Here is a 70,328-nt window from a genome sequence, read left to right as displayed (position 1 = left end):
GGATACAGCAGTTATGATGAAGGTAAAATCTGCTGAAAAATTGGCTGGTTCCCCTTTTTCCTTTCAGTTAGGAGTGACAAATGGTTTAATTTATATTACTTCCTACATTAAACAACAGCATGGCTGACTGCCTGAAGATCCATCTATGAATGGATTTTAATGTGTTTTCTTTTGAGAGGTTCCCAGTGAATTTTGCATTTGGTTCTAGTCTGTTAGGTCCCTGCAATGTGGCGTTTGCAAGAAGGAAGGATTACAGTGCAATTAAAATTCCTTGTTCTTTTTCTTTCTCCTTACTGGAACTCCTGTGTGAGGAGTGGATTGTTTCTGTTTGGAAGATCCAATTAAGATTCAACACTGAAAGCCTTAGAGGTGGCCTTTACAACTCAATATAGGTGAAGCAGGAGTGCTGCAGTATATCTTATTTATTTCACATTCATAAATAATTTTCACTTGATTAGAAATATCATAAGCAGTTTATGATATTTCAGTGCTGAAAATGTTGGCTGTCCTTTCCAAAAATGGGATTAACCAAATATAACTTGCTCTCTACACGGAAGAATGCAGAGATCTTTCTCAGTAAATATTAACATGTTAGTGAGCTCTGATTCAATTCTCCCAGACAGTGTTGAAAATTTTAATCAGGCGTTATTTTTAACTGTGGCTACAGAAAATAGCTAATTTCTAGGAACAGGAGGATAGTGAGCAGAAACTGTGAGCTCTACTTTTATTTGATTTGGCTTTGTCTTCTTCTTTGGATTTACCCACCGACATATCCAAGTTTTTCTCAATGTGTCTGTTTATCCAAAGCAGCCCGTGATGAATCTCTGTGAGTAATTTTGGTCTGTGCTGTGTTGATAAGTGTTCAGCACCCTGAACCCACCGTGGTGTGAGTCCCTGTGCCAAACACCCCCCACCCCTTTCCGGAGACCTGCTCGTAACCCTAAAATCTGACAATCCTGAAAATCCTGCTGTTCTCCCTCTGTAAAATTGGCACAAAGGGATTTCTTTCCTCCCTTGCCTTCTTTGGACTGTGGAGGTTTGGGCTTTGGAGCAGGGGCAGCCAAGGGCTGTGGGCACAGGCAGCACCAGTGCTGCCCTGGTTTTAGTTCTGTCTCACCACTAATGGACAGCAGAGTTGTGTCAGCTCCAGCTCCTCGGGAGGAGGACACAGGCTGAGCCTAGAGTGCTCTGAAACCGATTTTGTGGCCAAACGGATACAGCAGCATCCTGTGATGCTGGTTTTGTTGTTTCTGATGGGGATTTGTACAAGACTTCACAAATGATGCACATCCAAGGGCATTTCCCTGAGGTTTTTTATTTGTTTAATTGATTCATGTAAGTCCAGCTGTCTGAGAGCAGAAATTCCTCAGTAACACAGAAAGCAGAAGCAATCCAAGGCGAAGGCCGATTTCAGGAGAAGCTTGACAATGGGTAACCAAGGCAACGTGGCCTGTTTGGAAATCAGTGCTTGCAGCATCCCCCCATTTTGTGTGCAGAATGGTCAGCATTAAAAATTAGGGAAGACAAGGTGAGACATCTGAGGCGGACAAAATCATCAGGCAGGGTGTCAGTGGTGCTGTGTGGAAGCTGGACAAGGTGGGGATAGATGGTCATTGCTGGTGGGGTCATTGCTTCACAAGAAGAACAATGAAAGAGTCTGGTTCTGCTAATCCGGAAATGAAAATAGAGATTGCAAGATTTTTGGCTAAAGTGGTCCCAGTCTGCTCCGTTTTTACACTGTGAATCTTTGTCAGAACTCAGAGAGCAACCGTTTATTAATAGAGGGGGGAAATGTAGCCCAAAGCCTTCCCTGAATGGGAAAATTCCTCTGGGTCTGATTTGAATCGCTCAATTGGATATGGGGATAAACAGGAGGGAGGCACAAGGAGTGTTTTAAGCCATTTTTGTGTTCCCATAATCTGTTAAAAGCCTCGGGGGTAAACAGGTATTGTGGGTGCTTTAATTTAAATTCACACTGTGATATTCTTTGGCTGATCATGTCTTTCTTTTCACTGAATATCCCTTCAGCATCTCTCCTGGTCAATACAGAAGTTGTGATTTTAGGCTTTTAGGGAATGATCTGTGGAGTAGGGAGATTATCTTGTATGGATGTATCTGAATCAGACCTTAGCTTTGGTGTTTCTTACAATTGCAGGGGGCTGCTCTGTGTCCCAGCCAGTCCTTCTGGATCAGCACTCCCCAGGGCTTTCCCATGTTTATGTGGGGACAATCAGATCTGCTGGGAGATGGGCTCAGTTTTGTGCCAGCACATATGGAAAGTGTGACCCCTGGAGCTGACCCAACAACGCAGAATTCATTTCACATGAGCCCCATCCAGGTGCTGCTGAAGTTGTGTCAAACCCAGACCCAGGGGCTGAGTCAGAGACCGAGTACAGCTCTGCAGGAAACTCATGGCAAGGTTTGGAGCTGGTCTGAGACGCCTGAGAATCCCTTGTTGCGCCTTTGTCACACTGCTGGCCAGTGGGATAACACGCCACCAGCAGCACAGCTTTAACCTGCTGGAAATGGATAAATCCACAATGGATGAACTGCCTGGAAAAAGGCATTGGGGGTGGGGTCTGTACCCATGGATGGTTTTATTGCCCAATGCTTTTTGTCATATAAAGTGAACCCAATCTTTTTATTGTGCAGGAATGGGTGACTTTTTGGCTGCTTTAGCACCTGGAGAGTGAGGGGGTGGATGGTTGTGCTTTGTCTTTACTGGGCCTCGTTTCTGCGAGGTTTACGCTAAAATTCAGTGATCTACAGTGAGAATTGCATGGAAGGAGGGTTTGTAGGTGCAGTGGAGCTGGTGGGAGTTCGCAGCCCTGCAGGACAGGGACACAGAGCCCCGATGTCTGCAGGAGCTCTCTAGCCTCTGGAGAGCTGCATTCTGCTGCCATTGCTATAGTAACTTTCTGCCTCCTGATTTTGTTATGAATGGCAGTGGGAAAGCCTCCGTGCCGGCTCCAGCTGATGCCCTACTGTTCCAAACGTCCTCACAGCTCGCTTTCCTTTTTAACCCCTGAGTGCACAGCACTTTTTAGCCGAGGGTTCCTTTATGAGCTTGTGCTTTCTTCCTTTGTCTCTGCACGCTCCACAATGAACTGTACGACCATAACACACAAAGAGGGGAAATGTGGGAGCTTTGTACAGTTGGATCTTTGCAAGAGGGAATGCTGGTGGGCATTCTGGGGAGGTAGCAGCTTACAGTGGTGTTTTTGCAGGATGAACTAGAGCCGGTAGGTTCAGCAGCTGCCAGTGCTCTGAAGACTGACTTTGTGCTCCTTTATCACTGTGCAGACGTCCCCTCTCCAGACACAATGCAGTTCTTTTCCTTCTGCCAGCACTGCTCTCCCTCTGGGAGCTGCTGCTGCCATGGAAAACATCAGAGATCAGGGATGGTCTGCCCTGTAAGCGGTGGGAGCAGAGGGTCGATGTTATCCGTGCCGTTCAATAGACGTGTCCCACCAAAGGGACGAGGCTTGTTCAAGTTAAAGGAGGAGAGACTCCTCCAGAACTGGGGAAGGAGCTCAGAAATTGGCTCTTGCTGTCACATTAATGGTCTTTGTTTAGGACAGAACTCAAATAACCTTGAAAATAACCGAATCCAGCGCTAAAGGCTGCACACACACAGGGACTCCCAAAAGAATGTGAGGGGAGAGAAAGTCACAGGTGAGAGAGACTGAATCATCTCCAAGGAGGGGACAGGTTTCCAGTGACCACATTCCTTGTGTTCTCATAAGGAATCAAACCCAGCTTCCCAACTTAATTATTCCTAGAGATAGTGGTGACTACTTCCTCCCAGCACCCTGCAATTTATCCTCTGTCAGAGCATCTTTTCTATCAGACCTGATCATTTGTTCCCCCCAGGTACTGATGAAACATTCTTCAGTATTAGCCTTAACTTAGCTTCCACTGCTATTTGTTGAAGTTAGAGAGTGGGAATATATTTTGGGCTCAGGGAATGTGTCCTGTCTTGAGTTGAACGAGAGAGATATACTGAAAAATTGTTTGCTTTAAAATCCTGCTCCAGCAAATTGACTGGACTTTCATGGATTTTCTGATGTTGATGATATTTCAGGTAATTCTGTTGGTACTGAATTGTGTACATGTTCTTATTAGTAAATAACTGCTTGCCTTAGCACTAATATTTCTTAAATCTGATTTTTGAGATGCTGATTAATTAGTGCCTAATGCAGTAGACATCATAAGTAATTAATTTTGTTATTATGTCTTTTTGTCTTTAATCCCCACATCTAATTTTCTAACCACTAGATAATTAATGAATTAAAAGATCGATGTATCAATTTACTCAAGTTATCAAAATATTTATAAAATATTTATTCAAATTATTTTTGCAGGTAATTAAGTGATTCTTAAACTGCAGCTCTTAATTTTGAAGTAAGAACTTTCTCTGCAAACATTTCCTTTGATCCTACAAAAGTACAATTCAACCTGTTTGGCCTCCAGAGGAGATGCTCCCTATCAGATGGAAACCTGAAACTTTACATTTTGATTCACTCAATTTTATTTAACAAATTGTTTAGAGTTGACATCAGATCTTTAAAACAAAATCCCAGCAAACCAGGTCAGGAAAGGCTGTTTTCCCCAAAATGTAGCAGAAATTCTGCACCTCCTGGTACTGGTCCCCTCCAAGGGTTAGTGATATCCTGTGTTTTCATTTCAACAGGAGTTTTGGGTGATTTTAAACAAATATTTCCATGGATAAAGCACATATTGAAGGGAATACAACTTGTACTCTTTTTGAAACACTGGTACCAAGTTTATGGGATGCTAAAGCAGCATCCTGGATGCTCCCACCCTCTCTGTGGCCCGTTCCAAGTACTCCAACTTGGCAGCAATGGAATCACAGGGATGTCTGGTTTGTCAGGAGTGCCCTCTGCAAGGTTATGGAGAGGAAAAAGCAGAGCCCAGGCAGGAGTTAACTCTCTGGGTGATCTGGGAGGCAAACAGATTTATGAAATAAAAGCTTGTAATGCAGTTTAATAAGATTAAATTTATTTAATAAGTGCAACATGAGGACATTGGTTCATTGCAGCAGCAACAGCAACGCCCCAGACTTTGCGCAGAGCAGCACAAAGAGATCTGAGGCTTCAGGGCTGTTAGTCTGTTTAGTTCCTTTTCTTACCACTGATGCTGTTTCTGCCTGGAAATAGGGTCTGGAAACTGTGAGGGCAGAGCAGTGGTGGAGGAGGATCCCCAAACAGGGCTGGCTGCACACAACAGGAGCCTGGCCCAGTGTCTTGCTCTGCCCCAAGCTGTTGCTGTGGTTGGAGGTGAATTTGAATTTCTATGCCTCATTTCCCATGTGTACAGTGAGGCCAATAATGCTGCCTTTGTCTGTGGGACTGTTTAAAATGTAATGAGATGAGATTTTCAAAAATGACAAATGGTTTTCGGGGCTGTGTGCGAGTGCTGGGATGAAGGCTTTTCAGAGGGGCCTGGGCTCTCCTGCTGGGCAGCGTGGCCTGATTGGGTTTTCAAGCTGTGTCAGCAAAATGAAGAACCTGAGCAGTGCAGAGACAGCCCAGGGCACGTCACTGCTTGAAACTGAACCTTGAAGCTTCTCCTTAGCTTTATATTAAAATTCAGCAACACTAAGGTGTCTTTCCAGTTAGCACTGGCTCTCCCAGACAACATATGTGGAGAGGAGAGAAATCTTTGTGAAAACAAGAGAGAAAAGGGAAGTTTTCATTTTATGGGGTTTCATAACTCGGTTTGATTTTTGCTTTGATATTTACAGCACGAAATTTTCAGCATGAAATTTTCAGCATGAAGTTTTTGTTTAAGTGTTCCTGATATTGAGCCAAATCCCAGCTCCCTGGGAACACTGATCATCAAGAAAATCTTTGATTGAGACCTTTGGAAAAGGCCGCTGCTTCTGTGTGTGTTTATAATATTATACAGCTCAAGACCTGCTGCAGTAATAATGTGAATCATATATGAAGGTTTAGTTCTTTCTGTTTCACTTGAAAGTGTTGCACTGCTTGAAAATATGTTTTGTGTAGTTATTTCCCATTTTTTCCAGTTGGGATTGGTAGCAATCTGGCACTATGGCCCAGTTTAGCCATAGCCATTGGATTTCCAGTGCAGCAGTTCTTTCTTCTCTATTACTGCCTCTGGTTGGCATTTTTATTGCAGAATAAAGCAGAACAGTCTATTTACTTGTATTGATGGACTCAAGACATTTTTTCTCTCCTTCCCCTGGGTTCACCAGGTCAGTGATTGTGTGCATGTAAACCAGCAGGGCATTCAGAGCTGTTTTTCAGAGCCTACCTGTATAGACAGGTGCCCTGTGTTTAAAATAGGCTCTAAAGCCATCTCCAAACACGAGGTGAAGCTGCTTAATGCAGCTTAATGGTAAGATGCTTTTGTACTATGAGCTGGTAGAGATTCAGCCAGTGAAGCTGATAAACAGAACCATCAGCACAAGCAACACCTTCTCAACTCACCTGGGCATTTTCATGCAGCATCCCTTCCTCCCCTGGGGCCTGATGGGCCCTCCCCCTCTTTTCTTTCAACGTGTGGAGCTTAGATATCCACAGTGAATTTCTTACAAGGGAGAGGGGAAGGATTTCTGTGCTGGTGGGATGTGCCTGTGTGAATGTGTGATGAACATTCTTAGCTCTGAACCAAGTGTGGATTCTATTGCTGCCTCTGGGTGCTCAAAACTGGCTCCAGTGCTCAAGGAAGCCTTCCCTGAGCTATGCATCCTGTGATGTTAGTATCACATGGCAGGTGATGTCCCAGGATATCATCATGTTGTATTTAAGTATTTTCATTCCAATAAAAGGCAAGGCATTTTCACTGAATGGGAAGTGCTGCTCTAGAATTGCTAGGGAAGAGCAGGGAGAGGAGAGAGCAATTCTAGAGCAGCTGAAAGGAAAGGTGAAGCTGAGCTTCACACCTTACTGCAGTTGCAGTATGTTAATCAAATAAGAAATTGTTTCTCATGAGCCTGGGCTCCTTCTCCTCTTGAATTTACATCTGATTTTTATCTTTAGTGCTGTTGTGCCCTGTCTCAGAGAACCCAGGGTGCTGCCAGCACTCAAAGTCAAGCAGGTGAATCGCTCACAGGCCAAGCTGTGCCTTATGACCCTTGCTATTATTTTTGACATCATTATTTATTAATGCAGCACTTGGAAGGTGTGTGAAGTCTCATGGATCACAGCTCTGGCATGTCTGCAATGGGAAGACCTTATCTGGGAGGTGGGGAGCAGTCAGGAGATCCCAGTTACAGGACATAAACTGATATTCACTCACTCCTCTTTGCTTTTTTGCCAGAGCTCCCTGCCTTGGAAGATCAGATTTTAAGCCATGTTCCAATAGTAAATGTTGCCATTATCTATTCAGGGTCCTTTTGAGACAATGCTGGAAAAACTTCAGGTCATTTCCAGTCCCCAAATCAATGGCTATTTCCTGCCCAGTACCAGCTCCACACGAATGTCAGTGATGGTGAGCCAGAAGCTGTAATATTCTGAGAGAGGAGTTCAGAGGAAATGTTAATATTTAATGCTGCCTTTTTGTGGTTAGATGGGTGAGTTCTCTTAATGACACTGTCTGGAAGGAGCATATCTCAGTCATCTGCTGTAATTCAGCTGTGGTGGGGCTTCCAAATGTCACGGGATACTTACGGATCTCAAGGAAATCAACAATTTTGGAAATTCTGTCTTAAATACTGAACATTTCTGAGAGATTCCTGTTGCTTCTGTCCATGATCATCCTGGGAACAGCTGAGAAAAATCTGGTTTTAGGGTGGGCTGGTGCCTTTCACATGAGGGATTAGTGAGGAGAGATTTTGATAGCAATGAGGCTCTCTACTTCCTCTGGAAGTCATTGAGAATTGTGGGCCTCATTTCCATTTGGGCCTTTGGAAAATCCTCTGGTAATTGACTCGATGTTTGTACTATAGCATGGACCAAAACTGTTTGCATGGACTAAAACCCGCTGGCAACAAAATCTGAGCGGCAGAAATTTGCTAGGGCTACTTTATGTTAGCTGAGGTCGCTGAGGAAAAAAACATAAAGGAAAAGTGAGTCATAGGGTAAACAAAAATAAAAAGGACCATGGAAAAAATAAGATCTTTGTCTCCGCATTTGAATGGACTGTATTCATTTATCAAAAGACTTTCTGCTGGTCTTTAATGTTCCTGAAATAATGTGTCTCGTCTTTGAGTGCTCACCGCCAAGAAAAGCTGTCAGCCACTCCAGCAATTATCATATCCCAAAGGGAAGTTGGTTAATGATTTCTCTGTGGACAACTTGGTCTTTCATATTTTGTGCTCTGCCAGAAAAATTTCCAATCCAATGCAGCATTTTAGGATTTGGTTGGATTTTTAGTACTTAAGGAATATTCTGGAAATGGCAGTTACTCAGTGCCACCTCTTGACCATGAGCCTGTGCCTTATAAAATTCAAATGCCAGGGTGGGATGCAGGGAGCAGCAATGGGTGAGGCAACACCCAGAAAGAGGAAAGGTGGCTTTCCCAGCTTCTGGCCAGGCAGAGGAATTATTATTGCAATGGCACATGCCACAGGTTGATGCTTTTAAGCTCTGCGTAATTTTGTAAGCTCTGCTGGCTGCAGAGTTCAGCACAGACTAAAACAGATCCTTGCTCTGAGCATCCCTAAAATGTTGTTGATTTATATTTAAGTTTTGTTGAGCTTCTCTTTGAGAATCAAAATGGTTTGGGTTGGAAGAGACCTTACAGATCATCCCCTACAGAGATCCAGGCTGCAGCTCTCTAAGCCATCCCTTAAATTGCCACAGTGCCTCGTGCCAGGCTTTCTGGAGCATCTACTCCGTGGAGTTCTGCTTCTGCAAATACCCAAATTTCACTGGGATCCTGCCGTGCATGATAAATCTTGCACCCACTGGAAATATTAATAATTAATTATTTGCAATAGGAAGAGCCCCAGATTTGGAAGTAGTTGCTGTCATGTAGTTTAATAATGGCAATTTAATGGTGGAATATAGTGCTGTAATTTCTGCCTGGGTTCTTAATTGTTAAAGAATGAAGAAAATTCTGGATTTGCAGCAATTATCTCACCTAAGGATGGAAGAGAAATAAAGCAACTTAGAGTTTATATTGCCTTGTTTCTAATTCAAATCAAGTTTGATTGTTCAGCCTTGGAAGTAACTGGGAGAATGAAATGGAATAAAGCACCATTAGACATTTCATTCATGAGAAGTGGAATCAGAGAATCCCAGAACAGTTTGAGTGGGAAGGGACATTAAATCCCACCCCCTGCCTTGGACAGGGACACATTCCTCTATCTCAGGTTGCTCCAGGCCCTGTCCTTGGACACTTCCAGGGATCCAGGAGCAGCCACAGCTCTTCTGGAATTCTGTCCAGTCCCTCACCACTCTCACAGAAAAGAATTTTTTCCTAATATCCAATCTAAAACTGCTCTCTGTCAGTTTAAAGCAATTCCCCCTTGTCCTGTCACTCCAGGCTCTTGTGAAAGCTACACAAAAATTTCTTGGCCAGATGGAACAGGAGATCAGAAATCACTGATCACCATTGGTGTGACACAGGGATCAGTCCTGTGCTCCTGAGTTTTTCCAGTCAGATTCCAGGGCTCTGTGCACGAAGGAAGTCTCAGTATGAGAGTAAAGAGACAATTTTCCTCTTGTTTGACAAGGAGCCAGCCCACTGCCTATCTTTGTGCTCACATTTCCTTTCTCTCAGTGTAAAGTTATTTTTGCAAAAGAAAATTGTGCAATCCAGGCTCTTCAAACCGTCCTTCTCCTTGTCTCTGCCAAGGCAAATCCCAGACAAGGATTGTCTCCTCTCGTGGGGTGCTGAGTGCTGAAGGCAGGGAGTACTTCTGGCACTCAGGACTTTTGTGCAGGAACATAAAAGGATCTTAAATTAGGCCAATTCTGCCACTCTCCTCTGCAGTTTCAGGTAAGCACACTATATCACTTTTCTGGGGTGCTATTCCTGATGGAAGTCACTTGCTCCAAGGTGTCCAGTTTTAGGATGTTAAGAAAATCTGAAGATGTGTTTCTATTTAGTTTCCCTCTTTTGTTCCTTTTATCAATTAATATATCCACGTACCATATTATAAATTTAACCCATTTTCATGTGTTGCTAAATGGTTTATCTGCAAATAAGCATTCAGCTTTTTCTGCTCTGTACACCCCTATAACTGATATAGCAAGAACTAATTAATGCTCATTACGGGAGCAGAATAAAAAGCTGCTGCATTGAGACTGAAGCTGTCAGTGTGATTCCAACTGCCCTAATTAATTTCTAAGGTTGTGTTTAGGTTTCTCCAGTGTTTCCCCACCTTGGTAGGGCAAGTATGAGCAGTTTTCTGAGGAATTTTCATATTGACACTGGGTTTATGAAGTTCAAATGAGGGTCAGTGTCATTCTCAAAGTAATTTATGTGGTTCTCAGTGAAAATACAAACCCTATGAGATTATTAAACACATGGATTATCAGCTACCAGTAATTTTTCAGTAAAATGTTGTTATTTCCATGCTTAGCATGGGCATATCCAGTTGCTGGTTTAATATGTTACTACTCAGGAATTGTTCTGTGTTATGTAGCTGTGAACTCAAATTGAAATAAAAAATCCATCATCCCATATTCTCTTTATGATAACAAAGTTGATGGAAATCTGATAATATCTGACTAGAAATTCTGGAATCTTAAACAAAGCTTGTGTGTCAGGCATTATAGAGGTTTAAAGGGTTTCATGTAGGCAATAATTTCTATGTCTGGTCTCAAACCCAGAGCGATTTTGGGGGTCTGAGTTCTCACTGCAGTGGCTAGTGCATCTTTACTCATGCTAAAATTTTTCCTGGAGGAAGAAATATTTGAGGAATAAAGCTGTGGAATGATGTTGACACATTTAAGTGTTTCAGTTCAAATGTAACAGAATAAATAGAATTTGCTACAGTTGGGAGTTTTGCAAGATCTGATACTTGGGTTTCATAGGTGGAAATAAAAACTTTTTTATGGAATTATGTCCAGCTGGGACTTTTGCCTCAGCAGCATTTACAGAAGGCATCAACCTGAGGCCATGGGAAACAGGGTACTGAGGGGGACACCTAGCCAGGTCACAGTGAGAAGAGTGGGGTCATGGGAGCCAGTGTGCTGATAGAGCTATCCTGTGTTTGGTCAGGCTTCTGGTTCTTGTTCTCACTTGGTTCTGCTACATATAAGGCAGGGTTCTGAGCTTGTGATCGGACCCTTGCCCTCAAAGATCCCTATACCTGGTTGTGTTTGCCACGCCCCCAGGTCTTTGGATCTTGGCACTCAGACGATGCAGTTTCTGCATTTTTTGTTTTGCCATTAAAGATCTTTATTTTTGGGCAAGTTCACACACCTATTCCTCTATTTCATGCCATGCTCTCCCTGACCAAGCCAGATTATGGATCACAGCCAGACTGTGATACTTTTTAAAATTGCCTCCTTTTTTTTTTCAGTGTCCATGAAAGGACCATAAAACCAGAATTAGTAGACAGACACTGTGAAATATCCAAAAAGGAGAATAAAGCCAAAGGAGGATGTCTTAGCAGTTCAGTCATTTTTTTGAATGGCTGAATTTCCTCTGGGTGATTGAAATCATCTTTGGTTTGATACGAGAGACCAGCCAGAATCTCTGCAGATCAGCAGACACAGGTGAGGTCTTTGGCAGAGTTGCCATAAGCCCAACTGGAAATACAAACCCCAGATAACTGAAATACTTCTGAGTGTGTCCTCAAGTGCCTTTGGAAAGGGAAGATGGATATTCAGTGTGAGGTTATCTGTGTGTTGTGGGGTTATTGTAAAAGAGTCAGATCTGCACAGCAGGAAAACTCAGCCTTTGGGAGTGACCTTTACCAGCTCATTTGGAGGTTTAGTCCTGTCTGCAGGATTTCACTCCTGTCTGGATCCTGCACAGCCTCTGGCTTTCCAGACAGATCCTTCCCACCCCTCCACAGAGCCTGTGCCTGTGGCCATCTGAGCATCTCCCAGGGCTGTGCCAAGGGATGCATGAGCTGGATTCCAGGCTGTCCCTGAAAGCCACTGCCTTCATCTCAGCAAACTGCAGAACGTGTCAACACAATCACTCCAAGGCTTTCGTCTTGCTGGAGCCTCCACCAACACTCGGTAGCTCCAGTGCTGCCTGATCAGCAGTGCTGTGGCAATTAATATTTATAAACCTTAAATAAAACAGCACTTGTGTGTACCTGAGAGACCATCTGTTGGGCTCCAGTCCCCAACCAAGCACCTGAGATCAGCATGGCTGTAACCCTCCTGGGTCCTCGGGGATGATCCCAGGAAGGGAAGAAGGTGGGGCTGTTTCCCTGGAGAGCCCCTGTCTTTGGATTCCTCCCTCCTTCATTAGTTAGCAGAGCACATCATCATCATCCTTCAGGGCCAAGCTGCAGGCTTATTTTTTTTCCCATTTAGTCTGGAGTCTTTTATCACTGCACTGTGCATTTATTACTGGGCTTTGCTCAGCTGTGACCTTGGCTTTGGTAGTTTTCCACCTTTTGGATACAAATGCCTTGATTTGGGTGTGGTTTGCAGGGGGAGATGACTCTGGGATTATTATTTTTTAAATACACTTTGATCACTTTGATTTATTTATTTTAGTGGTTTTTGGGTTGGGGTTTTTTTTTTTTTTTTTTTTTTTTAATCTTGCAAAGGTGCTTGGTAGCCATTTGGACACAGATGCCTCTCAATTAACAGTTAATGCATGCATGTGCAAAGATGCCTATCAATGAATAATGCATGGGAATAAGTAGCCTGACCATTGGCTTTGGCCTGCACAAATATTGCATATGGATTACCCTGAGGGTCCCAAATCACACATGAAAAACGTATTATCAGGTGGAGACGGCCACCTTCGACCTATTGTGCGCTGCACTTCTTACCTTTGTGACCAGACTGGCTCTGCTCCCACGTCCCCAGGGTCTCCCAGGCTCCCAGGTTCTGGTGGACTCTGCTCGAACCAGCCCCTCGGGAATGACCCCAGCCCTCCCTCCACCTCGCCGGCCCTGGAGCGGCTCTTTTGGGTACAAACCCGGGGGATTAAGTCCCAGATGATGCCAGACATGCGTAGCAGGCGCTGGGTCGGAGCCCAGCAGCGAGGGGCTGCGCCGGGCAGCGAGAGTCCGGCGGGCTGTGACCCGCACGGCGCCGGGCGCGGGTGGTGCTGAAGGGACAGCGCCGGTGGCCGAGCCGGAACCAGCCGGGCCCCTGTCTCCCCCTTGACCTCATCCCCTCCCCCTTGCCCCCATCGTCCCTATTCCCCATCTCCTCTGCGCTGCATCTCTCCTCGCCCTCTATCTCCGCTCTGCTCCCTACCCTCGCTCTGCTCTCACCTGTTCTCCATCCCCCATTTCCCCTTTGTCCCCCATCTCCTCTCTGCCCCCACCTTTCCTCGCCCCCATCTCCCCTTTGCCCATCTCCACCCTGCCCCCATCTTCTCTCTACCCCATCTCTCCTTTCCTCCCCATCGTTCCTCTGCTCCCATCTCCTTCTGCCCCCATCTCCCCTTTGCCTTCCTGCCCTTTGCCCCCATGTCCCCTTTGTCCCCATCTCCCCCACCTCCCCGGGCCCCCGTCGCAGGGTCACTGTCACCACGGGCAGGAGCGCGCGGGGCTGCTCTGTCTCCTCCTCTCGAAACCTGCCCTCAGCCGTAGCCGCCTTTGGCTGCCTCCCCTGATCTCCCGCAGGGAGGAACCGGGGTCTCCTGGCACTGCAGAGGCTTAACTGACTAGCAAGGTCAGTAATTTTGGCTCCTGGAGGTAAGTCCCCGTTGCCAGCTGGTTTTCCTCTCTCCCCTGGTTCCCATATCCCTCTCCCATATGTGCCTCTTTTTCACCCTCTCTTCAGTGCCATCCATCAGCCCTTTTCCCCCTGAAGAGGCTCTGCACCAGCGACGCTCGAAACCCCAAGAAGCTGAGTCAGCGTTCTGCTCCTGAGCCCCACTGACCCAGCTGCGATCCCATCTGCTCCCGCCCTCCGGCTCCGCGGCGCTGGGAAAAGTGAGGAACAATGGGATTCCCGGAGCACTCCACCATTGCTGGGCTGGGGAGGCAGGGAACGGGCTGGTGGGAGGAAGGGAGGGACAGAGGCAGAGCCCCTTTTTGCCCTGCCCTTGCGAGGGGAGCAGGAGGGGAGGAGGTACCCGGTCCCCATCAGCCTCCTGGAACAGCGAGATCTGCACGCCGGGGAAGGGGAGGGGGAGAGGGTGGGTGCGAAGGGGGCTCTTGCTCCAACCTGATCGAGTCCATTTGCCAGTTCACCATTCGCATCACTTCCGGAGCAGTCCTCAGTTTCTGCTGCAGAGTGAGCTTTTTTTTTTTTTTTTTTTTTTCCTCTCTCTCTCTCTCTCTCTCTCCTTTTCCCTCCCTCCTCATCTGGATGCTGGGAACTTGAAGCCTCCTCCCTTTATTGCAGCAGGATCTGCCCCATCCTTGCCTCAACTTTGCGCTGCATCAAAGAGAGAGAGGGAGCCACAGGCTGGCTGGTGCCGATGGGGGCAGGGGACCTGCCGGGCACAGCCCTTTGCAGTTGATGTTGCCGTATCTCTAGGACCCAGATCTGTGTCTTTCCTATCGCTTTCCTTTTTCCCCCTCCCCACCTCTTCTCTCCGTGTGAGTGTGTGTGTGTGTGTGTGTGTGCAGGATCCTCCTGGTTACTGCTGTTGTATTCCCCCTCAGCAGGGAGACCACCCCAGCCATGGCTGAGAGGAAGCAGAACGGGCGGCAGTGCGAGGAAGAAGAAGTGCCAGCCTTCTTCAAAAACCTGGGCTCGGGCAGTCCCAAGCCCCGGCAGAAATTCTGTGGCATGTTCTGCCCGGTGGAAGGCTCCCTGGAGAACAAGACCATCGACTTCGACTCGCTCTCAGTGGGCCGGGGATGTAACAAAGTCGTGGCAAAGCAGAAGGATGTTGCCCACCTGGGTCCGGATGCTCAGTCCGTCTATTCCAAGCAGAGCGGGAAGGGAGGGGAACCATCTGTTGAATTCGGGAGAAAGGTGGAGATCAGGAGTGCCACGGGGAAGGAGGCGCTGCAGAACCTGAATGACAAGGTGGGTGCATATATATGGAGCATATATTTATATATATATATTGTGTGAGGTGAAGTCGGGCACGCGGTAGGCTGCAGAGAGGACGGATCCTCTCCACCTGCAGCCGCTGGCTTTTATGTCCCCTGCATCCGTGTGCCTTCCCCTGGGCAGCAGCATCTCTCGCAGAGCCTTCCCCCCAGAGCTCGAGCGCTGTCCGCGTGCTCTCTGCAGGTGTACGAGAGGGGGGCACAAGAAGAAAGAAGACCTCCCCCATCCCCCCCCCCCCCCCCCCCCCCCCCCCCCCCCACCCCGCCCTGCCCTCCTGTGTGGGGAGAAACAGCGACTTTTTTGTTCCTCAGGCGATTCCCCCAGCACGAAGGTAGGGAAATGCCCCACCCAGGCAGGGAATGCAGCTTACGGAACAGAAACGCGATTGTGAGCGAAAGAACATCAATGAGCCTCCACCTACCGGGATCAAATCCCTGCAGGCTTCTTCCAGGGGGAACTCCTACTCCTGCTCCCAGGGGAGGACAGGCGCCGGAGCGACCCCTGCGAGATGCATTTCAATGCCAATTTTCAGCAGGGCTGCTGGCTACAGTGGGATTTTTTGACTCGGGAAGATCTGGGACTTTCACAGGAATGTGGCATCCTCGTAGCAACCCAGAACTCCTCCCAGGATTTTAAGACTGCTGCAGATACTTCTCATTCTCTGGATTTGTCAGGGTGTAATAAAGCCCATCTTCTTCCAGAGGCAAAACCCACTGAACCCATAGATCTGCCTGACCATGCCCATCTGCTTCCTCAATAGATCAATTTAAACCAGCTTTACTCAGCTGTGAGTCAGGAAATACTCAGTGCACACCTCTGGCAGTGCTGGCAGAGGCTGGAAGAGCAGAAATGAATGAATGAAGTACCCACCAGCAGCCTGCTAAACTCCTGGCATAGGGCAGGAGTTTCTCTGAGTAGTCTCCCAGTGGGGATAGAGCAGCCCTTTCCTCTGGAAGCTGCTCCTAGGATGTGCCTTTTGGTTTTTAATTCCAATATGGATTGTGTATGCTGGGCAGAAGTCTGCCTGGAATTCAGAATATGGGCTTGTTCATCACTTTCTCCTGCTTTCAGAAACATGAAGTATTACTGGAGGTAATATAAAAATATAAATTAATCAAATGTACTAGTTATAAAATATAAACTAGAGGCTTATCCTTCCCAAATCAGCCCCAGCTGCAGTGACCTAAGGGCTCCATCCAGCCATATTTCCACATGTGAACCACTGCTGTCACAGAGTCCACAAAGGCAGGCACAGATTTTCAGAATTCCCACACACCAGCCCCAGTGAGGAGGAGGATGTGCTCCACACTGCCCCAAACCTGGTTTCCCAAACCCAAACAAAACTATACCACTACAGATGCCTGAAGTTTGCTCTGATCATGCTGCAGTGTCTACTAATGGAGTAACTTTCCATGATTAATTAGTCTTGTTGGACCAATCAAGGTGCATTTCATGAATAAAGGGCTTTTTCATCTTGGGGAGTCAAAGATTCTGCAATTCATGACATTTTAAGAGCTAATTTTGGACAATCTAATGTCCTGTGGGACATGAGTATAAGCAGGATATACATCAACTCTGAAAAGATAAATTATTTTCTGATTAAATGGTACCAGTATAATAAAAATTTAAGCACAACATTGTTCAAAATCAGAATCCACTGAGAATATTAATAGTATTTTCAAGTGTGTTTTTGGTTCTATTTTAAAGATTATTGTCTAAATATTAACTGAGGGGATGAAACAATGGAATGGTACAAAACATTTGAGTTGTTTCTCATTAGCTTTACTTAACACTGATGCCATTGGATCGTGATGTGAGGGGTGGTGAGCACTGGGGTAAGTGAAGTCTCTTGGGATAAATGTCATGCTATGGATTGGGAATTTATTGCAGGAATGTTTTAGCTTTGGTTTTCCAGCTGACTGCACCCATAGCTTGAATCAATGGTTAAATCCTCAGCAAGTAAAATTGGCTTTATAGGTTTAAAACTCAGTCATCCTTTCTGTCACATATAGAAAGATCTTGTCTTAATCCCATTTGAAATAGTTAACAAAGCAATATGGACAAGCTATTTTTAATATTTTTCTCTGAGGTCTCAACTGTCAAGAGGATAAAAAAGGGGGTGTAATTATTCCACATTAAATTGCACTATATTGTTTTGTGGGGCAAGATAAGGGCAATCAAATCTCTCTATGTCTGCCTTGCCTGGGACATTCTGCAGCCATCTATCACGTGTTGCCCCTGGGCTGTGCTGCCTCATAATTCAGGGTTAAGATCATCTCTGAAGGCACCAGGAAGACTCAGCCTCATTTCCAGCAGCGCTTGCAGCTCCGTCTCTGGTGGCCAATTCAACAGGTCTGCAGCTCAGCTCAGAGCCAAGCTCTGCTGCTTCCAGCTGCCAGGCCTTGGAGAACTGACTGTGCTTCTGTTTCCCATCTGAACTTTCTCATCTTCCCTGTTTGAGCTGTTTCTGTTCCTGGAGCTGCTGGTTCAGTGTCTGGGCCCTGCTCAGTGCTCAGTGTTCCCTGACCCCAACACTGGGAGGTGCCAAGAACATAATCTTCAGATGTGGGATTCCTTAAATGAGGCAAGAGGTTCCTGGCCTGGCTCTCAGAAGCTGCTGTGCACCTGCAAGATCAATTTCTGCAGTGGGATTTACCCACAGGATAATCCAGGTTGGAAAAGCCGTCCAAGATCATCAGGTCTGACCTTGCCCAATGCCCACTCTGTCCCCAGCCCAGAGCTCTGAGTGCCCCATCCGGCCCTTCCTGGGACCCTTCCAGGACAAGGTCCCCCCTGAGCTCCTTGTCAGCCTTTTCCAGCCCCTTCCAGCTCTGTTGTCCATCAGCTCTGCATTGTAGTCAGCGCAGAAGCTGGAAGGTTCCTGGTCCCAGAGCAGGGTCTGCTGGAATGGCATCCCAGGGCAATATTCCCCTTTTCCTTACATGACAAGTCTTGAGAGAGGGGCATTTATCTGGGGTTTGAAAATCTTTGGCCATTGATTGCTCGAGCCAGGTAATTTCTCCCAGTGTATTTATTGGATTTCACATACCTGCAATTGCTATTCCTTCTGTCTTTTTCACCTATTGACATTTTTGGAAGAAAGACAGTGTTTTAGGGAACATCTATAGAGAAAAGCAAGGTTTAATTGCAAGAGAGATCACAAGGGCTTTAATCTGGTTTGCAGAGAGCCTGAGTAGCTGCTCAGACCCTACAACACCAGTACAAGACCTGGGATCCTGCATCTGTCCTTCATTTGCCATCTCGTTGTTACTCCAGTGGTTTAGGTGTTTTCCCTGTGCACCTTTACATTCCTTTTTTTGCCTCCCTTAAAACAGTTCCTGGCCATTTGGGAAGCACAGAGCACTGTGTGTAAACTGCTAGACTAAACCAACAAAGCCTATTGTAACAAATGACAACAATGAATAAACAGACAGTAGGAAAATGTTTTTAGTTTAGAATTGATAGGAGAGGACTCACTTGCAAAACACTGTCATGAAGCTTGCAACATGACTGGACTTCTTCCTAAAACCTCAAAGCTCTCAGGATCATGGTTGTTCATTCCTGGAGAGAAATAATGAATAACAGGATGTTATTGAGAGCTCAAATAATCACAGACTCTGGAACATTAATGGAACTGTTGTCTAAAACAAAGGAGCTGTTCCAGACAGCTGGAAATGCAGTCCTGAGTTTAATTTGTTACAATGCCTGCAATTTTTCTAGCCTTGTTTCGACAATTATTGCTTGCAAAATAATCATAAGGGAGGATGACTTGCATGTTCTTCCAATAGGTCAGGATGGTTTGTGGGGAAAAAAAAAAACCCAAAACCAACAGTGAGGAGCAAAACTGCCAAAATCCTCTTAACTTCTTCTGAAAGCCATCATTCTGCACAGCTGCTGTTCTATACATCCAATGGGTGTCATGTGGAGTGGTTTTATATGCAGAATTTACTAACACCACACTTCCATGCAGGAATGAACAAGGGGTTTTGACACACAGCCAATGGATTATTTTGGTTAAAGATTTGATGGGAAAATTTAAACACTTGGAGCCAGATCTCCCTGCTCAGCTTGGAGCTGATACAGGCTGCATCCCAAGGGATAAATGCAATTACCGGCACATGGGAGCGGCAGTTTGGTGTGCCACCCTTATGCCACCTCCCTGGACACCATTTAACAGGCCCCATCTGGTTTTAGTAGGGCTGAGCAGTCATTTAGGGTCTGCCAGAGGTTTTTTACCTGCAGGACTGTCTGACTCCCTGTATCACATGTCTGTCTTGTGGCACATCAAATCTGGGTGTATCTCCTGGGATGTTGTTGTAAAATTGGAAAATGATGTTGTCAGCAAAATTCAATTGGGGCTGGGGGCATGTGATCTCATGAACTCAAAACAACAGCATTTGGGAGCAGAAAACCACCAAAATCCAAACTTCTTGGCACTCCTGTGTGATTATCAGTGTCCTGTCCTGTGATCCCCTCCCAAAGAGCAGGAATGACTCTCAGTGTGGGAAAATACAGGTCAAAATTCCATTTTTTCCCTGAGTCATGATCATCCTGCACCTCAGAGGAAGGCAAAGCTGGCTGGCACAGTAGTGGCTGAGTGCCTGATGCTTTGCCCTGTACTTTTTTGGGGAAGGAGAAGGGATGATATTGTTAAAAAACTGTACAATCACTGAAAGCAGCAATTTCTTAGCACCTACCCATGCTTCCCATGGGCCCGGGGGTGTGAGAGGATGAAAGGGAGAGGCACTGACAGTGAGGCCTGAATGTCCCATGCCTTTATTCCAGAAATTCTGCATTTAGCTGTGGTGCAGGTCAGGGCAGGATGTGGCTGTGAGCGGTTTGGAGAGAATAGCACATTTTTTCTGTGGATTGTATAACCCCTGACAGAGCAATCCCTGTCCTGAAGAGAGCCTGGCTCGTTCCCGGGTACATGATGGGGAATTGTTTAATTGCTGGGATTGTTTAAGGATAATTCACATCATGGTACTCAGGACATTTCCTCTAAGAAACACACTCCAACACTAACAGCCTTCTTAAAATGCTATTTTTGAGCATCCTGAAGGGTTCTCTGGATATTAAAAGAAAGAAAATCAATTGGAAGGTTCATTTTAATTTGCAGATCAAATGTACATTTTGATTGACCTGTTTGTGTGGCTAGAAATCTTACCCTCAAAAAAAAAAAAAAAAAGGATAGTCTGTATGCAAAAAAAAATCAGGCTGTTTCTCTGAGAAGATGTATGATTTTTACCTCCTCATAGTAACATGTTTGACCCCATGGTCATTTCTACACTATGACTCTTAATTTTAATTTTCTCCTTTAAGATAATAAAGCAAGAGATGCTCATTGTCAAGTACAACTCCCCTCAGTAATTTAATTTACAGTGATTAATAAAGGACAGTTCTTTCATAATCCTTTGAGAAGGACAGATGTAACTTCTCCTACCATGTATCAGCCTGGATTTAATTCTCCCTACACTTCCTAGGATGCAGGACATTCCTGGATCCATGGAAAACTCCTTTAAAATCATTCAGAGTTGGAGCTGATGCAACAACTGGCATTGGCAGGATCATGACAGAAAATTAGGGCCTAATGGGTGAACTCCTTAAAACTCTTTTGTCCCAGTTTATTTAAATCCATCTCTGATCCCTCTTTTCATTAAGTTTTAAAATGGATATTTCCATTTGCAGGTTTTTTAATTTCATGGCAAAATGCCATTGCGGACACACCTTTAAGTATTCAGTAGGAGTAGAAGCAATTTGGGTGTTGCAGAAATTCTGTGGGCTTTGTTGCCATTACACTAAAATTCCACAGAGGAAGAAACTCTTTTTAATATTTCTTTTCCCAACCATCCAGTAACTCCACAGTGGGAATAAAATTCTTTTCCAAGTACTTTATGGCAGTTCACAGAATCTATGAGTTAAGATTCAGAGCTGATGTAAATTGATTTCCTCTGATGCCTGTGGTGATTTCAGCACAGATTTATTTTGATGATTTTAGCATAGATTATCACTGCACAGAGATTCTCATATTCCTGCGCCGTTTTCCCTCTAGACCTTTGCAGGATATAAATTTAGACATATATATGCTCCTTTAACATGAAATAAGTTTTTGCTGCCAAGAGCCTCACAAGAAGTGCTGCAGCAGCTGGGCAGGAAGGGCTGCTGATGATCCTGGCCAATATTCCCCCAAATACCTGCAGCCTGAGGATGGGTCAGGGACACTTGTCCTTCCCTTTATTAGCATTGATTAGACAGTGCTCATGAATGTGACACCTTTAATTTTATCCTGTTCAACCCCCTGTGTGCATCAAGAGACCTGTGGAAGACAAAGGGCATCAGCATTATCCAGATATTCCATCACTTCTCAAAATATCCTAGCACTGCTGCAGAGCAGCAGGGCTGGATCCAGCCCTGCCAGGATTTAACGAGGAAGTTAAATTCTCTTCTTTTAACAAAGGACCCAACTCCTGCCTCTGACATTTCATAAATAGTTGCTTTTCTTCGTTTAACTTCTAGGGGAATTTATGCAGAAACTAGAGATTTACCAGAGGAATTTATCAGAGAATCATGGAATGGTTTGGGTTGGAAAGAACCTTAAATCTCATCCAGTTCCAACCCCCTGCCATGGCCAGGGACATCTTCCACTGGACCAGATTGCTCCAAGCTCTATCAGAACGAACCAAAAAGATGCACTAAGTAATTCCAGTCTGTCATCCCAACACTGTCCAGTAGGTCTTCTCCTCCCCTCCCCTCCCCTCATGTGAGATTATACAATATAGGCAATTTCCATTCCTCACCTTTTAGCAAGGCTAAATAAGCCAGTTTGCAACTACAAAAATTTAAAAATTACATATTTTGACAGTGTTTTAGCGCATTGGTAAAAGCAAAGAAAATTGGGGCACATTGGTGTGCTGTAATGGAGCTAAGATCTACACTTGGGAGCTCAGTTCTAGTCCTAAATCATGGAAGTTTAAAAAATGTGGTGCTGTGTAGATGTTGCATCTCCAACAACTGTGGTTTTCCAGCCCTTTAATATCTGAATTTATTTCATTCTGTATTAGTTAGGTTCTTGCAACCAAGTGATGAGAAAGACAAGCTAAGTGCCACTGAAAATTGGTTATTGCTTTCTGACCCTAGTCACTGCTGGGTCCAAGTTATGGAATATATGATTATGGAATACTCAACGTTCAAGAACTGCTGCTCTGAATGAAGCCCATGTGCAGTAGAAAGCCTTTTTTAAATAAAAAAAAAAAAAAAAAGAAAAATTGAAATAGGTGTGTTTGGGCAGCTGAGGTGGGCTCTAGGTGTGCTGGTGATCCACTGCCCAAGGCCTGGGTGCCAGCTCCCAACCTTGGGCAGTGTGTGATTCCTCTCTGGTACTCTCCTACCTGCAAATACAAGGCATGGAACCATTCAGATATTAAACTGAGGAGGAAAACAAGCATCAAAGAGAAAAAAAAAAGGAACAGTTGCACTGTCTAAATTTAGAGACCTGATGTAGATTTCTGGAGCCATGTTCTGAGCAAAAATATGCTAAGGTTTCAAAACTTCTTCAAGCACACATCAGAGGCTCAGGATAACTCATTCACGGTTGTTTATTCTAATCATTAAATACAAATAAACCCTACAGGCTGACAAATTAATAATTTTGTCACTGTCATAATGAGCCACTTTTTCATTTGTTGCTAATTGGATATTAACAGATTGACATATCAGGTCCTTAAGTGTTGTGTGATATCCTACCTATACCTAGGGAAAACTACTTCCATGTATTCCTTAGAGCTTCCTGTGAAGAAATGGACACAAAAGGTCCTGACAGGAGTCTGTTTGAACAGATGTTGTCTTTATAATGAATTATTGCTCTCCTAGACCAAAGGTTTCATTTCTTACTGGCTGTGCATGGTGTGTTTGAGTATGTAGAGATCACAATTTTGTGGCAGGCAAAGATGCAGTTTGTGTGATGTGAAATTCATCGTGGGTGAGGGAAGAAGGTAAGTTTTTGATCATTAATTATTAGTTATAATCTTCAAACAGAAGTGAATTTGTGGCATTGAGTTCTCCAAAAATTGTGTTGTACCTTACCCCAGCACAGCTGATGTCAGAGGAACCTGCTTGGCCACGGATCCCACCTCCCTTCCCTGCACTGGGACAAGTGCATCGTAAACAATGAGGAGATATTTATGCCATTTAATGCATTTCTTTCCTTGAAGTACCAGCTTATGGAGTTCAGGGACTGAGAAATTTGACTCCAAGTGTGACTGAAACATGGAACATGGAGTTGGCAGCACTGGAGTAGTAAGGAATGGCCCGAGGGATCATGGAGAGGACCCCCACGCCCGGGTGCGTAGCTCTGAGCCCACATTTCCCTGGCACTAAGGTTTCAGGTTAGTGACCACAGGTGTCTGGGGAGGGGGTTGGATCCGGGCTGGATTTTCTGGACGAGGTGTGGGAGAAGGTAGACTGGGAAAACAAAGCGTCGGGAGTGGCTTCAAATCTTCATTCCCCCCCCCCCACCCCCATTTGCTAATTGGGAGAGCCAGGAAGGGTGGGGTAGGACAAAGAAGATCGAAAGCAGCGAGTTCCCCACCGGCATCCTCTGCTCCTTCCGTGCGGGGCTCGGATGCGGGGGCTGTCCGCAGCCCCGGGAATGGGGGACGGCTCCTGCTCCTCCCGGGATGGGGTACAGCCTCAGCGGGGGATGCATGGCGGTGTCGGCACACCCGGGAATAGTGGGGTCGTTCCGCTCCTCCCGGGGATCTTGCGGCGGGGAATAAAACGGGTGTCGGCATCCCCCGAAGGGGTCATTTCGCACAGCCCCGCCGCTGCCCCGCCCAGCACTGCAGCTTCCTAACCCGGGGCCCCCAGGAAGCGTTTCGGTGGGAGCGGGGGGCCGGGCGGGCAGTGCCTGGCGTGTCCGGATGGATTCCGGTCCGTGTACCCCGAGATATCCCCACATATCCCGAGATATCCTGACGCCTCCCCGCTCCGCTCCCGCGCTCCAGCGCCGGGGCCGCGCAGCCCCTCCCACCGCTCATTTACATTCCGGCGCGTCCCCCGCTCTCCCATTGGGCAGAGGCCGCCGTTGATTTGCATCCCCGCGGGCGCTCAGCCAATGGCGCGGCGCGCCGGGCGGACGGGCTCTGGAGCGGCGGGGCCGCATGCGCAGTTCCCGCCCCGCCGCTGCTCGCGGCTGGGCCGGGCTTGGCTGGGCTGGGTTGGGCCGGGCTGGGCCGGGCTCCGGGCGCAGGGAAGAAAGGGAGACGCGCAGGGTTGGCTGCCTCTCCCGTTCCTGCCATTGCGGAGAGCACCGATCACCTCTCGCGCCGCGTCCCCCCCCCGCTCCCCTTCCCTGGGATCGCAGTTATTTGGTCTCGGGGGATTTATTTTTGTTCTGGGTTTTTTTTTTTGGTGTGGTTTTTTGTTTGGTTGGTTTTTTTTTTTTTGGTTTTTTCTTTTTTTTTCCCCCTTGATCTACACACTGTTGGAGGGGAGGTTGCGGAGCAGTTGCTGCGCGGGAGACAATAGCGGTGTAGCAGCCGCCGCGCTTCTCTTTAACAAACATATAACATTATTGAATAAATACATCGGGGGCTGATTTCCCAAGATGTCTTATCAGGGGAAGAAAAATATTCCGCGGATCACGGTGAGTGGAGCGCAGGGGAATAGCGGCGGGGAAGGGGGAGGGGTGCGCGGGGATGGAGCCCTTTGTGTGCCGGAGCGATGCGGGGCTGGGGCAGGATAATGGGATCAGGGATAATGCGGCGCTTCCTGTGCTGCAGCGCGGCGGGGCTGGGGTCGGCGGGGCTGAACCCCGGCCGGGGGCGGATTCAGCGGCATCGCCCCGCGGCAGCGCAGCGCCGAACCCGGGAGAACATCGGGGACCCCCGGTTTGTGCCCGGGGAGGGGTCCCTGCCCTCGGGCTGTGCCCGGAGGGGCTCTCCCGGCCCTCGGGCTGTGCCTAGGAGGGGCTCGGTGCTTTCCCGGGGGCTCCATCCCCGCCCGCCCCAGCCCGGGAAGGGCGGCTCCGGGCGAGGGCATCAGCTCGAGACCCCAATCCCCGGCGGGCTGGCGCTGGGCATTCTCCAGGATTGCCTTTTCTTCGCCAGGAAGCTTCTGGCAAGGCGCAGGTTTCGGTGCGGTCCTGGGGGAGCAGGGAAGGAGCCGTTATATAAACCCCTCCCTCGGTCTCCTTGTTGTGGGAGCCGATTTAGGGCAGGTATTGCAGATCCAAGGGTACCAACTTTTGGTTACGTAAGATATCCTCGACTAACGGGCTGCTGGAGCCGCTTATTTTTTTGGACACAGGAGTTTTTCATCCTTGGCAGCGGTTCCTCACCTTCCCCACGGACACACCCTTCCCCGTCCTCCTTCCTCATCCTCGGGGGCAGGAAAAGGAGCTCTGAAACGGGGCTTTGACGTGTCGGGTTTGGGCAGGAATCGCTGGATTGTACAATTGCAGTTCTTAAGGGAGGCAAGGGATGTGCAAAATGGTTATTGATAAATGGTGCATCCTTCTTTTTTAAAATTATTTTTTCTCTGGAAAGGGGAGTCAGTTTCCCTCCAAGAGTCCAATGGTAAAGAGTTAAAAAAGCTGCCTCTGTTTAAAGGGTGATGGAGGTTCCTGCCGAATCCCTGTCACGGGCCAGGAGTAGCATGACGCATTTTTCTTCGGGCTGAATGCTCTGATTTACGTTCTGTGCACCCAATCCTCCTGCAAAGGAGTAGGAAAAATCAGATTCTGTTTGCTGTTGTGTGAACCTGGGATTATCAACCGAGGCTAACACTGGAAAAAGGAGGATAATGATGTGTGGCTGCCCTGATTTTGCTGCTGAATAGACACAGATTTGGTGGCAGGCCCTCGCAGGGATGTGAGCTGCGTGTGCTTTTGTCTCCAAGGTGGTTGAGATGAGCAGGAGGCTTCATCCTGATCTCAGAGCCCTCTCAGGAGCCCAGCAGCAGCCCTGGTTACTGCCAGAAGCATCATTAAAATGCTCCAGGCTGCGTTTTTGTGGCCACTTTACATATATTTTTTCCCTTCTTCTTCCCTAATTGATGCCCAGTGTGTGAAGACTTGGGATGTTGGTGACATCCATGGCCAGGCTTTCCCATTTTAATGGCACGAGGAGCCTGCAGTGGAGGTGGGCATCAACACTGCAGTATTTCTGGAAGTGGTAAACATGTAGACAGTTTGCTGGAGAGGCTGGTATTGAAAGACAAGTGGGTTTTTCACACCCCACATTATTTCACTCAGGCTTATTGGCATTTGCAGCAGCTCCTAAATTTAAATTTTGGGGGTTTCTTTGTATTTGAAATCAGTGGCATTGTCCAGGGGATCTCTCCATTGCAGCAGGAGGAGGAAGGAGAAGCAGAAAAGGAGGGAGATGGGCTTAACATCTCCTAGATGTTAAGCAGTGATACAAAAGATGGATCTAATGGTATAAATCAGTATCTGATACAATTCTTGCAGCCCTTTTGGTGCTAAAAGAGCCGTGTCAGTTGAGAATTGGGTGCTCCAACTCTTCAGCTTTATTATGAGGAATTTGGGAAAATGCCTGATTGTTCCTTCTGTTCAATGAGTGGAGCTGGCACTTCAAAATCAGGGCCCTGAGCACCCCGTCACTGTTTTATATGTATTTTTCTGTAAATTATTCATATATTTTCTATAAGTCCATGGCACCTCTGAGTTAAAAGTCCAGTTTTTGATTTCCCCAGCCTTTGGCTGTGCTGGTATTGCTTTGTTCTCTTCCAAAGGTGTTTCTGTGAGAAAGGAAGAAAGAATCAGAGTAAGTACAAGCACAGATCTGAGGGCCGAAGTTGTGGTTTAAACCAAAGATTCACACATGTATGTGCTTTGCTTTAAATATTCATCTGCTGTAAAAATGCATCTGTGATGTGGGGAATGAAGGAACCAGGGGATGTAGCAGCCACTTTTAACTCTCCTCCCCATCAGGAGCTCTGCAGTGGGTTTCACTCTTGCTTATGACTACTGCAAAAAAACCAAACAAACAAACAACCAAAACAAAAAATGAAAAAAAAAAACCAAAACAAAACAAAAGCCAACATTTGTTTTTGACCTGAAATCTTGCAGAAGCAAGCTGTAACCCTGGCTGGGATAAAATCGCGCTGCCTGATAGCTGCCTTTTTATAATTACCTTCCTGTTCCTGCCAAACTGTCTTTAATTTGAGGAAATTTTAATAACCGTTTTGTATATCCTTCCCTTAACCCTAATTTGCTAAATATCTGCATATTTCCATCTGGTTCTGCAGTGGTGCTCTGGATCCACTGCATCAAAACATCACTGAAGTGGACCAAAGGAGTTTGTTTGTGTTGTGTAACCCCTGGCAACAGACTTTTGGGCCATTTCCCTGACAGCAGTTGACTCACACTGAGCCAAGCAGTGACTCCACTGTGTGGGTGCATATAGGAAATTTTGCGTACGACCAAGGCTGAGAGAAATAAGAGATGTGGTTCAACACAACCTTCCAAATGTTATTTAGTGCTGCTGCTGCAGGTGATGGTGGCAGGCTTCAGGTAGGAGCTGCCAGAGTAGATAAGATCACTGGAACCCACCTCTTTCCTCATTCTGATTTTTTTTTTTTTTTGGCTCATCAGTGATGAAAGGCCTTGCAGATGAAATAAAGCATTTTATCTTTCCAGTTGAAAGTGCAGCAGTTGACTCGTGTTTTGATGTGTGCTGGTGAATAATGCAGAGGTTGTTGCCTTCCCTCCTCTTTCATCTCTGGAGTGACACTGCAGACTGTCAGCTCTCCCATTGAATAATTGTGTCTTGTGCTGTGCTTCTTTTGTTGTAGAGCGATCGTCTTTTGATCAAAGGTGGCAAAATAGTTAATGACGACCAGTCCTTCTATGCAGACATTTACATGGAGGATGGGTTGATAAAGTAAGTGAAGCCTCATGGTGGGATTGGGTATGTACAGAAATGCACTGCAGATTGGCTGGAATAGCTTAATCTCAGAGAGATCTATTAAATTGCAGTGAAAAATGAATATTTCCACATCTATCCTGTTGTTTAATGGAGAAGCTTTAAAAGCAGGGTATTGAATAAATAAACAACCGGGCCCAAACCCTGCTGGCTCCAAGGAGGTACTTACATGTGCTTAATTTTAGCCATGAGAGCAGCCCCATGCTGAGATGACACATGTGTTTGAAGTTATCTGTGCTGTAAAGTTTCACTGAGTTATGACTTCAGATATTTTGAATTCAGAGTTCAGCATCCTAACACAATTCTCTTTTAGACTTGGAGGCTGGACTTAGGTGACCTCTGGAAGTCTCTTGCAGTGCTGACTTCTCTGGGTCTGTGATGCAGAGATCACACCAACCCCCCCTTCAAGTAAAAAAAGGACCCTGTAGTGGAAGAGGTTCAGACCTCTTTCTGTGTTTTCAGGCCTGGAACATGTGTTCCTGGCACATTAAATGTGTTACAGATTTCTTTGGAAAATTACTCCTAGGAAAAAACAGACAAGCCAGAGGCTACAAACAAGGAATTTTCCTGTTCTGGCTAAACAGCCAGCACATGTGCTTTTTAAATCAAGGTTAAAAGTTAAAGGAGCCAGCCAGAGACAGCTAATTAATTGCATCCACTACTGCACTGCTAAAAATAGGTCTGTGAAGAGCTGGACTGGAGAGACCTCTGAGGGTCTCACCAGGAATTTGGTAACCAATATCTGCTTGAATTTATGTTTATGTGGGGACTCTGTAATACTTACATGTGAGAGGAAGGTAGAAAATAAAGAAGCAAAAATTCTTTCAGTGTTCCCAAACCAATTGCTGTTAAGAGAGCTGGAATCAAGTGTTGAGCTGCTGCTTTAAGAAGTCCAGCCCCAGGAAAGCTGTGTTGGGTGCAGTGATCATCCATGACCTGCACAGCCCCTTCCAGAGGGGCTCCTTCTTTTCCTTCCTTTGATGTTGCCCCAAAGTCCTGAAGGAATTGCACACTAAACTCACCATTATGCAACTGCTGCCACGGGAAGAATGAAGCACCCTCAGCCCTGTGTGTGCTGATCCTGTGCCCTGCTTTATATGGAAAAAGTCAACTACAGCTAGGCTAAGTAGCACAGGGGTGTTTGTTTACAGGCTGCTCACCTGGGTGTGCCTGACCTGCTCCTCAAAACCTCTTTCCCCAGGCAAATAGGGGAGAACCTGATCGTGCCAGGAGGAGTGAAAACTATTGAGGCCCACGGCAGGATGGTGATTCCTGGAGGGATCGACGTCCACACCCGGTTCCAGATGCCAGAGCAGGGGATGACATCTGCTGATGATTTCTTCCAAGGGACCAAGGCTGCATTGGCTGGGGGCACCACCATGATCAGTAAGTGCCTGCTTTCCTCTTCCAGCGAAGCTAGGCTTTTCTCTTTCCCAGATAAGAACAGGAGCTTTGGGAGTCACCTTGTTCTGAACCAGTGGGTGATGTCTGGCCAGGTTGCCAGGAAAGGCTTGTGGGAATAGGGGTGAAAAAGCAGGACCCCAGTATTTCCCCATCTTGCAGATGTCACTCATTTCATTTGTCTTCCCTTGCTGGTGGTGTGACTTCAGCAGGTTTTTGGGTCTGCTCCTGCTGGAGCCAGTGTCTCCGTGACCTTTGTCTCCAGAGTGAGGAGCAGACCCCCCACATTCCTGTGCCTTGGTCCCCTGTCTGTGGAGAGATATCTCCCCCAGAAGCCTGATGCCAGTGTTCAGTGTGTCTTTGAAAACTGGGCCACTTATTTCAGGATCTGCTTTAGCCACCAGGATTTTTGTTAGTGTAGCTCTCCTTGGGCTCATCTCCGCCTTTGGAGGAAGAGAGGAATTGTGAAGTGAAAATACCTCAAGATAAAAAAAGGCAGACTGACTGTTGTGCTGGCAGCAGGATTAGATACTTTTGGCGTTCCCTACTGCCTCTAAAATGCCTCAGGAATGACTTCCAGGCTATGTGTCCCTGCTTTGTTGGCGGCAGGATCTTAAAACTCCACAAACAAGTCATAGTTGTAACCTTGTATTTCTTAGAGTCAGAGGATAAAAAGAAACCCCTCTGTTGCAGGGCAGCTGATCAGGTGTAAAAATCTGCCGTGGTGTCCCAGGCTCTGCTGCTGCATGTGGGAATGAGGGATAAAGGTGTGAAGTGATCCAGAATCTGAGCATCTCATAGTCTTTCATGTACTCTCAGGTGCTGCCGTTCCACAGGAGGGGAGTTCAGGTACAGAGGAATAAAAGAAGCTGTTTCAGAACATGTATTAGTGTCTATTGTCCAGTCCCTGGGTATAAAGAGATCTTAGGCACAGGCAGGAACCAGTTTAACTCTCCTCAGTTCAAACCCTGAACTGAGGAGAGCTCTGTGTGGACTGGAACACCCTCACCTCCCAGAGCGTGATCGGGAGCAGTCCTTGATCCCTGGCCCCGTGGATGGATTTGGATTGACTGACAGGAGGCTGGAAGTAGGTCTTAGTCTGATGCTTCAAAGAAATAATCTTAAAATAACTTGGGAAATTATTTTCTATAACATTATCACTCCAGAGTGTGAGGTTTGTGTCTGTAGATAACCTCACCCACACAGGGGATGTGGCTGTGGATGGTCCCTTTGTGCACACTAATACCCAGTTCTCCTTCAAATCCTTGCTGTCAATTTAAATTAATAGCACTGAAATGTTTTTTTTTTATTTTCAGCCTCAGTTCATTGACTTTGTTTCATTGGCTGTTCCTTTGTTAGAGTACCTGGTTCACACTTGAATTATCATTTTGTTCTTCCTTGTTAAGTTGAATTAGATCAAAACATTCTCTGTTATCTGCATGTGACCTTTCAGCAGCACTGTTCCCCTCAGTGGCACTTTTTGAAAGTAGAAATTGGTTTGGCAAATTTTTTATGGAGTAGCCCTTTGGCTGCAGAGCCTCCTGTTTCAGAAATCCTTTTTGTGTGTAAATATTTATTGCCTTTACAGCTGTAGTACCTGAATACCTCACTAATGTTAATGTAACACTTTTCTGAGTTGGGAAGGTGGGAGGAGAATACCCCATTTTACAATTTCTCCTCTTACAGCTGTGGAAGTGAGCATAATTTGGATTATGACCATGAGCAAACCATTTAGAAGAGGCTAGGGATTAAGCTTTACCATCCTGAGTATCTCAGATAAAGACATCAAAATACAAAATCATCTCTGAACTACAAAAAAAAATCTTCCTGAGACTGCAGCAAAGACTAATTGGACTAAATAGGATGATGGAGAGGCATTCCTGATGGGTGGGAATCAGCAACTGGAGCAGTGGAAAGCAGGATCAGTGATCCAGAGTAGACTTCAAAGCTTTGAAGCCTCTGCTCTGTGTCAGCTCAGCTGTTTCTCTGAGCAAAATTGCAGCATTTGAAAAAGCTCTTCCACAGTGAAGCTCTGGTGAGCACTCTCTTGATGAGTGGCCCTTGGGCTTCCCCAGAGCAGGTGGGAGTTGTGGTGGATGGCAATGTTTCTTCTCTTATGATTAAGAGGACAATATTTAGTGAACTGGATTCACAATATCACAAATTGCAGCCTGAAAATGACACTCTTATCTCATTGTATGTTTTAAATGCTGAGATTTTGGAAGGGGAATCTGCTCCTTCCATGGACTTGTATCCAGCTGTGTCTCTGTCCTTCAGTCTTTTTTAGGAAAAAAACACCTCTTTTTGGATGTGAGATTTGTGGAAAAAACCAACCAATTTCCTCATTAGTGCTTTAAGCAAACTTTGTATGATTTATTTACAAATACCTTTACTCCATCTGTTTCTCTGCTCTATGCATAACCCTCACTTTGGGCACACAAACAGCTTCCTTAGCTTCGTGCTTCAATTTATTTCACATTTTTTTTGCTGGAGGGCACTTTAAGGCTGTTTACTTTACAATCATTTTAGGGAAATATTTATTTTGCATGCAGTTTTCAGTGAAATTGAATAGGATAGGTTTCCACTGATGGTTGGTTTATAAAAGTTGTGGGTGAAATTCTGACTTTGGTGAGTTTTGGCATTGATTTGCAGTGCCAGGACTTCATCTGGAGGATCTGCTTTGGTGAAACTCATTTTCAGCTCAGATCAAATTCAATGTTGCCCCTTTAATTCTCATGGCAGACACCTCCAAGGAATGCACAGGGATGTAACCTGTTATTTCCAAGCCCTGTCCTCATTTGCTCGTTCCCCTCTAAATTAATCCCTGCAGCATCGGGGAGGGGGAATCAGATGGGTCCTGGTGTCAAATGGAACAATTGTGTGTTTTGTGTGGCACCAGGGGAGATTTATCCATAGGTGGGAAGCAGATAGAGCTCCAATCCAGGACTTCCCAGCTGATCAGAGAAAAGGGGCTGGGGTGAGGATCCAAGTCTGCCCTTTTGTCTCTCTGTGCCTTGCTTTCCTGAGCTCTCCCTAGGTTGCTCCACTCAGGAATTAGGGCTGATTGCTTTTTCTGCTGGCTCCCCTGAGGCCATCTGAGCAGGAATTCCAGCTATGATCCTTCTGTCTCTCCCCTCTGCAGTGCCAAAGGCAAGGCTCCAGCTGACTTTGCTAACAGAGGAACAAACAGAGTTGGTTTTGCCTGAAATGACGTATTGTGATATCTTTGTTTTTCTGCAGTGACAATTTGCACAGTCCTTTTCTTGGTCCCCACCTTAGAAAAATATTGGTGTGGGTATGTTAGCTGAAAAGCCCTCCTCTGGGTTTTAGGATAACATTGCTCTGGGAAAAAAACTTGGATTCTCGCCCTTTTGAAATGTCAGAATGCATTTTTTGGGCATTAAGTTGAAAGGAGAATTCCAGAATGCTCCGCAGAGAATTTTGATGGAGAGAAGAGTATTAGATATGCTCCAACCTGTTCTGATTGCTTCCCTAGACTTCCCTGTATTCCAGGGAAAGAGAACAGTCCTTCCAGAGTTTTGGACAAGGACTCTGTCTGAAGTTGCCCTTTACAAGAGGCTAAAGTTTTGGTGAGCTAAAAATGGCGTTTTTCATAGACTCACAAACCATCCTGAATTGCAAGGGGTGGTCCCCAAGGATCACCAAAGCCCAGTGCCTGGCTCTGCACAAGACACACCTATTTTTGAGCCCCTGTTTTCCCAACCTGAGCTAGGTTAATACCCCAGGATATAACCCAGTCCCTGGAGCTGTTAAAGGAGGAAGAATCCCTGCTAGGAGCAGGGTGGCCTCTCGGAGCCTGTTGATGGTTTGGTTGCTGATTAACTGTGATGGGTGAAATCCCCATCAAAGTCAGTGGAAAAACTTGCCCTGATTTGAGCAGGGGCAGGATTGCCTCTTCTGCTCCCAGCCCTGCAGAAGGGATGAAAAAGTTAAGCTCTGTATATTTACTGTCTCTCTGATCCCTGAGCCTGTTTAATGTCCCAGTGAGAACTCCATCCATCCAGGCCAGCTCCCACACACATTTGAGCCCCTCCTCCCACACTCTGCTTCTTCTCTGGTATCTGCTGTCCTTGGGTGAAATCTCTTGCTGACATTGCCTCTCTTGACTCAGGCAACCACTGTTATAATCATAGAGAGAAATTACAGTGAGAGAAATGATAGCTTTTTCTGGCCTGGTGGCTTGGAAGCCAGCAGCCTTTTGAACTCGAGCAGCAGTTATCCTAATGACATGGGGAGGGAAGGCTGGGGAGGGGAGCCTGTGTATCTTGGGAAGTTCAGGAAATGAAGAGGAGCCTCACGTGGGCTGCTGTTGGCTCCCTAATTCCTCACGCTGCTATTAAAGAGCTCCTGTGGGCCACATGGCAGGGGTTTGAGCTGCCCAGCCACAATCAGACTCAAAGCCAGGTGACACCATGTCTCCCAGGTCATTCTGAAGATCACCACCTTGCTGGAAGGAGATGTTTCTAGTCAGGAATGATTCCTCACCTCTTGGGTTTTGATCTACGTGTGACAGAGAATGCCCCAAAGGAGATCAGGCTCTGTGATAGTCTCAGCTTAAAGTGGGGTTTAGACAGGATGAGGGTGTGGGGTGGTATTTAAACTCACCAGTGGAGATTAAATCCTATTCTACCTTACTGGATGCATTTATTTTGTATTATCAAGGTAAGTCCTGTGCTGGTCCAGAGTCCAAATGGTGAGAGTAAGAGGAGGGAAGCAGAGACAGAAGGAGGTGACAGCAGTGGTCAGGCAGGGACTTGTGGTCAAGCTGGAATTATAAAACCGAGTGTTTTGCATCCAAGAGCAGCAGCCAGAGCTGCAGTGTCTCCCCAGGTCCCTGGCTGTGTGTACACAGCACTGCATTGTTCCACAGGCACCAACCCCAGTTTTGCTTCTCTTTGCACCCAGAGATGAAAGAGGAACTGTCTGCTGGGACCAGCCCTGCAGATAGGCTGTCCGGGCTCTGGAACTAATTTCTTTTTCTGGCAGCAGTTCTTCTGCCCCAAAGAAATGTTTAATTCTCTAGAAATGTAGTGAAAATGCCCACACATTACTGGGGATTTCTGTGAGTGGGAATCCTTGCTCTCTGTGACTGGAATCATGGCATCGCCACACAGAGGTGCAGAGTCCCTCCTGCCCTTTCCCTCCTCTCACCAGCTTCCCTTGGTCCTTTTTACACCCCCAAAACCAGCCTTGGCCCTGATTCACCCTAAATCTCTTTGCTTCACCAGCTCCCAGCTTCCTGCTGCTGTGTTTGTACCTTTCATTCAGGGCAGGCTTAAAATCCTTAATGAGAAAGTGGGGCTGTAAGCAGAGCTGGGCAGTTCACTGGTGTGAGCTTCTCTTCCCAAGCTTTTAAACCCCTCTAAGTCCATTAGGCTCAGCCTGCAGCAGATTGTGCAGCCTCTGTCTGGGGCTTGCTCTGCTCTCAGCATCCCAGCAGTGCTGAATGGGATCCCCCATTGTTCTGGTGGGGATTCCAGTGGGGGCTCCTGGGGATCTCCAAGTCCCTGATGTCCCTTGCCAGAGAGCACAGGAGGAAACAGCTGTGCAGACCTCAGATGTGTTGTGTGCTGAGGGGGCATTTTTTGACCCTTTGGGCTGTAGCCATTGTTTGCCACCTCTCTGTGCTGTGAGGAGCACACAGGCACTCAGGAGCTGTGTGGCTGTGCCTGGGGTGGTGCAGGAGACCTGTGGTGTGGTGAGGTGTTTAACGCTGGCTGTCACATACTCAGCTGGGCTGTCATCCCCCCTCAGTGCTGAAAGATGAAATCACTCGCCCTGGTGTTGGGCTGGAGTCCTGTGAAGCCTCTGCAGTCTAGCCTGGCTTGTTTTTGAGTCAGTCAGGAGATTTTTCCCTATTTTACCATCTTTTCCTTCCCCAGAGCTGCTGGGGATCCTGCCCCTTGCTCTTCTCCCATCCTTCTGCCTCTTGGTAGCACTGATTTTTTTTAAAGAGCAGGTGAGAGTTCCCTTTCTCTGTTTTGGCCCATTCTGCTCCAGCCCCTCCCTGTGCAGGAAGGAGGGGATGGAATCAATTCCATGTGTGCTGGAGCTTGGTTTAGCTCTGAACACACAAGTGCTGGAGTGGCAGCAGTTCTGACAGTGCAGATGTGACTGACCTAGATTTTATCATGCATCCAAAAAGAGGGATTTATTTCAGGAGAAATTAACCTGTGTTGTCTGTTGATGCAATAGCACTTAGTGCATGTTATTCCATTTAATGCTGGGGATCAACGATGCTGCTTTCCCACTGTGTGGGGAAGAGTTTTTTTGCTTGAAAAGCTGCTTTGAAGTGCTTTTCTTACAGAATCACAGAATGGTTTGGGTTGGAAAGGACCTTAAAGATCACCTTGTTCCACCCCCTGCCATGAGCAGGGGACCTTCCACTACCAGGTTGTTCCAAGCCCTGTCCAGCCTGTCCTTAAACACTTCCAGGGATGGGGAACCTGAGCCAGGGCCTCACCACCCTTACAATAAAGAATTTTCCTAATATGTCATTTAAACCTGCCCTCCTTATGCTTAAGGCCACCTTCCTTGTTCTATGACTACATGCCCTTGTGAAAAGTCCCCAAAATCCCCAAATTCTTGCTTTCTTTGTTCAGTGCTCTCATCCCCAAGTTCCAGGCCTTAGAGATGACACAGAAGTAAAGAGCCAGTGGTTCTCTCTGATGTGCTTACGTCAATGGAAAATGTACATGATGTTTTCATGGGGGCAGGTGCAAAAGTTGGCTCCTCCAGGTCTGCTGTGGATGGAAAAAAAATCTTAAAAAATAAAATGAAATTATCCACCTCTCTTCTTGTAACATCATTTGCTGCTTGTGATAGGTTTTCAGAGCATGTGTGTTAAACCTTGCTAGATAAAGTGTCTTAATCACCTTCAAGTCTTGACAAGGTCTTTGAAGAAGCAGCAGGAAGTGGTGCCTCCAGCTCTTTTCTTGGCCTGTTTTTCTGGGCAGGGAATTTTGCCTCCCCACCAGTGTTCAACGCCTTGCCTGCTTTTGCCTTCCTGTGAGCTTGACTCAGCAGAAAATGCCCTGGTCAGGCAGGACCTTTCAGCTCTCCACCTTGGACATTAGCTCTGTGTGCCATGGGAGTGAAGCAAGTAGAGCCTGAAAGAGGCGAAGGCTGTAACCAAGTGCAGGATTCCCCACTTGGGATGGATTTGGAGTGCTGCCTGTGGAGTGGGATTTGATGTCTTTGATCAGCAGAGCCTTTCTTCCCTCTTTCCTTCAGCCCCCATGCCTTTAGAGTTCGTAGATCCCATCTGTTTCTTAGAAACTGGATTTTTTTTTTTAATCTTTCTGGTGAGAGGGAGAATTGTTTGAGGAATACAAATGAGCTCCTCCTGTCTGGCACACTTTAATCGTGCTCAGAAACTGCCAGTTGTTAGCAGCTTGGGGCTGTGCCTGCATCTTTTCACAGCCCTCACTCCCATGGAAGCCCTGTGCGTTTGCAAGGAATGCAGGGATGGACATTTACAAGTTATGGCTTCTGGGAGAACTCCTTTCTTCCCTTGGTACCATGCAATTGGTGTTGGGACCTCCTCTGTGACAATGGGAATGTCATTCCATTTCTCCATGTTGGTTGCTGGCTATCTATAATGGGAGGTGGCTTTGTTGCTGAGGGGTTGTGGTTTTAATTCAAATTAATTAAGCTCTCCTAGAGCCTCATATCATAAGTAAAAAGTGATTATTTTTTATGAAGAGCTATCTGAGAAGCTGGTGTGGGCAACACTGGAAGTAAGGAGATAATCCCTGTCCCTCCCACTTGACATCTGCAGATCCAGAGGAAAGTGCGTTTGGCTTCCTATTGTAGGTAAAAGAAGGAACTTGTAGATTTCACATGCAAATATTAACTGGGAGATGCTTTGGTTGGTTTTCAGAGCCCACCAAAAAGGGCTCAGCTTTTGGAAGCTTCCCTTTCAGCCACTTGTCTGAGTGTGTTTCCACCACATTGCTGCTGTCCCTAGGAGCAGCTACATATGTACAGTGTGGATATTTTTGGAATCTGGGGGGCTCCATGGTGGTGTTTTACATAGGAATGAAATTCTCTGGCACAGCCTCCAAGCAGCAGGAGCTGGGGAAGGAGTTCCTGGAGAACCCTCCCAAATGATTGCACAGCGCTGAGTTGGTGCAGGGAAGGGGGGAAGCTCCCGAGCTACAACACCCTGTGTGGTTTGTGCCTCCAAACTGGGGCTCTTCAGGGGCCTGGCAAGATTCCAGACTCCTTGAAAAGCCAGGCAAGGCCGGTTCAGCAGCCAGGGGCTGTCACAGGCTTCTCTGTTCAAGTATTCCAATATTGCTTCAAAAAAATCGCATTCCAGAGTGGCTGTCAGTTAGTTATACTTTCCAGCAGGCTTTTCTTTACTTGAGATAAGATTTCTGAGGATTAGTATCAGTGTCCCTAGAGAAGAGTTTGGCTACTGATGGGCTACAAAGGACTTTTCAGCCTGATGGGCAAAGACTCTTTCCATTGTGAATGGAAAAAGTTTTGGAAAGCCTTTGCAGCGCAGCTGAGAAAAATGCAGGTGTGCAGCGTGTTCTTAGAAGGAGAATTAGGCTGTGGAACCAGGACCAGAGTTGAGGACTCTGAACCAGTCAGTCCTTCTGCAATGCAAACACTTTCATAAAGGGGAAGGTGGCAGCTGTATGGAGCAGCTCCCACTGAGCCATCCTGCCCAGATCCAGGGGCAATTCCGGCTGTTCATGGAATCCCAGAATAGCTTGAGTTGGAAGGGACTTTAAAGTCCATCCAGTCCCACCTCCTGCCATGGGCAGAGACACCTCCCACTATCCCAGGTTGCTTCAACCCCTGTCCAGCCTGGCCTTGGACAGGAATGGGGCAGCCACAGCTTTTCTGGACAACCTGTGCCAGGGCCTCCCCACCCTTATAGTAAAGAATTTCCTTCTAATACCACATTTGAGACAGAAAATTAAGCCAAGGTGTAGAAAGCAACAGTTGCTCCTAAGAACTTAGTGCATGGAAAAAACAAAAGTTAGATCTTGTGTGTAGGAGTTTCCTAAACCAGTTTGCCACAGGACGGATGTCTCTCTTTGGGTGAGCAGCTCAGGTGCTGCCCAGGAGTGATGCTTTGTGCCCCAAACCTTGGATTCTTTGCAGGTCTAGGAAGACACCAGACAGCTTGTGAGGCCAGGCTGGGCTGGCTCAGAGCTGGAGGAGGAAGTTCAGCAGATGGGAAGCATGTCACAGGAGTCTCTGTTTAAACTGGGGATAATCTAGTTAGGACCTCCCACAGGTTAATGATTTCAGCAAGCACAAGAGCTAATTAACAGGCAATATCAGTGCCACAGAGTAGAAAGAACACCTGCAGATGGGCAGGTGTGGTCAGGAAATGGCTGTGTGAGGGGCAGATGTGCTGCTTGATCCTTGTCTTTTGGTGGAAACCAGGTTCTGCTGCACCTCCCGCCAGGTTTTCTCCAGGTTCATGAACACATGAACATTTAGAACATTTAGATCTGCTTCAGCCCTCACTTCCTTGCCTGCAGTTGTGTGTGAGAGTCGTCAGTGGTTTGAGTGGGAACAGGATTGTAGCAGAAGTGGCCGTGGTTTGGTGGTGATGGGTGACAACTTCCTCTTCAGAACATGATATCACCTTGTGACAGTTTTGAGGAGAGGAAGTGTCTGGTCCTCATCCAGGCAGGGGAGATGTTTATTTGAAAAATACAGGGTTTTTCTTTTCCCCGTTTCTCTCACAAGCTATATTAATAAAAAGTGCTTGTATAGAATCAGAGCTCTTCATATTTAGTTTATTTTTGGTGAGGAAGAAAACAACTTTTCTAATCCCAAATGCACAAAGCCCTCTCAGAACCACTACAAGTTTCCATTGTAAAAACTGGCATCCTGCAGTCGTGTTCCTCTTCATCTCCAACACCCCTGAGACAGCCCCAGGCCATGAAATGAAGGTGAGAACCCAAAACTTGGTGATAACAATGCCAGTCCAGAACTGTTCCAGCTTCCCAGCGAGTGGAAAAAGCCAAAGGGGCAGGACACATCTCCAGTGACCTGAGAGGAACTGAGCTGGCTCATGGCACGTGATCTTTTGTCCTCCTGTGTCTGATCAGCTCTTGCCCCTTGGATGTGTTATTAATTCTTGTGTTTTGTCTTGACTTGAAAGTCATGGCTACAAACCGAGGGTTTTTTTCTATCTCAGTCCCTCAAGGCTTACAGACCAATTCATATGGAAGCCTTTGAAGTCCTGTATGCTCTTTTCATAGCCTTCAAGTGTGGAGTAATGCCTGATAGAAAGAATAAGTCTTGGAACCACTTACATGTCTCTTTTGAACTTGGTTCCCTTCCTTCTCTGCCATGGTGACCTTCTGAGATACAATAAATGCACAATAAACCTGTACTGGGAAAAGATGGAGCCTTTTTTTTTTTTGATCTGACCTTAATATGCTGCCATGCCAGCAGCTGGGGAGAGTTATTAAATATTGTGTGAATTCTTTATGTTTGTGTCCAGCTGGCCTCAAATTGTTAATTGTATTTTGGATGTAATCAGCCAAAAGGGCAAGTGAAATATCTGTATGACATCAGTAAGGAAATAAGGGAATGTTGTAGTCTGAAAATGTAATCAGTGGAGCACGGATGTGTCTCATTCTTCTGAGCCTGGTCCAGCTTCTGATTTCTCTGCATCAGGTTTTATAAACTGGATCTGAACTAACAGAAAACAACATGTGATGTCATTTAGGCTGCCTTTACTATGAGTTTGGCAGGCATGTACAGGAGAAAAGTCCTTGGGTGGTTGTATTAGCACCATAAATGCTGTTCTGTGCAGGGCTGTAACTCTTCAGAATAATCTCTTTATTCCAGTATCTTTTCTTGGGGGAGGGGAGAGGGAACAAGAATAAAATACTGTGGGAATAAATCCCCACAAATACACAGCTGAAAATCTGGTTGCTGGATCCAGGATGTGAGGAAAATCCTTCGTTTGATTTCTCTTTAGCTGAGGTGCATCAGCTCCATGGAGCAGTTTCCTTCAAAGTGATTTTGTCACTGTCCTTCCTTTTCCCAGATCTAAACCCATGACCCAGAGTGTGGTTTAGAGGAAGAATTGGGATGGAATCAGAAAAAAAGAGGTGTGAGGCTCTTCTGGATCACTTGATTTGGGATTTTTGAGCTCAGAGAAGGGCTGTGGTCTCTGGATGGGTGCCAGGCTGCTGAGCTGGAAATTGGGGTTTAATACTTAAATCAGAACTTTTGCTGCTGAAAACAGCCTTGTTACTGGATGAGGCAGCTTTTGGTGGCTCAATTCCTTGATACATAAAAGGGTCATGATGCATAAAGGCAGAAGGAATTGTGATATTTTACCAGCTGAGAATTTGGAGCCTCTGGTTGAAATAAGGTCTGTGATTATGGGATAATCTGTGGGTCAGTCAAGGGCCTCACTTTCAGTTCACAGAGATTGATTTTATTCCTCTTGCTTTCACAGAATTACTCCCACTTCACATCAGTGCCAGGAGAATATTCCTGTAGCCACAGCCTGACAACTCCAGACTTCTAAGTAGGGACCTGTGCAATTACCAGGGCTGAATTTAATTACAGCCTCTCAATAAAAAGGCTTGTGACAGAATGTACAACTCAATAAATTCACCAGATTTCATCACACACAGTTGCTGTGGGGATTAAGTAGTATTTAAAAGGCAGATGTGTCTATAGTGATCAAGCTGCTATTTAAAGTTTTGGGTAGGGGAGATCTGCCTGCTAACAGTTAAGCTTAAATGTTAAGGATTTTCACCTTATAAACCACTCTTAAACAATAGGCACACTGAATGCTGGTAGGAACAAGAAATAATGTGCAAAACTGCAGTCTGTAATAGCAACTGGAACCCTGAATACATGGTTTTTATTACATACACAGTTTTGGTAACATCTGACCCTAATTCATGTTTATATTGTCCATTTCAAACAGTTTTTCTCCTTCCTGGTAGTGGCATTCATGAGCTGAAGCCCCAGAAAATTTCATGCGTGCTTTGGATGACACTTAATTAGACCAGTTGAAAAAAATCCTTTCCAGTGGAAACATGGGCTATTAATAGAAGCTCCAGGAACGGGTTGTTTGCAAGCCAAGGCTTGCTCAACTGAGGCAGGATGCAAAAAAGAATAAAAAAATGCACATGCCACAATGCCAGGAAGCTATAAAACCCATTAATCCCCACCCATGAGCACATCCATCCCAAAAGCAGCGTTTTGTTTTCAAGGCAAGGCAAAGAGCTGGATCCAGCTCTCTCTCTGAAGCAATAATTTCTCTGGAGTTTAGCAAGGGGTCAAAAATATAAAGGCATTGCTCTTCATCTGCATTTTTTTTTTTTTTTTTTTAATTTGAGAGAGATTCCAAGTGCCAGAAAGAGATCATATGGGATTTTTCTGGCTCTGGTCTCAGAGTATCCCGCAGGCTGTTGAGTAATTCCCCAGCCTTCTGTGCTGGATCTCTCTTGCCCATCTTCCTTCTTGCTCAGGGTGCAGGTACCACCCTGCTCCAGAAAAGCTTTTCAGGAGCAGAAAGCCCCTGAGTCTGGAAAAGGGAGCCAAGACGTGATGCAACATTTCCTAAAGCCACCATTTAAAGCTGAGATTGGCACCATTTTTAGTGGGCTGTGGAAGTGGTTTTAGAGTCTGGGAGCAGCTGGATGAAGACAAGGAGGTGTTTCAGGCCAGCCTTAACTGTGGTTCAGCTTTTAGGCTGCCCTTTCTGGAATCAGTTGTTGGACTTGGACTGTTGGAATCAGCTGGAAGGGACTGTGCGAGTCCCTTCCAGCTCAGGGTATTCCATGATTCTATGATTTGTACAAAAAAGCAGTAGGAATGATCTGAACTTCGAAACTACTTGTGTGTGTATGGGATTGTGCTGGGATTTGATTTTAATACAGGTTTTATGTTAATACATGGTAAGAATGTGTTAGTAATGGGTGATGCTAGCACTCTATATAAAGTGCTGCTAGCACTTCTAACCTGTGGAGATTTTCCCATGCTTATGTTAAAACAACATTGCTTTATTTTCCCCATCCTTGGAGCATTTCATCCATTCCCCTAAGTTTTTGCCTACCCCTTTCATTTCACCTCCCCACCAGCATCTAACCAGTTTGGCCCATGGCACAGAATATTCCAGCATGGCTGGGTGCCAGCTTTGGTGCAGAAGAGCCACATGGATCACCCAGTGTTGTTGTCTCACTTCAGCTCATTGTCTGCCTTTAATCCTGAGCCGATTAATCTGCCCGAGGAGGAGGAGCAGAGGACCCTGAGCTGAAAGAAAAGAGTCCTGGCTGGTGGTGGGGGGAGCTGGCACACTGGGAAGCAGGAGCAGATGCACCCTGTGAGCCTGTGTATAATGACAGAGAGCCAAACCTCTGTACGGCTCTCCTGGAAGAGAAAGGGTGGGGTGGAATGGGAAGGGTAATTAAAAGTCTGGATAATTAGGGCTGGAGCATGTGTGTCCACAGGTGCTCAAATCCCACTGCCCTCAGAGGGAGGTTAGAGCTTGGATTATCTGGGAGAAAGACAGACTGTCCAGGGATTTTGGAATCCTGTCAGTGTTTAACAAGGAAAAAAAATTAGAATATTTGTAATGTACAAAATAGTTTTTCTCATTTATTTTAAAGACATTCCTTTGCTGGTGTAACAGCCTTGTTTGCCCTCAGCACTAGACTGCTGCGTTTTGGGTTCTGCAGCTCAAAAGGTTAAAAGATAATCTACAGAATGTTTTCTGCTCTTAGCTGAGAAACCATTGTAACCTCGAGCTTGGCTTTGCCCTGTGCCTTGCTGAGAGTGTGTTAAATAAAGAGAAACATTAGAATTAGGCCTGAATTTCACTAAGATTCAGGGAGCTACTACAAGGCCTACAAAGCTATTTAATTTCTTCTTTGAAGATTTCAGCACCAATGAAGTGATACTTACATTATCTTTTCCTTTTTTTTATTATTTATTTTTTTCCTCTCCATTTGGTTTCTGGTTTTGGAACAAGCTTTGAGTTTAAAAATGAGCTGGCAACTTCCTTCTCTGACCTCAAGCAGCTGAATTCATTTGCACAGGAAAAAAAAAAAAAGTCAACAACAGGAAGAAAACATCTGGGCTGGGAAGCACACCAGATCAAGGCTGTGGTGGTGGAGGGAATAAAGGGGTGACAACAGCCTGTGTCACAGCAGTTTGCCCTAAGTGTGCCCTGCAGGTGTGGGGCCACCCAGGGATTGAACATGAGGTGATGGAAGGACAGATGGGGCAGTGGGATGGGATTCCCAGGGAGAAGGAGGACTGTGGGGTCAGGACAGCACAGCTTTTCCCAGGGGAAGCCTCCTGGGAATTCTCCAGGAGGGAGATTTGCTGTGAGCTGGGGTAGGTCAGCCCTTGTGTCCATGGTCCTGGGACAGATCATCCCTAGGGGTCATCCTGGAAGCCTGGGGCTGTGGGAACATTGTGGGATGGAGCCTCCATCAGCTTCTGGTGCTGCTCTGGAGCACAGGGACCTGAAAGAAAAAGCTTTTTGTTTTACTCTGAGCTCTTGAGCTGTGCCTGAGGGCTGGAAGAAGCTTCTCTGGGCTGAATTTCCTGGCCATCTCAACAGGCAGAAGCAGTTTCAGAGCTCAGTCCTTTCAAGAGCAGATAAAGAGTCAACCTTGACTACTCTCCTTTCCTGGATCTGGGCTCATTTTTACTTCTGTGGTCCCCCCCAAAACCCTGCCCTCGCATGGGGGGATGTAGGCCATGATCTTGCAATGTGTTTGTCCCCTCCCATTGCACAGAAGATGGGAGAATCAAGGAGACTGCTGTTTGTGTCTGAATTGCCTCCAGACCAGGATTTGGTATTACATTCACTTTCTCCATGCCTTTTGTGCAGCAGCCACTGCTCCTGCTTGCTCTGCTGTGGCAGCATAGCTTCCATCCTGCCCCAGGGTCAGGTACAGGACCTCAGCTCTTGGGCCCCTCTCCAGGAATGTCCCTGTCACCATGACTGTCTCTGGTGTGCTCTGCTGGGTCCTTTCCCTGAGTCTCTTCAGACTAGTTCAGTCCCACGGTGCAAAGGCTGTTGCTTACCTTGCACTCTCAGGCTGCTTTCCTCCTGAGTTCTTCCATGTGGATTTGGGGAGGTGGTTGTTCGCTGATGTTTACCTGGCAGAGCTGCTGTGGGAAAAAAGTGTGCTGTGTTTTGAAGGGGCTAGAGAATGATTTGGCTGTCAGGGAGCTCAGGGGAACTGCCACAGGAGATATTGCCAACCCCTGGAGCTGACTTCCCTGCACACTTACACCAGCACTTCCATGCCTGACTCTTATTGCAGCCAGCTGTGGTGTGGCTTTGTCAGAGAGCTGATAGAGCTCCCTTACCCCTGCTTCCACTGCCTCCAAAAAACCCTATTTGTCATCCTTGGGCAGTGCATGGAGTGAGGTGGTGATAAAGCTCTGATCCCTGACAACACAGTCATTCCTGGATGCTCCAGAGCATTTCCAGGGGCTCAGTGCTGGTCTTTGAGAACTCTGTGTTAACCCCTTGGTGCCTTCAGGCACAATTTCCCAATGCCCACAAGCCATCCATCATCTTGGGGCTGACAGAGCTCTGAGGGCACTTTTAGTCTCAAGTGGAGATGGATTTATTCCTGTGTTAGAGATTAAATGGACTTTTTTTTGGCTTTTTAATTAGACATTTGTGTAAACCTGGGCTTTCTCCACATCCCATTGGAAAAGCAAAGGGAATGTTACTTTTCTCCTTGTTACTCATTCTACTTAAGCTAAAGATTAACTTTGACAGAGTGACAGGGGCTCTGTACTGGCCAAAAAACAATTCAGGCTGGAAGTTAGCGGAAGGTTTCTGACCACTGGGGTGGAGCAGATCATGGAACAGAAATCGCATAATTTTTTTAAAAACAGGTCAGTTTATTGTCTGCTTATATTTGGGCTGCTTTTCGCAATGGTGGTGAAAAGCACATCCTTGGTGTGGTGCCAGACAGGAGGCAAATTTCCAAATTTTCACTCAGCATGGATTTCTGTGATGGGGACGGAGGGAACAGAGAGACCCCCAGCCACTCCTGAAGTGCCGAACTGATGGAAGCTGCAGCAGCCAAGGGAGTAAGGATGTGCATATCATGTCCTTGCCTTGGTGTGATGCCTCCAGGGGAAAAGCCTTTTGGAAAGCACAAATATTCTAAGCTGTCTCCTTTTGCAAAGGGGAGAGGGTGGGCAGAGTTTTGCAGCAGGGATGGTTGTTTTGGGGGAGCTCTTGGCTTTCTACAGTGTGTGCACAGCTCAGGCACCTGAGAGGTCTCTGCTGACTTTGGTGACTGAGGCTTGTGGCTGCTCAGGAGAGCTGGGCTGCCTTTCCCAGTGTGAATCTGGTTCTTTAGGCAGTGCAAAACCAGCAAATATTGTGTCTGTGTGGGGGTGAAGCAAAGCTTTGTTCTGCCCTGAGGGTGAGTGGAACCCACAGGCTCTGTCTCTCATCCCAGCTGTGACTTAGAGCAGCCCTGATCATCACCATAAAGTTAAAAAAAATAGTGCTGGGATTTCTCTGCTGATAATTGAAGCAACTTTTTTTTTTTCTGTGTGTTTTAATGTAGAATCAAGCCGGGCCCTCTCCTCCTCCCCAGCAGTGCTTCCCAGTTTGTGACCCCTGAAATCCCACAGGCTTTTCCTACTCTCTCAGTTCAGTACTGACTTGTCAATCCATGACACTTTTTTTTTTTTTTATTTCACTGTGTCTTTTGAAGATCTCAGAGACTCCATGTGCTGAAATAAAAGCCAGGAACACTGAACCTTCAGATCCAGGTCCCTTTCATCACCCATTGAGGCTGTCCTGCAGCTGCAGCTGCCTGTGAATCCAGTTGCTGCTGGATTTGGTGTGAGGATCAAACTGAGCAGGTGCCAGAGGCAGCAGGACCTTCTCAGTGTCAGAGAGATCTCTCCAACCACAAATTGTTGGTCCTGCTTCCTCCAGTCCTCTGGAAGGTGTTCCTGGTTGGGATATATAGCACCAACAGTTGTAGTAAACAGGTTGTAGTAACAACTAATTTTCCTTCAGCTGCTGCTCCATAATCGACTTCTGTGGCTGCATTCTCTAGAAACCACTGAGAAATTGCAAACTTAGAAATATTTTAAGGGAAAAGAGGATGCCTTGATTTTGCAGCAGCCTTTGCACAGCTGTGCTTGCTGTCCTGGGCACCCAGCAAAGCTTCTGCACCAGCAATTTACTGGTGCTTTGGTTGTCATTCCCAGTTGACCACGTGGTTCCTGAGCCTGGGACCAGTTTGCTGACGGCGTTCGACCAGTGGCGAGAGTGGGCAGACAGCAAATCCTGCTGTGACTACTCCCTGCACGTGGATATCACTGAGTGGCATAAAGGTGTCCAGGAGGAGATGGAAGCTCTGGTTAAAGATCATGGTAAGCTCAGGGAAGCCTTGTCCCTCCTTGTTTTTTCAGGATCCCCTATTATTTAAGGCTGTCTCTCATGCAGTATTTTACTTTTATATCCCAATAAAGCTGTTTTAGGGCCATTCTGGCTCCTTGAGAAGGTTTGGGCAGTTGAGATTGCAGAGGGCTCAGGGGTTGGGGCACACTGGTCTTGCAGCACTGATTTTCCAGAGGTGAATCTCCTGCTTTTCCCATGCAGAGCAGCTCCTGTGTCCAGTGAAGGTCCTTGGGGTTCATCAGTGCAATGACACCTGCAGCCATTAAAGTGCTGTAAACAAGGGAAATAAGAGCCCCAGGAGGACCAATCCAGCTCTGGATGCTAAAAGTGAAGAGCTGAGTAAAAACATCTCATAGGTTTTCCCCCTCTTTATTTCCTTGGCATTTCATTCTCAGGCTGGAGTAATTTTCCATCCTGTTTGTAGTTTCAAAACCCAGCATTTTATGCCGTAATGGGAGCTTCCCACACGTGCTGGGTGACAGCTGTTACTGGTTCTAAAGGCTGGAGAGGAAAAGCCAGCTTAGGATCAGTCAGGGTCAGTTTGGACACATCACAGACACAGATTTCCCATTGTTCTCCCTGGAGGGTGAGGGGGATCAGCCATGCAGGCCCAGTCTGCTTTTGTGTGAAATGCATTTTTGCTTTTATTTTGTTACTCAACCTCCTACAGTGAATTCATGGAATTATTGCTGGGGGCTGATTTAGGGATTGTAGTCCATGGCTTCACCTGCAGTGTGCTGTCTTTCCCCCAGGTGTGAATTCCTTCTTGGTGTACATGGCTTTCAAAGATCGCTTTCAGCTCAGTGATTCTCAGGTAGGAAGGAAGGCTTTGTGTTTAATTTGTCACAAATTAGTGTTTAAATTCAATATCCTGGGATCTGACACTCTCTCCTGGTTCCAATCTTTATGTGTGTAACAGTACCTAAGGTTGGCAACAGCACCCATACCTCTGGTGTGAAAATTATATTTTTAGTTAAAACCCAACCAACAGCAAACCCTGAAAGGCTTGGCTGAGGGAAGCAATGGTAAAACTCTCATTTTGAGAGGTCAGAGGCTTTTTCCCAGCTCCTTTGGGGTAGAAGCAGTAGCAGTTCTATGAATTGCTGCTTTATGCCTCTGCACAGGGCAGAACACAGAGATCTCTGGGCTAATTATAATTATTCTGTTTAGAAACTAAAACTGATCCTAGTCCAGAGGTGTTTTTTTGGTGGTAGAATCACTGGGGCCTTAGAAAGAAATTAATTGCCCTCCTGTTTGCTGTTCTGGTGGGCACATTTAGCTGTTCAGAGGGGCAGTTTATGTTTCTGAAGGTATGGGAGGAGAGGAATGCCTGGGAGTGTTGGTGTGTGAGTTATCTCTGAGGGCTCTGGAAACATTTTGATGAGGGAACATTGATGGCGCCAGTTGGGGGTTACTGGACCTGTGCCCTCTCAGACTGGTTGCTGGAGTGGGAAATCACACTGCTCCTACCTCCAGATACTGGATTTCCATGGAGAACGTGCCCCCACCACTCAGATATAAGGGATGTTTTTCATGCCAGGCACCAGTAAATGAGACATCAAACAGGTACAACTCTGCAAGTTCTTTAAAATCATCCAGCTCTGGGTCTTGAGTTGTTGCTGTTTCTTCCTCCCGTACTCCAAACCTGCCACTGGAGAACCCCTCTTTGCCACATCAGCAGCACCCAACTGTAGAATTGAGAAATTCAGTGATAGGCATGAAAATGGTTTGCATCTCTCCAGCAAACCACATCTTATATTGCTTAGTGCTCCTATTTCTCTTTTCTCTTCTGCAAGATTCTGTTTTCTGTGGGGGTCTGGGGTGTGGCCTTCTCAACAGGTGTGCTCCTGTTGTGATGTGTGTTATCTGTCCCCCAGATTTACGAGGTCCTAAGTGTGATCCGGGACATTGGTGCCACAGCCCAAGTGCATGCTGAGAACGGTGACATCATTGCTGAGGTATGGTCTGTTTGTTCTCTGAGTTACTGGCTTCAAATCCTGGGAGGGGTTTAAATTCTGACTCCTTCTTTGCAAACTGAGAGCCACCCAAGCTTTTGAGAGCATGGCATGGCTGTATCAAGGGTGTGAGTGGTGCTGTGCAGCAGTTTTTAACCCCTTTGATGCTGATAGAATAGGTTTTTGTGGCAGCTTACAGTTTGGGGTGGATATTGGGCATCTCTGCCTCTCTCCCCAAAAGTGAAAAGCTGGGTGTGACTGTCACTGTGTGCAACAAAATGTTCTGCAGGAAATAAGAAGGGGGGGAGTGGGAAGAGATGTAGCTTCATACAGTACATGGGGTGCTGATGTTTGGGGTCTGTTTATCCTTCATACAGCAGCAAGGGAGAAATGTTAATAATGTATTCAATTTAATCTTATCTCCAGCTCATTTTGTACACTGTGTCTCAAGCACCCAGAGGATTTCTGTGTTCTTTGGCTGGGCAAGAGCCCACCCCAGTCCTTGAGCCCAGTTGCAGGATGATTTTTTCCATGAGTTATCATTTTGCCACATCTTAAAGATGATTTTATAGACGCAAATGAGTGCTGAAAGTCGAGGGGCTATGAACCCAGTGTGAAGTGCATCCAAATAAAAGGTTTCCTTGACCTCCTGTGAACAAATCAGCAAGGTTTTGTGAGCTCTGGTTATTCTCAGCAAGGGGAGTTGGACAGGACTTTTTTGCAGGGCCCTTGTGCAAAGCCCCATGTGATTTTTAGGCAGCACAGATGCTCAGAATCTCACTCATCCCCCTTTCCAATAGCTGTGTGTGCTGAAAGAATAATTCCCTCTTGCTTTAAATCTCATCCCTGCTCTTTTTTCTTCTCTGCCTTAGGAGCAGCAAAGGATCCTGGAGCTGGGGATCACAGGCCCTGAAGGGCATGTGTTGAGCAGACCTGAAGAGGTGAGAACTCCCCTGCCTATGCATTCACCCCCACCCCAATTTGTAACATCTCTGCATTGCCATTAAATACTTCATGTTGGGATGAATGTGGCTGGAAACAGGATTTTTCTGCATTTGGGGTTATGTTGGTGGAATTCTGCTACTGTCCTTTCTAGGGGTAGTGTCTTGGGCTTCTCTCTTGGTCATTATTTTGTCAGACTTCCAGTGAATTAACAGAATTTTTTAATATATGCCTAAATCCTGACATTGTTTTTGGTACTTCCATAGCTTCTATTACTGTGCTACTTTATATTTTGATGAAATTTTACCAGTGGGGTGGGGGTTTTTACAGCAATGGATTAAGTGGTTTGCTGACAGCACAGAAAATATGTACCAGAGAGGGGAGGTCATGCTCAGGCCTTAGCACAGCACTTTAATATAGTTACCCTTCATATTTCCCCATGGATTTCTCCAGGGATGAGCACTCCAATCCTTCTAAGCCTTTGAAATAAATCCCAGAAGTTTTAAAGAGCCTTAAAACTTTGCCTTTGAGGTTGGTTCCCATTGCATTCTTCACTCACAGTGCTTCACTGTCTCTGAGCTGGACACCTCACCGTGGCATTCCAGGTTTGTGGGGTTCATCTGTTCTGTACAAGCAGCTCTGTTTGTTCCTCCAAGATCACGGGGCTTTGTTGCCTTCCAGATGTGGCAGCTGGAGCTGGGGCTGTGAGATCATCCACACATGCCCCTCATGCTCACTCTCCATTTCCTCCCCTGGATTCTGACAAGCAGCATCCAGAGGCAGTTCAGTAGGAACATAAATCATTCTGTTGCCTGGGGGAAAAAAAAAAAAAAAAGCTCCACTTGTAAGTGAATCCTCACAGAACACAGAATCTGTGTATGGCTCCCAGAGCTGGAATGTTTTGCTTCCTGAAATTGTGAGCAAACACTTTGCACTGAACTTTCCAGTCACTCATCCAATTTGTGGTTTTTTAACATAATTTTTGGCCTGCATCAGGGGAGTGGGAACAGATGCTGGTGTGACACTTCAGAGAGTTCCATTTGTGTTGTTTTCAAAGGAACGCTGCTCTTACCTTAAAGGATCTGGACATCAAACCAGCCAAGTTGTGTCTGGCTGTTTAAGAGCTCATCCTTCATGGAGCAGGAACTTTAAAGTATGAGTTGTGTGGTTCCCAGGCGTGGATGGATTGTTAATCTGTGCAGGACTGTGCTCTGCCTCAGTGCAGGGAGGAAAAAGGCAGCCTGAGGACACGTGGCTGCCGCAGATGAGGCTCAGTGAAGCCTCTCCCTGATGTCACATGGGGCAGCCTCTGTGCAGCTGAACTCAGCTGTGTCCTGCCCAGGCTTGGGAAGCATTTGGTCCAACATTCTCTGCCTTGAAAGTCATAGGAAACAGAGCAGGAAACTATGTCATCTGCTTCCCTCCTCCCCCTTTCTGCAGCGTGGGAGTGACTGTGCTTTTAAAAAGATCCAGCTCCTCTTGGGCTGGCTGGTGATAGAGGCCAGATTCCAGGGGTGGCAGCAGATCCCTAATTCCTGTTGACTTTAGTGAAGTGGATGTTTGTTGTATCTCTCTGGAGTGCTTTTGACACTAGAATTGGCTTTTCCTGCTGTCCTTTAGGGAATGCAAAGCCCGTCCTAAGGATGGTTGGCATCTGATTGGACAGCTCCTTCATTCAGACCTCCATCTACAGCAAACCAGCAGGAGCTGCTGAGCAACTCTAAAACATTTATTAACTCAAAACTCCTACTCATTTCAGGTAGAATACATCAGAGTGAAGCATTCAGGAGCTGGCCTCGTGCACTTGTGTCTTCGAGTGCACACATCTCAATTCCCAGGCTGGCAGGAGGCTCAAATTGAGGCTGAAATTTCACTGCTGACTCGGGGGTTTAGCTTTGCTCACCACAGTGTTCAGCACGTTATTCCAGCCAGAAGATAGGGCCTGAGTTAAGACAGCACCATCCCAAGTCAGCCTCACCCATCACTTTCTGGAAAGCTCTCCCCCTCACAGCTCAGTTCATTCTGTGATGACTTTTCAGAGCAATCCATCATTTTTTTGTTTTTATTTCAGCCACAAAAATGCTGGAAGCACAAGCAGTCAAAATGCTCCAGGAAATGTCTGTCTTTTGTTTTGGTTTTTTTTTTTTTTTTTTTTTCCAAGAGAACTGCTGTGCTAGGGCTTCTAATGCATCCTGGTAATTGCAAACATTCCCCTTTGGACTACTTGTTGGGTTATTGTTATATGCCTGTCACCTTAGCATCTGGGCACAAGGCAGGAATTCAGCAGCCTTGTTCAGAAAATATTCTCCTGCTGCTTCACAGTTGCTCAAATGCCTTCTGCCCAGAAGTCTGGGGGTGTGTGTTGTTTTATCCCTGCTTTGCCTGCAGGGAAACTGAGGCACGGGGTGGAAATGTGGTTCCCAAGGCTGCAGAGGCAGAGCTGTGCACAGACCTGCTCTAGTGGGGAGTTTGCCAAGGGAGGCCATGGCCTGGAAGCTCTGGCCTGACTGAGTCCTCCCCTTGTCTCTCAGAAGGGACAACTGGGCTTTTCTTGGATCTTCTTTTCGCCCTTTGTGAGTGCTGCTGGCTGTGACACTTTGGGTCCAACATCCTGGAACAAAACTCTCCCTCACAGCCTTTGCCATATGCCTGGGGAATCTGGGAGAGAAAATACCCCCTCGTGAGCATCCCCTTCCTGGGGCTGTAACCCTTTGGGTCCCAGAGAGCACCCTGCTGACGCCGGGGGGCTGGTTTGCTATAAAAACTCCTGGCTGTTGTTTTCCTGGAGCATTCTGGCAGCAAACAGGGCATGGGTGCAGGTGGTGGCTTTGCTGGCATGAGCAGAGCTGTTCAGGACACTTGGACATCATCCTGGCCATGGTTCCCTAAGCTGGTGGTTCTTTTCCTCCAAGCAGTGTTTAGAGCCATCAATCACAGAATCTCAGAGTGGTCTGAGTTGGAAAGGACCTCAAAGCCCACTCAGTCCCACTCCTGCCATGGGCAAGGACACCTTCCACTATTCCAGGATGCTCCAAGCCCCATCCATCCTGGCCCTGGACACTTCCAGGAATGAGACACACCCTGTCTGGGCAATGTATTCTGGGACAGGTGATGATGATCTGTGGCACTTGGGCTGTGATCAGTCACTGCAGAGCAGATTTTCACAAGTGCTGAGTGTGTGCCAGTGCCACCAGGGTCCATGGGAGAGGTTCTGGGAGCCTCTTGCATTGGGAAATCTGATGGGATTTCCAGATGCTCTGGGTTTGTTTCCTCTGTTGTTCACTTGGAAAATGTCTGTGGCATTGCTGGCAGCAGGCACAGTGAGCATCACCCAGCTGTTCAATCTGCCATCTGGATCCTTTGATTAGGATGTGTGATCCGTAAAATCAGAGCGATGCCCACCATCCTGAGGCTGCAGTTACAACGTGACCCTCAGTTTGGCTGAGGTTAATTCTCTGTACACATGCAAGGAAAAGCAGTTGATTTATGGGGTGGTTCACACTCTTCTCAGATCCCAAGCCAGAGATTGTAGTGGAGGGTACAATTTAGGAGGCTTGTTTGCAAACGTGGTTTACCAGAGTATGTGGTGCAGCATCTCCCTTCTGCGTGGGCTGGAGCAGGAGCAGTTCTGTTGAGTCAACATTTAGTTCCTTATTTTTGTCTAGGCTAAAGAAGGGGCTTAATAATTCTGACCCTGAGCACCTGGAGTGTTGTTTTAGTTCAGGCAGAGAGGCTCTGAAGCAGCCTGGGAGAAAAAGTGCTAATGAGAGGGGACTGCAACTTGATGTCATTTAATTGCTGTGATTACACTGTGCCTTTTCAGGCTCAGAGGTGGGAAATGCCTTGTCACTCCTTGTTTTCTGGGAGAGCAGGGTCTGTGACTTCTGAGGATGAGTGGGGTACTGTTGGGTGTCCCTGACCTGCTGCTGCCTCTGTTCCTCAGGTGGAGGCAGAGGCTGTGAACCGGGCAATAACCATTGCCAACCAGACCAACTGTCCCCTGTACATCACCAAGGTGATGAGCAAAAGTGCTGCTGATGTCATTGCTCAAGCCAGGAAAAAGGGTAAGTTATTTCCTCCTTAGCTCATGCACTTCAGCTCCTGCCAACATCAGCTTCATCCCTACAGGAAAGTTTCTTTTTACTTTCCCATACACAAGGATTCAGTGGTTGGGTCACAGCCAGGAGCTGCTTGTTCTGCTCAGTCCTGAACTTGTCTATTCACACTCATCATCCCCCACCAAGCCATGTGCCTTCATGATATCACAGAGTCATTCCATGCTCTCTCCATAAGGTGAATTCCCCTGGAGACTGCAACTGGGTCCTCCTTCCAGCTGCTGTGGTTTTCCCTTGGTGCTTTCTGCCACGCTTCCTGGGGTCAGCAGTGATTCCTGATGGAGTTCTTGACTCACAAGCCCTGTTGTATTTAGCTGGAGTAGCCAAAGAGGCCCACCAGTTCCAGCTGCCTGCTGTGCTTCTTGCTTGTGGAATAGTTGCTTTCCATGTGGTGTAACTCATAGCCTGACATCCGTGCAGGGATGGGAACCAGCAGGCTAGGTTAGGTTTGGGAATTGTGACAGACTCTGATAACTCTGCTTGGGGATGCTGCAAGAAGCAAGACTCAGACCTGCTGCTCATGTCTCTCCTCTCTGACTGAGGCTTGTGAGGGAGCTGAACTAGTCTGAAGGATGCAGGAGCTTCCCCCAAGTCCTGCCCCTGTTGCCTGGCCCTCAAGGAGTCAGGACTGCCCACTGAATGAGTGCTGTCTGCTGCTTTATCCTGTGACTGAACCTTCCACTTCTATTTAAAGCTGTTTAGGTTGGGTGAGTAACCAGGAGGGATGATTTACCCCCTTCTTTCCTCACAAGGCTTGGATTTAATTTTCTGCAGCCTAAATAAGCCTGGATGGGTATATAAATTACATCACTTTCCATCTGGGTGTTTGATGCGAGAGGAGCTGATTTCCAGCAAACAGATTGGTGTTTGTGCATCAGCTCAGGAGTATTTTGGTCCCATGATTCCTGTAAAAGGAATTGGTGAGGAGGACTGATTTTCAAGGCTGTCTGTGAAAGCAGCTCAAGCTGTTTGGAATAAATCTTTCTTTCCCAGCTCCATCAGAGAGAATCATCCTGAAGGAAGATACACTGACCTAGCAGTGTGGCTGCATGCTGCATCCCCCCAGGAAAGAACTTGATGTCATAGTGCAGTTGTATCCTGAGAGCCAGGGAAGTCTCTCTTTTCTAGATAAAATATTGAAGGCGTGTGCCCCACAAAGGTGGAGCATCAATAGAAACACCTTCTTGCTACACTCAGTGTCCTGAGACCACCAGTTGCAAGTGGACTGGAGCTTTGGGAGCACACACCTGGATCCTGACAGAAAGCCATAAAACACAGCTTGGCTTGGGTGGATGTTACCCTGCCTGTTAAAGGTGCTGGGATTGTCCACGGGGATCACTTCACTCAGCCTCCTGAGTGAGCCAAAACATGCAGTTTTCATTCAAAATGTGTTTTCTCCTTATAAAGAGAATTTGGGGTATAAATAGGTGCCCTATCCTCTGTTCTGTTTTTCAAGTAACTCAGGCTAAATGCTGTGCAGTAACCAAGAGGGGCCACGTGCACTGGTCTTGCCCTCCCAAACAATAGAGGAAATGTAACCGAAGACTATTCAAGGCAAAAACAATCAATCCAAGGATTGATTTGCTAAATGGCAAAGAGCAGTTATTTAAAGCCAGATGTTCCCTGTGGCTTTTGTATGGAGGAGATTCCCTGCAGACTCTGTCGCTGGCAGATCTGGGACCCAAAGACATCACTCCCTGCAGAACAATATCCCCAGTGTGCTGGACCACAAGAGGCCTCCCATTAATAGCCAGCGTGTGTTTGGCCTTGCTTTGATTTCAGAACCCTGTTTGTAGCCAGTGATGTCAGGGAGCTTCTTCCTCTGCTCCTGGAATCTCTAGCAAAGTCTGTTCCCCGACCTCCTGTGTCAGCAGGGTCCTGGGAGTAGCATGGAGCCAGTTAATCATCATCCTGCCTCAGCTAGTGGGCTCTTTCCCAGCTGTCTTGAGACCCCAGAGACATAACAGTAGCTCTGGCAATATAGTGAAAGAAATATTCTGTCTTTTCACCCTGCATGGTGAGGTGTGAGACCCTGCTGACCAGCTCTGGTTGCCCCTCTGCCCATCTTTCCTGACTGAAGTATTTAGGGTTGCCATCTCAGCTGCCCACATCATTGGTAGGCAGATCCAAACCCATGAAGTGCTTGGGGAGGCAGGTGGGTGGGCACTGAGCAGATTTTGGCAAGGTTGCATTTGGTAAGCAGATTCCTGTGACTGCCAGCTCGTGCTGCTTTTGAAGTTGCAGCATCTGCTTGGTGTGCAGATGGTGCTGGTACGTTCCAGCTTGCAGAGTATCCTGGCCTTAAGGATCTGCTCTTTCATGTGGTTCCAAAAATGTTAACGAGGAGGAAGGATGCACTGGTGGTGAGTGCACTGGACAGCTAGGAGATGCAGTTCCATTTCCCAGTTCTGCCACAGATTTGCTGTGTGCCTTGGGGGGATCACAGAGTTCCCTTGCGTTGTGTTTGTGAACCAGGAACTCTGATATTTCCCCTGTGATGGGTTTTCTTTGTATGCAGAAAAACTTTCCTGTTAGGAGTTTTCTCCCACCTGGACTGTACACAGACCCTACTGCAAGAAACCTGGCCTTGTTAGAAGGTCTTTAATTCATACTATAGTTTATAAAAACTTCTAAAAATTCTTTTTCTTGCACATCTCTTCTAGATCAGACTGAATCTCCTCATTCCCTTACAATTGCTCTCAGCTTCTTCCACAAAGTTCTTGGCTCAGGATAAATAAATAATAAAATGAATATAAACAATAAAACAAATCTTTACAGTAACCATTTCAAGGACAATTAATCAGTGCCAACCTCTGCAGTTGTGTAAAGGATTGTGCACATTTTGCTGCTCTCAGCTCTGGTCAGTAGCAGTATCTTTATTTAATGCTTCAGAGGAAGTACCAGGCAGCCCTGCAGCACGTGTCCTTTCCCAGGAGGATGCTTTCTGCCAGGAACCAGGCTGGAAGTGCACATTCCTTGGTGTTCACAGAAGAGTTATGTGTGTCCCTGTCCCACAGGCACCGTGGTGTATGGAGAGCCCATCACAGCCAGCCTGGGCACTGATGGATCCCATTACTGGAGCAAGAACTGGGCAAAGGCAGCAGCTTTTGTTACATCCCCACCACTGAGTCCTGACCCGACCACTCCTGATTTTCTCAACTCGCTACTGTCCTGGTGAGTAGAGCTTTCTGTGTTCAAACAACACGTGATTCATCATGAGGAAATGGATGATAAAATAAGGGATGTTGCTGCCAGCAAGCAAAAAGCTGTTATACCTTCAGGAGCATTCCTGTGACAGTAAAATATCTTGAATACCTTTTGTTTTTCTTCCAGTGGTGACCTCCAAGTGACCGGCAGTGCCCACTGCACCTTCAACACTGCTCAGAAAGCTGTTGGGAAGGACAACTTCACCCTGATCCCTGAAGGAACCAATGGCACTGAGGAGAGGATGTCCATCATCTGGGATAAGGCTGTGGTAGGTCGCACCTGTCATGGGTTTACGTTTTCAGCTGGACATTCAGAGTGGAAGGAGCTGCAGGAATCTGTTACTTTCTTGTCATGGTCCTTCCACTTGGTGTTTTTACCCCTGTGGAGATCCTTGGGAATCTGCTGCACTGTCAGCTCTTAGCTGGCTCATGCAGTGACTCCTGTGGTGTCTCCCCAGGTGACTGGCAAGATGGACGAGAACCAGTTCGTGGCTGTGACCAGCACAAACGCGGCCAAAATCTTCAACCTGTATCCGCGGAAGGGCCGCATCGCCGTGGGTTCTGATGCCGACCTGGTGATCTGGGATCCTGACAGCGTCAAGACAATCTCTGCCAAGACTCACAACATAGTAAGGATGTTCCCTACCATTCCCTACTTCCTTTCCTCCTCTCTTCCTCAGTGCCAGGCTATGCTGTCAGCAACGGGAGCTTGTGACAACTCAGGGCTCATTTTCCCTGTGCCTGAAGCCCTCTCTGGTCTCAGTCTGGAGCTCACTTGTGTGAGCAGGAGGAGTCCATCTGAAATCACGTGGATTCCCTCTGGAGCAGGGAGCAGGTCTGCTCTTCCTGAGTGTTGTGTGCATAGATCTGAGCTCACAGAAAGCTCTTTAAATCCTCTAAAATATGCAAAGGCCTCTTCGGACAACACGTTGTTTATGACATCCAGGCTTGCCAGTGGTGGAAATGGGAACTGCCCCTTTTCACTGAAGTGTTGTCAGCTCATGGACACTTTTTCTGCAAATCTGGCCCAGATCCAGGGTCTGAGTGGATTTATACCACCCACTGATCTGGCACATGTGTGTGGAGTCAGGATTTTCCTGGTGGTCACCCCCAAATTAGTTGGCAAAGGGCAGTACCCAAACCAACCAGACTTTCCCCTTAGCTCTTCTGCAGCTTGTCGCTGTCAGCTTCTGCCATGGTGGCACTCTTAGGGACACTTTTGCTGAATCCCATGCCTTACACCTGGCCCCTGCAGTTATCAAGCTGTCTCAGCCTGTGGGAATCTGCAGAATGGTGCCAGTGCCGGGGCCTGGCTAGAGTCTCCCTGTGACATTCAAGCCCTGTCTCAGAGAAAGCAGCCACTGTTTGCATTTGTTGACAACTTGTTTTGCTGCTGACCATGAACCTATGGAATCTTTCCCTGGAAAAAAAACTACTTGTTCTTTTTTCCTATGAATACTTTCATTCACTCTGGAGCTGAAGGAGCAAAATTTTCTTCCACACTTGGATCCCCAGGCACATTCACAAGGAAACATCATTTTTTTAAAGGTTTGGTTCACTTCCCTGTGACTTAACTCTTTGTTAGAATTGGTCACAGATGGTTTCGCTTCATCTTGCCTCTGCTTAGACTTCTGACAGAGGAATTCCAGGAGTCTGGTCACTTCAGTCGCCTTAGAGGTGCTTTCAGACTTCTTCCAATCTGGAGAGAAATTACTTAAGAAGAGGGAACCCAGGGACTCACTGCTTTTAGGTGCCAGAATTCATGGTCTGAACCTGGGCTTGTACTTATGAATAGCTCAGAGAGCTGGAAGTAGTTTGGGTGGAGTGCTTGAAAGTAATTTCTATTTAGTGGCTGTCGTCTTTGGGAAATGAACTGGACTCTTTCAGTTTCCTGACACAGAACTTACAGACATTCTCTTTTGTGAATATGCCCAAGTGCAGCCAGGATTGGATTGGTTCTGTGATTTTGCCATGGATCTGGGCAAGGCAAAGGAGAACCAGCTCCATTCAGAAGTATTTTTGTCTGCTGAGAGCTGGAGATCCCCCAAAACCCTGGCAGTGTGTAAGAGACCCTAGCACTCAGCTGTGGCCAAAGGCTGCACCCTTAAGCTGTGCCAAGAGCATTGAGGAGGAAGGGCTCTCATTCCCAAGAGTTTGAAAAGCTGAGCAATCACAGCTTGTTTGCTTACAAACACATCTCTGACCTCATCCCCTGTCATTGCTTCGCCTGTTGTAGTACCTGGCGTCACACCTGAAGCTACATCAGGAGGAATTTCTCCATGGAAAGGGTAATTAGACATTGGAAGGGGCTGCCCAGGGAGGTTTGGAGTCCCTATCTCTGGAGGTGTCCAAGGAAGGCAGCCTGGACATGACTCTTAGTGCTCTGGGCCAGTGACAAGGTGGGAATCAGGCACAGCTTGGACTCAGTGACCTTGGAGCTCTTTTCCAACCTTAATGATTCTGAAATTCTGTAATTTTTTGGGTCTCACAATGCCTTGTGTTAGAGGAGAAACTGATACAAGTGATGCCCTTGGAGTCTGGATATCCTGGTTTGGCCAAGCCGAAGACAAAAGGCCCCTTGACAGTCAGGCACAGGGACACCCTCTGATTATGTGGCCTTGGACGATTGCTACTTTTTGAAATGTTCTAGCAACTCACAGATATTTTCCAAGAATTCGCACTGCTGTTGCCACTCTCTGGCAAGGAAACATCAGGAGCTGGGGAGGGAGGTGGTGTTGTTCTTGGAAGCAGCCTAATCCATAAACTCCTGACCCGGCCTCCTCCTTTATACCACCCCAGTTTTTTTCAGGCTGGACCTGGTTCAGACTCAGTTTAACCACTGGTCTGGCTAATTGCAAAGCTGCACTCAGGCCTGCCCATACTTATAACACACTTCAAGGGCAAACTCCATCATTAACTCGGTAAAAAAGACCTGTGTTTGACTCAGAGATGATCACTAGAGTAACAGTCCCCAAATTACATGGTTGCAGTGCATCTCATTCCAGGATGTTTCACATTTGCAGTGATTTCTTTCAAACTTGCCTTTTTTTCATGGTGAGATGTTTCCAATCCAGTTAATTGAGGATGAGTAATCCCATTAAATTAAAATAAGATTATCCTGGTCCCTGACCCATCAACCAAACCACTGGTTTGAAATACAGATTTTTCAGAATTATTCTTTTTAGTAGAAAACTCACATAAAGCTTTCTGTGGCTCCTAAATCTGCCCCCAGCTCAATAGAGATAGGTGCCTAAATACATTTAAACAGGGAGGCTCTCATTTTTTCTCTTCCTGCAGCTGTGGCTGCTCCATCCCTGGAAGTGTCCAAGGCCAGGTTGGACAGAGCTTGGAGCAACTGGATCAAGTGGAAAGTGTCCCAACCCATGGCAGGGGGTGAAATGGGATGAACTTATCCCTCACAGCCCAAACCATTCTGGGATTCTTTATGAACCTTATTGCAATGGAAATTTTGCATTAATAAACCCCTAAACTTAGACTGATAATTAAGAGCCTTTATTAAATCACAACAAATACAGCTCAGGTAAACACTGTTGAGTTTGCTTCCATCTGCCCTTAAAATTTTGGCAATTAGCATGGCTGGTGATTGCTAATTAAAGCCCAGCCGGCTCTGCTGAGTGAGTATGTTTGCCTTATGTGCTGTTTTTGCTCATTGCAGTCTCTGGAGTACAATATCTTCGAGGGCATGGAGTGCCGTGGATCTCCCCTGGTGGTGATCAGCCAGGGCAAGATTGTGCTGGAGGATGGGAATCTCCACGTCACTGAGGGCTCTGGGAGGTACATCCCCAGGAAACCCTTCCCTGACTTCGTTTACAAGCGCATCAAAGCCAGGAGCAGGGTGAGTGTCAATGGTTGGCTGCACATTTGTTCTCTCCCTCTGACAACCCCAGTTAAAGTGGCTGGAAAACAGATGCTGTCCCCTGGCTCAGGCCACACTGCTGTTCCCTGGATGAGAGCCACATTTGTCTCATTCCTCTTTCATTTTTGCTGTTCGCTCAAGTCATTACAAGAATATACTTTGCGTTGAGCTTGGGTTTTCTGCAGGTTTTAATTTTTCTCTGTCTGAGGACAGCCGAACTGAAAATGTGTCCAGGAACCCTCAAATTTGGCCGTGAGTCAAACTACCCAGAACTGACCAGGTTTCTCCTGTCTCAGAGGTCCCAGGAGAAGTTACCATTAGCATTTATATATCAAAGCTCTCAGCAGCAATTTAGAATTGTAATTTATTGTTACAGATATGTTATGCTTCTTTCCCTTCTGGCAGATACGATCAGATGCTCTTGTCTGGTGACTAGTGAGTCACAGGCACAGCCTACAAACTGCTTAAAAGGAACAATGTTCTATTTTTAAGAGGCTAAAATAGTTGGAAAGTGATTCTGTAAAATGCACTCATTCAAAACTGAATCATTCTTTTGATATGCCTGAATTTGCCTGACAGGGGAGAGATGGCACTGAACTCAGCTGCTGAGAATTGAAGGAGTTTAGTTATAGGTGAAATCATTTCTGGGGAGAAATTATTTTGCTGTTTGAAGTGTTGCCCTCTCCTGGACAACTCCTGAGCTGTGTTGGTTCTGGTGGCCGCAAGTGATCCTCCCACTCCTTGAAAATCATCTTTCTTTGATTGTTCTTTTGAAGACATTGCAAGTTATCAAAATTACAACCTGGCATAATTTAGCCCCATGGAGAACAGATCCCTGGTTTCTGCTGTGTCCTCCCACAGAAATACATGTCTGACCTATAAATCCAATTGGGCAGCATCTCAACTGGAATAATTGCATTTATCCCAACCTGCAGCTCCAGGGCTGGCTATTGAAGCCAGCCTGGCTCCTCTGGGCTGCCCTGCTGGTCTCAGCACTGCTTGGCTTTTTGGGAATGAGTAATAAGGTGCATTTGAGACCTGTCAGAAGCCTTTAATCCAGTGGCAGGTAGGTTGGGATCATTAAAGGACAGCACCTTTGGGGCAGGGGACAGACTGGCTGGAGCCACAGCACATTCCACGTCACATACTAATTAGTAGGCATCTTGTCCTGCACAAAAATCTAGAGCCAAAATAGGAATGTATGCTGTTCCCAACTCACAGTACTGCACAGCAAGGAAGATCCAAAAGTGGGGTTTTGGGAGTGCAGAGCAGCCAAGTGCATATTGCCAAGGAGCCTTGGGGTGCTCATGGACTCAGAGCACCTCAATTCTCCATCGTGGAAAGTGTTGAGCTGCACAAACATTGGTTTTAGCTTGTAGGAAAATAGTTGTTTGCTGCAAAACTGTTTGGGTTGGACAGAGACACAGACATGTTTTATATAGATAGATTTATATAGATATGGATATAAAATAGGAATAGATGTAGATGCAATACAGATATAGATAGAAACATATAGATATATAGATATGATGTAATAGAGATATAAAATAGATATAATACAGATATAGAGCTAGGTATTAAATAGAAATACACATCATATAGATGTAGGTGTAATACAGATATAAATATGTTACAGATATAAACATATATAGATATAGATATGGAGATAATATAGATGTAAAATAGATATAGACAAAATCTAGATATAGATACAAAATAAATATAGAAGGAGAGCAGCTCCCCAGGGATCAGTACAGAGGAGACGCTGTGTGCTTTCAAATTCTCTTACCAACAACCAATCCCAAAATGTGTGCCACTGGCTGAGCCACATCTGGGCAGCTGTTGAGCTGTGTTGTGGCTGTGTTTTAAGGTTGTGTTGCAGCTGTGTTTTAAGGCAGTGTTGCCCTCTCTCCCTGCAGCTGGCTGAGCTGCGGGGGGTGCCCCGAGGCCTCTACGATGGCCCAGTCTGCGAGGTGTCGGTGACACCCAAAACGGTCACACCAGCGTCCTCAGCCAAGACCTCTCCTGCCAAACAGCAGGCACCGCCCGTGAGGAACCTGCACCAGTCTGGGTTCAGCTTGTCTGGTATGTGGTTTTGGGAGTGATTTATTGCTGAGTGATTTATTGCACTGAAATCATGGCTGGTTTGTGCTCCCATGCTCTGAGTTCATTCTGCTGGGATAGGGATGGAATCAGAGAGGCTGTGGGGGGCTTTTAGCTGGAAGCTTTTCCCTTTAGGGAGGAAGAAGAGTAGTACAGAGCTGTCCTAAATTCCTGCTTCTTCTCATGATGTCACATGAATGCTGAACACTCCAGTGTGTTCTGGGCTGAGTCCTCAGCTGGCTGTCTAGAGAGGGCAGATCATAGAATCCTGGAATAATTTGGGTGGGAAGAGACCTTAAAGCTCATTCAGTCCCATCCTCTGCCATGGGCAGGGACATCTTCCACTACCCCGAGTTTCTCCAAGCTGCATCCAGCCTAGCCTTTGACACTCCCAGGGATGAAGCAGCCACAGCTCCTCTGTGAATTTCACCCCAGCCCCTCCCCACCCTCACAGGGAGGAATTTCTTCCCAATATCTCATCTAACTCTGCCCTCCTTCAGCTTAAAACCATTCCAACTGTGTTTAGAAATGGGAATTTTCTGGTTTTAAGAGGCTATAGCAAAAAACCCTTTTTTTTAAGATGACACAAACTTCAAGAGAACTTTGCCAGCTGAGAGCAGCTGTGGATCTGGGATGTGGAAGATGTGATTTCTCAGCTGATGTTCCAGTTGCAAGAAGAGGAGACTATAGAAGAAGATAGGAAAGCTGGCTAAGGGATAATCATACATTCAGCTCTTACCTGTGCAGGGCTGGGTGCTTCAGGCGCTGAGGGCAGAGATATTATTAATGCAGAACAGGTTTCAGCAGAATTAAGGCAGTGTGGGCCAGTGAAGGCTTTTCCTCCAAAGACAGAATCACAGAATGGTTTAGGCTGGAAAAGCCCTCTAAGAGCAAATCCAACCATTAAGGCTGCATCAAAGTGCCACACCCACATGGATTTTAAACTGCAGAGTTGGTGACTCCTCCTCTCTCTCCCGCAGGGGCACAGATCGATGACAACATCCCACGCCGCACGACCCAGCGCATTGTGGCCCCGCCGGGTGGCCGTGCCAACATCACCAGCTTGGGCTAAGGACCGAACCCTCCTGTGCCCACCGGGTACACCCTGGGGGGACTGGGGCACCTGGAGACCCTTTTTGATTCTTTTAGAGCCTGTGACAGTTACTGCGGGCACCCAGTGTGGGGAGGGGCTGAAGTAAAAGCACCTCTTTCAGTCCCCTCAGGTTCCTTCCTCATCTTCACCAACCCCTCGCACTTCCCCCCCACCCCAGCCCCTTACACATTTAAAGAAATAAACCGTGTTTTGACACCTCTGACATGAAAGAGTAAATGTAAAGAGGGTATTTGAGATACGTGGTCTCTGTCCTATTCAGCATCTTTCTTTTAGTAAAGGAAGGATAAAGTGAATTTCCCAGGAGCTGCCTTCAAGACACACACACACACACAAAAAAGAAGAAAGAAATAAAAATAAATGCATAAAAAAAGCTTTTTTTTTTTTTTTTTTTTTTAATGTCAAGCAGAAGAGTAGTTCAAGGGTTTTAAACTGGATATTCTGTAGGGTTCTGTGTTCCAACAGAATTAGCTAGGCAAGCACGAAGGGACTGGAATCCCAGCCTGTCTATGGCCATTCTTCACCACCAGCGCTGAGATCACTAGATGCTGCCAGGAGAGAGAAACAGGACCCAGCACTAGCAATGGCAGAGAACATCACCCCAGCCAGTGGGTGAGCCAGAATCCTTGGGGACTTCCGTTCTGTTCAGTTGGTTTTTCCTTGGTTTCATTTTTCTTCTGGATTTTGCTGCAAATTAGGTCCTTGAGGAAACTTTTTTTTTTTAATGTTTGTGCGTGTGTTTTCAATATGTTTGTATCATTGTGTTTACGAAGCCTTATCTGAGAACTGGGAATCTCCCTGTTCTTCCCAAACCTCATCCAAGTCACAGACTCCCGCCAGTGTTACTGCCACTGCCACTGCCACCCTGGTACTTCAGGTGTCCCTTAGTTGCATTTTCCAGCCATTTCTTGTCACGTAGCTGCAGTAAGGGCATGGAGCAGGTCCATAGGATCTTCAGTCCATCAGGTCTTGAGCTGGTGCAAACAGAGGAGCTGCACACCATCTGAATTGCTAGGATGGAGTATCTGGAAGAGTTTGTAGCAGTTTTTCTTCTGTCCCTGAAGGTGGATATGGACAGGCAGAGAGCTGTGGGCAAAGAGCAGCACGTTGCCTGAAAGATTTTTGTAGCAGAAACTCCCTCCCTGGCCATCAAGGAAAGGTTATTTAAAGCTTTGAGGGCTTATCTTTAGCTCTCAAAGGGCAGTCAGGGAGTGTGTGCTGAGCACCTGTGGCAATTCCATTCCAGGCCCAGCTGCTGTAACTGGGAGCTGGCTGGGTCCCCAGCAGCTGAGAATCTCTTGTACGAATGTCACAGCTACCCAGCTCTGCAGAAGTCCTGCACATCCCCATGAGAAGGCCTGGCTGTTCCCCACCCTGCCTCACATGCCTAGGATTTGAGACACCATCAGTGGTCCTTAAAGGAATGCCTCAGCTTTGGGGCAGCCAGCAGGGTCTGGGTGTTTAACTGCCCTCTGGGATTAAAGGTCTGGTAGCTCTGGGACTGGAGGCTTATTGGTTTTGGGACATTGGAGGATAAACCAGTGCCATGAGGTCCCCACTTAGGCATAGCTGGAGGGCTCAGCAGTCCCAAGGACTTGTTTTAGCACAGAGAGCTTTTATTACCACAGCGTTGCCTCCACTGTTTGCCTGCCCTGGGACTTGGCTGCATCTTCTGCTCCCTCTTCTCTTTGTGCTTTGCCACCTCCATCAACCTTGTTTGTCCGTAGCTGTATTTTCTTAAATGGTGTTTACAGGTTCTTTTAGGAAAAAAACCTATATACATATATATGAAGGCTTTCAAGAAATGAGTACCAAATTTGTTGTTATGAGGTATCCATGCTGGGACTTGCAAAGTTTCTGGAAGCTACTTAGCTACCCAAACCCTCCCAGCTGCAGCACCTAAACTCTTTAGGCCCCTTTGAACACGAAAGTTAAGAACAACTTTGCCATATTTCTCCACACATTTTGCATTTAGATTCAACTCCTGGGTCTTCTAGTTTTGCATAAAGAGTTTGCACTTTTTTTTGTTAAGTAATCCATGAACTTAATATATATATTGCAGCTATTTTCATTTTTAAATATTTTTCTTTGTCACCTGTATGTTAAAATCAATTTGAACGAGTTGGGGAGAAAAAAAAAAGAATTGTAGATCCGTTTCAGTTCTACGAAACACTTGCGGCTCTTCAGTATTCACTTAAGTCTTCCTTTTTTTTTCCTTCACTGACTCATAATAACTTGTTAAATTTTAATTTGTTCTTGAAAAGGAAAGAAAAAAATCACAAAAAAAAGTTTTTTGCAGGCTATGTAAGCATGTTTTTTCTGTGAGAGCTTGTCCGCTTTGTGTCTGTTTAATGAATGTCATATGTAAATGCTAAAAAAAAAAAGACGATGACTTAATGAATTAATTAATTAACCGCAGTGACTTGAAGCTCTAAAAATAATAAAAGAAAAAAGTAGGATTTAATACTAGCTGGATTTAACCCTTGGATTTGTGATTGTGAACCATGAGTGGAGGAGCTGTAAGTGCTAAAGCTGATCATGTGTGTAGACAAAGAGGAGTACTGATATTTGACCATTGTTTCAATGGCAAAAACACCCCCCCCATCCCAACCCCAAGTCTTGTGTTTTATTCCTTAAGAACTCTGTGTTATATTACCATGGGAACTCCTAATAAAGACAAAATGTTGTTGTTTCAGTAGGTGCACCTGTGTCTCGAGGCGCTGCGTGTTGTGTGTCACTGCGTTCTGGGCTGTTGCCTTCAGCATGGACAAACAGCCCTGAAAACCAGGCTGGGGTGGGCTGATGTGGAGATGTGCAGGGGCAGAGCTGGAGAGGAACTCCTATGGTGATGGTAAAGATGAATTGATGGGCCACAGAGTAATTTTCTCTGGAGAAAGCAAGCTGTGACTGAGGGCACTTTGTTTAAAACAGCATTTGGCAAAGCAGAGACAGTTGCCTGAAAAATCCTGGCTCTGCATTGCATGGATCACTGATGGAATGTGAGCAAAAGCCCCTAAAGGTATTGGCATAGCTCTCAGCCCCCCAGTGTGGATCTGCTTGGACCCTCTGCCACCCAAGGAATGGGGAAAAAATCACAGTTGTAAATAGGAGCCACAGGCAGCAGCTGAGTGGGAAGAGTTGGAGCTGGGAACAACTCCAGTGTAACTTGGGGTGGTGGTGCTTGGGATTTACAGGAAATACACCAGTGGAACTTGGGGCGGTGGTGGTTGGATGTCACAGGGACAAGCATCCCTGTCAGCTGCCCAGAATGTTGGATGATGCATTCCTACAACCACCAACTCAGCCCTCTGGGGGCTCTTCCCCCAAATCTGAGCACAGCTGAAGTTTGCGACTGTCTTTGTGAGGAGTTTTAGCTCTTGTTCCTCATCCGAGCAAACCCAAATGTTGGGGTGCTCTGTGAAATGCATTGAACTTCCTCCACACAGCTTTAAACCTGGCACCCCACAGAGTGGCTTTTCCTTATTGTCTTCTGTGAAGGGGTCAATGGTCATCCCCTGGTAAAGAGACCTCTGGTTAACATGAGGATCCTGGCTCTGGCACCAGTGACATGCTGTTATTTGGCTACTGGCATAATAAATTAAATATTAGTATCTGTGCAATCAGGTCCCATGGAGCAGGGTTGGTAGGTAGCTGTATATAAGATTTATCAGCTAATCCCAACCATAATATCCCAGTGAAAGATGCATTCAGCCTGGAGCACTGATACTTGATTAACACACATCTGCAGTGTCCATTTGGTTTTATTCTATCATTAATTTTTTCCTCCAGCACCTGAATTGGAACAGAAGAAACCTCTTCCTGAGGAAATAAATGTCAGGGACTCAGGGAAGCTATTGGAACTGGCAGTGTAGAGAAGGTTTTGAGGTCAGGAAGAATTGCCAACAGCCAGATCTAAATGCAACGTGTGCTGTGGGACTGAGGCAGGGAGAAAGCTCAGGAGGCTATTTGGGTCAGTGGGGCAGCCCTGGTTTGGTGCTGCACAGGAGCACAGGAATAGTTGTATTTGGTCAGCCCCTTAATCCAGGTAATTCCTGATCTGGCAGCCCACGGCGCATTAATAGGTGCTAATTTGGTTCTCTGCCTGCCCATTGTGTAAGGCCCAAATTAGATTTAATCTGACCTTAACATCAGTGGAGTGTTCTGTGGCTGAAAGGAGAAGAAATAAAGTAGGTGATGAATGTGACTGACCTGGAACAGGAACTGTCAGTTATCAGAGATGGGGACAATGCAGCCTGATTTATCCCTTGGCGGCAGAGCAATAAATGTCACTGTACTATAGAAGCTTTAGGATCCGTTTTGCTCAGCGCCATCAGGTGGCAGCAGGACGTGGGGAAAGGTAAAGGTCCAGCTCCCTCAAGGCATATGGATCATCTCGGGAATGATCTAGGATGTAATAAATGTGGAACATGCACAGGGCTTATAATTACTGTGACGTGATACACACATACATCCTGTCGGTTATATTAATATATTGGAGGGTATTTCAATGTTAAAGATATATTAATGACCTGAATGTGTTCTCTTCGTGTTAAAGCCTCGCAGGACACTTGTCTCAAATCAGATAGAGAGCAAGTTATAAACTTTACCCATCAATTTATTACATCAAAGAACGCTCAGACTTTCAAAAGATCTGGAGAAGGACTTTTGACAAGGGCCTGGAGTGCCAGGACTGGCTTCCCACTGCCACAGGGTAGGGTAGATGGAATACTGGGAAGCAAATCCTCCCTGTGAGGGTGGTGAGGGGCTGGGATGGAATTTCCAGAGAAGCTGTGGTTGCCCCATCCCTGCAAGTGTCCAAGATCAGGCTGGATAGGGCTTGGAGCAACCTGGGTCAAGGGCAGGTGTCCTTGCCCATGGCAAGGGGTGGGACAAAGTTCCCTTCATTAAAGAGATAAAGTAAGAAATCAGAGGAAATTATTTTTTCTCTTCCACAACCCAGGCCAGAGGAGCTGCACTCTGCTAATTCCTGTGAACTGTGACTTCCAGCTCTGGCATTCTGGCTGTGAATTTACCACTCTGTGCGTGAATGTGTTGTTCTTTCCACAAGCATTTTTTTGACCATTAACCACTAAAACTTGGCGAGTGCCTTCCAGTGTTGACTTAAGAAGCCTCAAATGGAAGGAAATCCCTTGGTAATTTATTCCATAGATTAAACATCTTCATGGTGCATTTTTCTCTGCTTCTGATCTGAACTGGCCTGCTTTGTATCTCTTGCCATCAGTTCTTGCTCTGCATTTTCACAATAAAGGAAGACCCCCCTGAGATGTGTGCGTCTGTTCCCTGGGATCTGTTGAAACCTGGGGGCTCATGTCTGGAGCCAGCCTATCCCACCTCCTGTGTTCCATGGAATGATGAGAACAACCAATATCAGAGAACCAAGGACTGGGTTTGGTTTGGAAGGAACCTCAAAACTCACCCAATCCCACCCTCTGCCATGGGCAAGGGCACCTATCACTATCCCAGGCTGCTCAAACATGGCCTTGGACACTTGCAGGGATCCAGGGGCAGCCACAGCTTCTCTGGGAAATCCATCCTCGCCCCTCACTATCCTCACAGGGAAAAATTTCTTCCTAAAATCCCACCTAACCCTGCCCTCTGGCAGTGGGAAGCCATTCCCTGTGTCCTTTCCCTCCATGTCTTGTCCTAAGTCCCTCTCCATCTCTCCTGGAGCCCCTTCAGGCCATGGAAGGGGCTCTGAGCTCTCCCTGGAGCCTTCTTCTCTTCAGGTAAACACCCCCAGCTCTCCCAGCCTGGCTCCAGAGCAGAGAGGGATCTGCTCATTAAATCCACCCGGTATTTGCTCCTCTCATTTCCACAGGAGGGCACCAGATACCCGTGTTTAAATCGAGTTTTTATTCCTTTCCTGAGGCTCTCGTTTTCCCTCCTGTTCACATCACTTGCTTCCCAAAGTATAGAGGCCTTGGCATTTTTATATGTTGCTTTTCAACACCAAAACCCGCCATGTTTCACATATTATCATGGATTAGATAAATGCTGTTTCATGCACATCTGAAATAACCTCTTTCACCCCCCCCCCCCCCAATCAAGTCTGGCTGTAAGTATAATAGGAAATGCTATTTTTCACAGCATTTTTAAATTTACACACATACTTCTGCAGCAAGTTTTGCAAGTG

General features: G+C 46.5%; 1 protein-coding gene across 2 annotated transcripts; it reads left to right on the top strand.

Moving 5' to 3' along the window:
• Positions 1-14,699: 14,699 nt before the first annotated feature.
• On the top strand, positions 14,700-66,869 carry DPYSL2 (dihydropyrimidinase like 2). 2 transcript variants are annotated; one of them, XM_041490607.1, is made up of 14 exons: positions 14,700-15,065; positions 27,906-27,994; positions 29,238-29,422; positions 46,673-46,837; positions 47,618-47,679; positions 48,743-48,823; positions 49,693-49,761; positions 53,706-53,826; positions 56,895-57,051; positions 57,211-57,352; positions 57,542-57,712; positions 60,760-60,939; positions 62,880-63,045; positions 64,044-66,869. In XM_041490607.1, exons 1-14 carry the CDS (start codon positions 14,715-14,717, stop codon positions 64,133-64,135), a joined length of 2,031 nt encoding a protein of 676 aa, XP_041346541.1. In that variant the 5' UTR covers positions 14,700-14,714; the 3' UTR covers positions 64,136-66,869. The 2 variants fall into 2 exon arrangements, with proteins under 2 accessions (XP_041346541.1, XP_041346540.1); XM_041490606.1 differs by lacking the exon at positions 14,700-15,065 and adding an exon at positions 24,337-24,735.
• Positions 66,870-70,328: the final 3,459 nt, after the last annotated feature.

This window comes from Pyrgilauda ruficollis, unplaced genomic scaffold (assembly GCF_017590135.1).
Source record: "Pyrgilauda ruficollis isolate IOZ18807 unplaced genomic scaffold, ASM1759013v1 scaffold125, whole genome shotgun sequence".
Classification (NCBI taxonomy): domain Eukaryota; kingdom Metazoa; phylum Chordata; class Aves; order Passeriformes; family Passeridae; genus Pyrgilauda; species Pyrgilauda ruficollis.
Note: the sequence above shows the minus strand (reverse complement) of the source record. Positions and strands in the feature narration are given on the sequence as shown.

Excerpts from the sequence above, each read along its gene's own strand:
- DPYSL2 (XM_041490607.1), top strand. The coding sequence starts at position 14,715 with ATGGCTGAGAGGAAGCAGAACGGGCGGCAGTGCGAGGAAGAAGAAGTG. Across the intron at positions 15,066-27,905 it reads TGCAGAACCTGAATGACAAG|AGCGATCGTCTTTTGATCAA; the intron begins GTGGGTGCATAT and ends CTTTTGTTGTAG. Across the intron at positions 27,995-29,237 it reads ATGGAGGATGGGTTGATAAA|GCAAATAGGGGAGAACCTGA; the intron begins GTAAGTGAAGCC and ends CTCTTTCCCCAG.